This window comes from Nicotiana tabacum, chromosome 3 (assembly GCF_000715075.1).
Source record: "Nicotiana tabacum cultivar K326 chromosome 3, ASM71507v2, whole genome shotgun sequence".
Taxonomy (NCBI): Eukaryota; Viridiplantae; Streptophyta; class Magnoliopsida; order Solanales; family Solanaceae; genus Nicotiana; species Nicotiana tabacum.
The window spans coordinates 128935985-129008073 of NC_134082.1; the positions used below are offsets into that span (position 1 = coordinate 128935985).

At 40.3% G+C, this 72089-nt stretch overlaps 1 long non-coding RNA gene across 1 annotated transcript; it reads left to right on the forward strand.

Annotated features, from left to right (window-relative positions):
• The first annotated feature begins 22355 nt into the window (after window positions 1–22355).
• On the forward strand, window positions 22356–25978 carry LOC107829382 (uncharacterized). The gene is made up of 2 exons (XR_001657907.2): window positions 22356–23139; window positions 25686–25978. It is a non-coding gene; the product is annotated as an uncharacterized LOC107829382 (long non-coding RNA).
• The last annotated feature ends 46111 nt before the right edge of the window (window positions 25979–72089 follow it).

The following is a 72089-nucleotide window of genomic DNA, read 5'->3' on the forward strand; positions in this document are numbered from 1 at the left end:
CACTCATATCAGCCCCTTGGGCAATAACATGAAACAGCAATAGCCCTTTGGGCAATATCACATCTCACACTAGGTACCCGCACTCACTGGGGTGTGCAGACTCCGGAGGGGCTCCTACAGCCCAAGCGCTATAACAAGCCATCTCGTGGCATAATCAAACTGGACCTCGGCCTCATAACAAGCCACCTCGCGGCGTAACAAATCAGGCCCTCAACATAACCATGAATCAGTATAACACTGCTGCGGCACACAGCCTGATCCCAAAATATCCTCACAACATGGACCTCAGCCCCACTCAGTCAGAAATATCTCAAGCCACTCGGGCAACAGTAAAACATGATGCTCAGCCCAGAATATCATTTAAAATATCAAAATAGAGTAAATATAGCGGAGTTATGAAAACAGTAGAATACAGCATGACTGAGTACAAATATAAAGTCAAAATAGTGAGGAATAGTAGTAAAAATCCCCCTAAGGGTCCAAAACAGTTGGCAAGAGGCCCAAATATGATATTCGGCCCAAAACAGGGTAATACTTTCCAAAAACACAATGATATCAAATAGTTTTCAATCAAATACGCGATTTAACAGTCATATAGGATGGACTAAGTAATAATCCCCAATGGTGCACGACCCCACGCTCGTCATCTAGCGTGTGCGTCACCTCAAAGCAGCACAATGATGTGAAATCCAGGGTTTCATACCCTCAGGACAACATTTACAATTATTACTTACCTCTATCCGGTCCAAACCCTAGCCCACAATGCCTTTGCCTCTCAATACGGGCTCCGGATGCTCCAATCTAGCCAAAAATAGATTTATACCATCAAAATATGTGAAGGGAACAAAGCCCACTCGAAAATATTCAATTTACATCCAAAATCCCCGAAATTGGTCAAACTCGACCCCCGGGCCCATGTCTCAGATTCCGATAAAATTTACAAAACTAGAATCCTTACACTCTCATGAGTTCATACATATCAAGAATACCAAAATCCGACCATAAATGGCCCCTCAAATCCCTAGATTAAAGTCTTTAATTTTCAAGCCCTAAACCCCTGATATTAGCTACTAATTTCCATAGATTTCAAGCATAATTAGTCAAAAACCATCATAGAAACAAGTTTAGGGTCCAAAAATCTTACCTCCACGAAATCCCCTTGAAATCCCTCTTCAAATTGCTCCCTCAAGCTCAAACCCGAATGAAAATGGTGAAGAACAACTCAAAAATCGCGAAGGAAGGTTTATATACTTTTTGGCCCAGGGTTTTCGCACCTGCGGTACCTTTTCTGCACATGCGGAGCCGCTTATGCGGTCAACCAAACCGCTCCTGCGGTTTTCACTTAAACCCTTGGAACCGCACCTGCGCATAACCTTCTGCACCTGCGCCTCCAGACCATCTCGCCCAATTCTTCATCTGCGTCCACTTTTCCGCTTCTGCGGTCCCCAATTTGCAGGTGCGGTTATGACAGTAATTCAGTAGCTTCAGCTTCAAATTTCTTCCACCAAACCCCCCGTCAACCATCCGAAATCACTCTGAGGCCTCCGGGAACTCAACCAAAACTATGAACAAGTCATATACCACCATCCAAACTTATACCAACCTTCGAGACACCTAAAACAACATTGAATCAACAAAATAACATCGGATTCAAGCTTAAGGTTTCAAAAAACTTCCAAATTCCACTTTTGATCAAAAGGTCTATCAAACCTCGTCCGAATGACCTGAAAATTTGCACACACATCACATATGACACAACGGACCTACTGCAACTTCCGAAATTCCATTCCGAGCCCTATATCAAAATTTCCCCTATCAACCGGAAAACGCTTGTTGATACCCAATTTTTTCCTATATATTTTAATATGCATAATTACTTTAAAATAACATATATATGCATATATAAGCATGCATAACATTTTTATAGTTTTCCTATAATTTTAAAGATTTTAAATTGATTTATTTCCTCCCATTTTACTCATAAAATCCCCAATAATTATCCCTCAAATTATTGTTGTGGTAATTTAGTCATCTAAATTCTATATTTATGCTAAAGTATTGTTAAAATATTTGTAATGCATTTTTGTAATTGCATTTTGCATATTTAAAGCTAATTTGCATATAATTATAATATTAGCCTTATTAATGTACAATTACGTATTATATGCATAAAATCGAGAATCTATATTTTTAAAATGTTGAATATCTATTTTAAATCATTTTAGTATATGACATTATTTTATAAAAATTATTTACTATTTATTATAAATTATATGGGATTAAATTGGCTATTTAAAATATAGCCAGATTGCATTTCGATTTTAGCCCTAATTTTAACCCAACCCCAGCCCAATTTCTAATCAGATTACTCGACCCAAACCCTAAACCAGCTTACCCGACCCAGAACCAATTGAATCATGGCCGTTTATAAAAGAGATCAACGGCCTGTATCAACTCTTGCCTTTTTAACTCTAAACGACCCCTAACCCTAACTCATTCTCCCAAACCCACCGCCTCTGTATTCTCTCATCTCCTCTCCTCACCCTCAAACCCTAGCCCTTCAACCACCGACCTCTCTTCTTCGGTCTTCTCCGGTGATCTCTCATCGACTCCTAAGCCTCCAATGGCTTCTCTCATCCCATGCTTGCCTTCTCTAAGGTCTTCAAGGGCCTAGGGCCACGCCGAATTACATCTAAGGTTCATCACTTGTCTGTTCTTGGCTACTCTAGTGTGATTTCGAGCAAAATCATGTTGTATTTGTTACGATCCTTGGGATTCTAGACAGGTTCTTTCATCTCTATATGGATTTCTTCTGAAATCCTAATTTCTTCCTATATCTCTTAGATATGTATAGATCTATGACGATTCGAGTTTGTTTCTTTAATATTTTACACTGTCCTTGGAACTCTTTTACAAGAATTGTTGATTTCAAGTGTTTTTCACCTTCTTCTAAAAATTAGGCTTCAGAACTTCTTTTAAAATTTTGTTTAACTGATTCTTTGTGTTTAAACTTCTACTTCTTGCATTATTTTAACTGATTATGAGTTTATCACATCTTTAACTCGTCTATGTTGAAAGCCCTAATTTTTCTAGGCTTCTTCGTCTGATTTTGTGACTGGCCTGTTCTTATTTGACTTTCTATGACTATCTCGCCTCGAATATGTTTCTATTAAGTTTTTATGCCTACCTTACATCAGCTCTATGTGCTGGGGTTCATCTTGACTAGTCAATACTTGCCTCTTTTCTTGCTATGTTTGGTTACTCCTATCTCACTTTATTTATATGCTAAAACATTGACTCATGACTCTCTCTTTGATGGACTCTGAGCTCCCTGTTTCTTGGCTTGATTTAAAAACTTCCCTTTAGACCTTCGATTCTCTTGTTTAAACTTGCTTTATTTGCTTATTCATGGGAACCCATGTTACTCTCCTTAAATCAATAATTTCGAGTCCTTGATTCACCGATTTGCTATATGCTGATTTTCGATTATTTCCAGATTATGCAACTTTATTTTATTTTCATACCTTATTTGGTTGACCGAGTATTTTACTGATTCTTCACTAGTTGTTTCCTTAATTTAACCCTTATGTAGTTAACCCTAATTGTCTATCTTGTACCTGATGCCCTACTTGATTTCTTTCCTTAAATATTTTCTGCCCATTCCCGTTGGTTGATTACCCCTTAATTAAAGAAATACTTGCATTGATTTGATTCTGATTAGTACTTGGTTCCATAATTACTATACTAATGTGATTCTTGCCTTATTTTACATAATTTCAAACTACTATATATACACACTCTCTTGTTAATACAAACACACAGACATTGGCTCACAAACTCTCTCTTTCACACTAAAAAGCTTTCTGCTCTCTTTTGTGTCACTTACTACTGTCTAAAGTCAGCCGGCTGTAAGCCAAGGCTGACTACTGAGTTCTCTTTCACTTTGTGTTTACTATCCCCTTACTAGTATGTTCTAATTTCAATTTAAGTCCCAAAACAACATGCTTCTCCTATTACTTCAATTTGTCATTTTTCTAATATGCTTCTATCTATGATTTTGTTGTTCAACCTGCAATTAGCATGTCTACTTCACTGTCTTCTTTACTGCATGCTATATACCCCTTAGGATCCCCCTTCTATTATGACCCAATGTGACTATGTTTCTCTGATCCCTGGCATGCACCTTCCTGTATGAAGTAATTGGCTATCCTAAGCCTATTGATTCTGTATTAACTCTACAGTTCATGCTATACTTTAAAAGCCTTGACCCCTTTTAAAGGCTCCTCTGATTCTGTACCTATGTGCATCTATGTTTACTATGTGCCCTATGCTTACCCCAAACCCCCATTACCCCCTAAGTGGATGTGTGCACCTGTTTGACTCCATGTATTGAAGTGCTGATGAACTTCTTCTTGTTCTGTATTTGGTCTGATTGATTGTTAGTCACCTTACCCTTTTCAAATTATCTTATTTAAGAACTCCTTATGTTTTTTACGAAACTACTTCAAGCAAATCTCTGTTTAACATTGTTTTCCTACTGAAACCTTTCAAACTATGTCAAACACTCTCACTCTACTCCTAAGTCACTAGGTTCTGCCCCCTCCAGCGTGTGCACTGCCTTGGGATCCTCTTGAGAACCCTCTGAACTCTGGCACACTGACGCTGACCCTTCTACACTGCACTGACTAAATTTGGTTACAAAGTCTAGGTGTGAGCACTGCCCAGGATCCTTGAGATCCTTAGGGAACTCTGACACACCTAGACAATGACATTATCTATAGAATTTGGGCATTTGAGGCTATTGGAGGCTTTGGAAATCTGGGCCTATTTGTAGGCTCCCTATAGAATAACTTCATTTTCTTATCTACTTATGTAATTCATTCGGTATTGGCATGTAATAATTTGTAAATGTATATTGGGGTAACTAGTGAAAAGGGTGGGTAGTTACATATTTGTGGGGTAATATGGGTAGAAACTATGCCTATAGGATTTTATATTTGCTATGTTTGCCTTACCATGTTAGAAATCATGCTTATAGGTCTCAAGTGATTCCGATAATAGAAATTATGTTTATAGGTCCTAAAATCAACTTCACAAATAGATACCATGCATATAGGATATGATTCAATTCGACTTATGTTACAACGAGTGTTTACATGTGTTATCATGCCTACTAGTTTCTAACGTCAATTTTTTAAACAATTAGATATCATGCCTATAGGGAACAACACCAGAAATTCCACCTATAGATTTAAACCAGGTTAGTTTAAATAAATCAATCCAGTCCACGATTAGTTCACTTTAAAAATAGTTTAATTAGCGGTTTATTTTCCCTGAAATGAATTCTTTCAAAACTGCCTTAATCTATCATTAGACAACATGCCTATAGGGATTCAAGAGTCTATTTTTAAAATCTGCCCTGTTTTACCATATAAAACGTAGTTATCATTATTCCGCGTATAGGCAAGCCTATAGGGTGTTTTCAATCCTGTAACTTTGAAACTGTTTCTGTTACTTAATGTCGTTATGATTTAACAGGCTTAAAAATCAGTAGGCAAACTGATAGGACCATTACTTCTGAGTTTATAAAAAAAATAAACTGCCTATCTTCTATGTCTTGATATTCATTTAGACATCATGCCTTAGGATACTGTTTAACAAAAGACCCTTATTTATGTTTATGTCGTGCTGCTTATGTGTATTGTTTGTAGATAAACTTGAGCCTCAAATTGTTTCTTCCCTGTCTTATGTGCTAAGGTCCTATTTGTTCTTGCATGTCGCCTTAGTATTTTCTCCTTTAAATCTTAGGGGTCTGTCTAGAACTACCTATAGATAGAGGTCCTTAATTTCCTGTAGGGCCATTAAGAAGGGACGGATAACAACACGCAATAGAGATCGCTGACCAACACTCGCTTTAATGACCACTAAGGGGTGGGAAGGGTAGATATGAGATATGATGACTACACGCTAATGTCACGTGTATCCCCTCATTGAGAAGTGTTTACCGGACATTGTGTGGGGTGATCCTGTAGGCTAACCAAACTAGAACCCCTCCTTTCCCAAATCCCTTCTGTTTAAAACTTTGTTTTATATACAACTTGTTCAAAACCTTTGTCTTATTATTTGAGTTATACAATGTCCCAATGTGCTTTACTTGCAAATTATTTGATTTAACAATTTATTTGTTAATGGACTAATTCGTGAATATAAGTTCGGCCGGGACCCACCATTGTGGACCGAGAGGGGTGCCTAACACCTTTCCCTCGAGGTCATTTCGAGCCCTTGCCCTAATCTCTGGTAATGCAAACCAATCCAAGAGTTAATCGCTCTAGGTGCCCTAACGCACCATAACCCGTTAGGTGGCGACTCTTCAAATACCCAATTCCCAAAATGAAACGAGTTGTCCCCATGAATGTTGGAACCCGGACTTTCTCTGCGGAGGGGAAAAAAAGGGGCGCAACAGCATGGCGACTCTGCTGGGGATACCTTTAGGCTCTTACCATAATGAATTTATTCTTACGAATTAGTCCAAGCATGATTTATCCCGTACCCTTTCCTCTTGTTTTAATTTAACTGTCTGTTTTATTTTAAGCATTTATGATTCTTTATCCCTAAAACTGACTTGTCTTTTTGTTTGTTTTTCTTGTAACAGTCTTTCAATTATTTAAATACCGTATTTATTTTTCCTACGTGCAAATACTTGACTATATGCTATTAATTGCTGCATATATCATGCTCCGCATCATATTCCACTTGTGCGTATCAAATCCTATAGCAACACTTTAATGAGTGGTTGCGCTCTTCCTATTTACTACCCTTAAATTCAGAAATGCTTATTTGCGGTAAAACCAGTCGATTAGCGGTGCAGTCGACGGTTCCTCGAGTTGTCTGCTTGAGGGTACCAGTCTAAAACCCCATAGAAACCTTACTCTGGTTAAAATTGTGCATGCATCATGGTCAAACCTAGTCGGATAAGTTATGTTGTCCACATAATGATCCTTTAAGATAAGCCTTATCCAAAGTCCATCGGGTTTTCCATAATCCCAATGGACACAACCACGTTATGTGCATTAATTTGGAGAACTAAATGCCAATATGCTAATCATGAATGTATAAATTGTCGAGTCTGGTGGGGGAGAAAGGCCTAACTCTTTTGTTTTGTAGAAAATGAGTCACGAGGTCCCCAACTTCGATATGGTTAGTACACCCTTACTCTTGCTAGACTGGTGGAGGAATCTTCCATCAGATGACCAAATCAATGAATGTAAAGAGAGGGTTACCAAATCTAGCGGAAAGTTGGAATATCTGGAATACAACCTGTTGGAATTGGAAGGAAAAGTGAGGAAGAGAGTCACCGACTGCCAGAACGCTGAGGGAAACGAAATAGGACATTTGGCAAAGGCATTCTTACTGGTAAACCTACGCGAACTGGAGGATTTGATTAACGAGAACATTCAACCTGAGGAAGGTCTTTCTGAGACCAAATAGATTAGGTTTACTCGCTTTCCAAATGTAATAAGGCTAAGTGCCAGTAGTGACTTATTTTTATTATCTTAGTGTCATTTTGGGATTCGTCTATTTTTATATTATGAAATGAAACATTTATTGGCATTTAAAGTTTTCCAAATTTATTTGTAGCTAGGCCTACCTCGAGCACAACGAGGTTCCCAAAGTAGGACACAAATTTACATTTCCGCAATATGTGTTTAATTACTGCAAATATTTCAGGATCCTCACTGACTTGTTACCTTTTTATTTTTGTTTATTTTTTTATTGTTATTTCCATCCCATTAGGCTGGTTCACTCATACTGGCCTCGTCAACATACCACACCAGATCTAGAGTCCCTCCACATCTTCCTCCTCCAAGCAACACAAAGGGCAAAGGAAATACAAAAATGGACGACTTAAGTGGTATCCGAAAGGAGAATATTGAGAACGCAGAAACCTCAGATGGCCGTAGTACTCCGGCCCAAATGATCTAGTCCTGAGATTGGAACAAAAGATACTGGAATTGCAAGGAGAACTTGAGCAGGTTTGCAACTTGGCAAACCTGTCACTCTCTTTAAATGTCCCCAACATCCACCAACAAAACGCAAAGAACCCAGCACCTCCTCAGAACACACAAAACCAAAATCCTCCCACGCCAAATAAATACACAGCTCCACCCCAAAATCCCAATCCATTGCCAATACCAACTTCGCCACAACATCACCATCAACCAACTCAGTACCCACCAACCACCACTTACCACACTCCCCAAAACACACCACAACCCATTCCCGATCCCCAAAACTCCACTAATGACCATCATTACACCCAAGTCACTGGCACCCATCAAAGCAACCCTATATATGGATAAACTGCACCTCACTCATATACACCAGAATCCTCCAAGAAGGACTTGCTCATTAAAAATATGGCTGAAGAACTCAAGAAGTTAACAAGCCGAGTTCAAGATGTTGAAGGCGACAGAGGAATAGAAGGTTTGCACTATGAAGATCTGTTCATACAGCCGGATGTCGAACTGCTAGAGGAGTACGAACTTCCCAAGTTCGAAATGTTCAATGGCACAGGTGATCCCAAGGTTCATCTAAGGACCTATTGTGACAAGCTTGTTGGGGTCAGGAAAGATGAAAAGATCCGGATGAAGCTCTTTATGAGGAGCCTTACTGGGGACACTTTGTCTTGGTATATCAGCCAAAATCCCAAGAAATGGTCCAATTGGGTAAGTATGGCGTCAGATTTCATGGACCGATTCAGGTTCAACACAAAGAACGCAGCGAATGTCTTTTACATTCAGAATCTTAAGAAGAAACCTACTGAGATTTCCGTGAATATGCTACTCGTTGGAGGTCAAAAACCACCACGGTCAGGCCCTCGACGAAGAACAGATGAATAAATTCTTCATCAAGGCACAAGATCCACAATATTATAGGTTGATGGTTATTGAAAATCACAAATTCTCTGACATCATCAAACTTGGAAAAAGAATTGAAGAAGGAATCAAGAGCGGGATGGTAACAAACTTCAAGGTGCTACAGGCCACAAATAAAGCATTACAATCAGGCGACATATCAAAGAAGAGAGATGTTGAGGCAGTAATGGTAGCCCAGGGCCCAAAATCTCTACTTACATATCCAACACCTACACCCACATACCAAGCATCACCACCTACATATCAAACTTCATCTCCTATATATTCCCAACCAGCCACTGTCCATCACACCTATAACTCCCAACCACCCCACTTCCAATCACCACCAGCTCGCCAAAACTATCCAAGACCAAGACCCAACTTCGACCACAAACCACCCAGACAATACACTGCCATTGCTGAGCCCATTGACTAGTTGTACGAGAGGTTGAAAGCCGCAGGTTACATCACTACCGTTCCCGCAGTGGCATTAGAAAATCCATCCCAATAGGTCAATCCTAACAAAACTTGTGAGTACCATTCTGGTATGAAAGAGCACACCACTGCTGAGTGCCGAACACTGAAGGATAAAATCTAGACGCTAATTGACAACAAGGTCATACAAGCAAATGAAGCCACAACTAATGTCCGTAACAATCCCCTCCCTGATCATAGAGGTGACGATGTACATGTGATAGAGACAAATGAAGAATGGGATCCTGAGGGGTCGATCGGGTTTATTCGAGAAAGCGATGACTTTAAGGTTGTAGTCACACTTATTGTGGTTCAGACTCAGGCACCAATCGAGGTTGAGGTAACTGCATCGGTTCCATTCGAGGTGGAAGTGGCTCCGCCCTCAGCCACCCCCGCTCCATTTGAAGTAGAAGTGGTCACACCTTTCACTGTGATAGTATCAACCACACCCCCATTCAACTCAAAAGCAATACCCTGGGATTATGTTACCGAGGTTCGGCAAAAAGGGAAAGCCAAGATAGAGGAATCTGATGCTACACAAGGAATGACTAGAACCGGAAGAGTCTATACACTTGAACACCTGGGAGGTTCAAGTAAGGAGGCCACTACTAGGCAGCCTATCATTGAGATCGGGCTAGATGACCTGTGGAGGAAAGTACAGGCAAAGGAGTATTCTGTTGTTCACCATCTGAACAAAGTTCCTGCTCATATATCTATCCTGTTACTATTGCAGAATTTAGAGGCACACAAGAACGCCTTAATGAAAGTGTTGAGTGAGGCTTATGTACCCAATAACATCACCGGCGGAGAAATGGCCAACATGGTTGGGCAAGTACTAGAAAGTCATAAGATCATCTTTCACGAAGATGAGCTACCACCTGAGGACTTGAATCACAATCGAGCACTGCATATCATGGTGCAATTTAAAGACAAGTTCATTGCCAGGGTCTTGGTTGATGGAGGTTCGAGCCTAAATATTTATCCATTGGACACTCTGAAAAGGTTGGACAAGAGGTTTCCACGAGATATGGGTAGGAAGCATGCATGTGAAGGCTTTCGATGGGTCCCATAGGGCCACGATCGGGGAAATCAACCTTTGCTTGCAGATGGGGCCAAGTTGGTTTGACGTTGAATTTCAGGTGCTTGACATACCAGCCTCATATAATCTTTTGTTGGGCCGGCCATGGATCCATGCCGCTGGAGCCGTGCCTTCCACACTATATCAAGCCGTGAAATTCGAATGGAACCGTCAGGAGGTGATCATCCATGGAGATGGAAGTAACCCCATCTACACTAGTCAAACCATCCCGACCATTGAACATAGAAGAAGTCTAGGAGGGGAAACCAATCATCACATCGAACGGGTCAATGCCGTCGAGAAAGATAAGTGGTGGAGTAAAAAAATAGAAAACATACTAGCATGATCTGGATATGAACCCGGCAAGGGGTTGGGAAAGAATCTCCAAGGCATCACCAAACTAATACAGCTGAAAAATCATGGTACCACATTTGGGCTCGGATACCAGTATACATGGCAAGAGTACAATGATTGGTCGCCTCCATGGCGCGGACCGTATTACCCTCTTGAGCAACTAGTGCCATGTTTGGAACAAGCTTTTCACCAGGATGACACAATATGGGGGACTACAGAGGAAGAAGCGCTAGCTGGGTTGAAGAATTTGTTCTTGGAGGATGAGGACATGGACTGTGGTGCCATAATTGAGGAGGAGGAGGAAGAAGGCCTCACTATTATACTATGGCGAAGGGAGCTGTTCTCAGGAACTGGACCGCCACACCATCCCGAGCCCACCGAGTCCCTAGGTAGCTTGGCAAAATTTACTTCTTAGCCATTTTAGGAATTTAAAATTTTTCGTAATTTTGTTTAAGTTTTACTTGTTTCAAAATAAATGCTCGATTCATCGAGCCGTGCTTTGTCTGGACAATTTTTCAAGTTTTAATCAAATGCATATTCTCTTTATTATTCACTACTATCTTTACATTTTTCCTTTCTACAATATTATTATTACTTTTCCTGATGAACTAGTGACTGTGACATGTAATGAGGCAACGCAACATGAGAATAGTGATTCAGAGGAAGAAGATGAGATACCCGAGGAAATCGTCAGGGAGTTTGAAAATTTTGAGAACAAGCCTAAGTCCAATCTAGACGAGACCAAAGCAGTAAATTTGGGAGACACCGAGACCGTCAAGGAGACTCGTATCAGCATTCACTTGTCATCAATAGAGAAGGAAAAGTACATTCGTTTCCTAAAAGAATATGACGACATTTTCGCATGGTCATATGATGACATGACAGGTTTGAGAACTTCCATAGTGGCTCACAAGTTGCCTACTAATCCCATGTGTCCGCCAGTAAAACAGAAACTCAGAAAGTTCAAACCAGACATGAGCCTGAAAATCAAGGAGAAAGTTACCAAGTAGATCAAAGCCAAAGTTCTCAGGGTGGTTGAATATCCAACCTGGTTATCTAACATCGTGCCAGTTCCTAAGAAGGACAGGAAGGTCAGATTATGTGTTGACTATCGGGATTTAAATAGGGCAAGTCCCAAGGACGACTTTTCACTGCTAAACATACACTCCTGATCGATAACTGTGCCAAGCATGAACTCCAATCCTTTGTAGATTGCTTCGCGGGTTATCACCAGATTCGGATGGATGAAGAGGATGCAGAGAAGACAACTTTTATTACACCATGGGGTGTATACTGTTACAAGATGATCCCATTTGGTCAGAAAAATGTTGGGGCCACTTACATGAGAGCCATGAAAACTATCTTCCATGACATGATCCATAAAGAAATAGAGGTGTATGTGGACGACGTCATTATCAAATCCAAAAGGGCCGCAGATCACATAGCAGACTTGAGGAAGTTCTTTGGCAGGCTAAGGAGGTACAATTTGAAATTTAACCCCGCAAAGTGTGCATTCGGGGTTCTCACAAGAAAGTTAGTAGGATTCATCGTCAATCGTCGAGGGATCGAGCTGGATCCGTCTAAAGTCAAGGCTATTCAAGAGTTACCACCACCTAAGAGCAAAAAGGATGTAATGAGCTTCCTAGGATAGCTCAACTACATCAGTCAATTCATAGCACAGTCCATAGTCATATGCGAACCCATCTTCAAGATGCTGAGGAAAGATCCTGGAACAAGCTGGACAGTGGATTGTCAGAAAGCTTTTGAAAAAATTAAGGAGTACCTATCCACACCACCAGTTTTGGTCCCGCCAGAGCTGGGGCAGCCTTTGCTACTCTATCTATCTGTATTAGATGGAGCCTTCGGGTGTGTTTTGGGACAACATGACGAGACAGGAAGAAAGTAGCAAGCCATATATTACTTGAGTAAGAAGTTCACGCTTTACGAAGCATAGTACACTCTGCTAGAACGCACTTGCTATGCTTTAACTTGGACGGCCCAGAAGTTGAGGCATTACTTCTGTGCCTATACTACATACCTCATATCCAGGATGGATCCTTTGAAATACATATTTCAGAAACCCATGCCAATTGGGAAGTTAGCTAAGTGGCAGATACTATTGAGTGAGTTCGATATTGTCTACGTAACTCAAAAGGCGGTCAAAGGACAAGCATTGGCAGATCATCTTGCTAAAAATCCGGTGGGATGAGAATACGAACCATTGAAAATGTACTTTGCTGATGAAGAAGTGTCGTTCGCAAGAGAAGACATTACCGAAGCATACGACGTTTGGAGGATGTTCTTTGACGGAGGTGAAAATTTCAAAGAAGTAGGCATTAGAGCAATTTTGGTGTCAGAAATGGGTCAGCATTATCCGGTATCTGCTAAACTCAGATTTTCCTGCACCAATAACATGGCAAAGTATGAAGCCTGCATACTAGGACTCAACATGGCAGTCAATATGGACATTTAAGAGTTGTGGTAATCGGTGATTCAGATTTGTTTGTGCACTAGGTACAAGGAGAGTGGGCCACCAAGAATTGCCAGATATTGCCATATCTGCACCATGTGCAGGAATTGAGAAAGAGGTTCACGGAGATAGAATCCGACATGTGCCCAGAATTCAGAATGAGTTTGTCGATGCATTGGCCACTTTGTCATCCATGATACAACATCCAAATAAGAATTACATTGATCCTATCCCGATGAGAATTCATAATCAGCTGACATATTATGCCCATGTTGAAAAAGAAACAAATGGAAAACCTTGGTTCCATGACATCAAGGAGTATTTAGCGAAAGGAGAGTATCCGGAGCATGCAAACCACACTCTCAGAAACGCACACTCCGGAGATTGTCCAATCACTTCTTCCACAATGGAGGAAATCTGTACAGAAGAACTCCCGATTTGGGATTGCTAAGATGTGTCGACGCAAAAGAATCTTCTAAGCTACTTAAGGATGTACATGCCGGGACCTGTGGTCCACACATGAATGGTTTCGTCTTGGCTAAGAAAATACTCAGGGCAGGTTACTTTTGGATGACCATGGAGACGGATTGCATTCAGTATGTACGCAAATGCTTTCAACGTCAAATGCATGCCGACATGATAAAAGTGCCACCAAATGAGCTCAATGCAACAAGCTCACCTTGGCCATTCACCGCCTGGGGAATGGATGTTATTGGTCCGATTGAGCCCACTGCTTCAAACGGACACAGGTTTATTCTGGTAGCCATTGATTACTTCACAAAATGGGTAGAAGTTGTATCTTACAAATCTGTAACCAAGAAAGTCGTCGCAGATTTTATCAAGGATCGTATTGTTTACCGATTCGGAGTTCTCGAGTCCATTATTACTGACAACGCCGCCAATCTTAACATTGATCTAATGAAAGCTACATGTGAGGCTTTCAAAATCAAGCCCAAGAATTCCACAGTCTACAGACTTAGATGAATAGAGCCGTAGAAGCCGCCAACAAAAACAACAAGAAGATACTAATGAAAATAATAGAGAACTACAAACAATGGCATGAGAAGTTACCCTTTTCCTTGTTGGGGTACCGCACCACAGTTCGCACATCAACCGGAGCAACTTCCTACATGCTGGTTTATGGTACCGGGGCTGTCATCCCAGCCGAGGTAGAGATTCCTTCTTTAAGAGTCATACAGGAAGAACTCAGCGATGTAGAGTGGATAAAGAGCCGCTATGAGCAATTGACCCTTATACATGGAAAGAGGATGAACGTAGTATGTCACGGCCAACTTTATCAGAACAAAATTTCTAGAGCTTTCAACAAAAGGGTCAAACCAAGACAGTTCGCACCAGGGTAGCTGGTATTGAAGTAAATCTTCCCGCATCAAGATGAAGCCAAAGAGAAATTCTCTCCCAATTGGCAGGGTCCATACATGGTCCATAGGGTGCTAACAGGAGAAGCACTCATACTTGCAGAAATGGATGGAAAAATCTAGCCAAAACCAATCAATTCAGACACAGTCAAGAGATACTATGCTTAGATTATGTATATTTCCTCATCTGATGTAATTGAACTACGCTTGACCTAATTCCAGTTTAAGAGGGGATACGTAGGTATCCTTATGGGTTCGGTCATATCATAATAAAATTTTCATTTCCCTAAGTTCAGAAACTGGGGCAAAAATTTGAGGAGGGTCCTCAAAATTCCGGAGCAAGTCCAGCCAACGCTAACATGTGTCAGACGGTCAGTATCCAGTTAAGAAACTGGGGCAGAATTTTGAGAAGGATTCTCAAAATTTCGGAGAAGGTTCAACAAGATTCGCAAACGGTCAAAATATCATCTACCAAACTAGGGCAGAATTTTGAGGAGGACCCTCAAAATTCCAATATAAGAGAGTTGCAATGCCTTTGAGATGTGTCATAGTCACTAGTTCATAAAAATTACTTGATATATCAATACGTTTCAAAAACAACCCTATTTTTATCAATAATTACATATTTTTGAAAACTCTATTTCCATAAGAGTCAGGTGTCACCCAGGGGAACTCGAAAGGCTTTCAGAACGGAGCAAAGTAAGGCCGGCGGACGAAGCACAAACCAACCTCCCCTTACAAACTTACAATTTTTCTTTGAATGCAGGCACGTTTGACATAACGATAGCATTCGCAAAACATGTATACATAGAGATAATTCACTATCAATTAGGCTACCAGACATCGAATACATCTCCAGCTAAGACATACACTACTCTTATTCGCTGCTCGCTCTTTGCATGAGACTAATCTCTGTCCCCCATATTTGCATGAGTCTAATTCTTGACTCCATACTTGCATGAGTCTAATCCCTAGGCTAATCCTTGCCTCCCTATCTGTATGAGTCTAATCCTTGACTCCATGAGGCTAATCCCTGCCTCCCCATACTTGCATGAGGCTAATCCCTGCCTCCCTATTTGCATGAGTCTAATCCCTGACTCCATGTTTGCATGAGTCTAATCCTTGACTCTCTATTTGCATGAGGCTAATCCTTGCCTCCCTATTTGCATGAGTCTAATCCCTGACTCCCTATTTGCATGAGGCTAATCCTTGCCTCCCTATTTGCATGAGTCTAATCCTTGACTCCACATTTGCACGAGTCTAATCCCTACCTCCCTACTTGCATGAGGCTAATCCTTGCCTCCCTATTTGCACGAGGCCAATCCCTGCCTCCCTATTTGCATGAGAATAATCTTTGCCTCCCCTTAGCCTCCATATCTGTATGAGTCTAGTCCTTGCCTCTCTATCTGCATGAGTCTAATCCTTAACTCCATGAGGCTAATCCCTGCCTGCCCATACTTGCATGAGGCTAATCCCTGCCTCCCTATTTGCGTGAGGCTAATCCCTGACTCCCCATTTGCATGAGGCTAATCCTTGCCTCCCTATTTGCATGAGACCAATCCTTGCCTCCCTATTTGCATGAGTCTAATCCCTGACTCCCTATTTGCATGAGGCTAAATCCTTGCCTCCCTATTTGCATGAGTCTAATCTCTGACTCCATATTTACATGAGGCTAATCCTTGCCTCCCTATTTGCATGAGTCTAATCCCTGACTCCACATTTGCATGAGGCTAATCCTTGCCTCCCTACTTGCATGAGTCTAATCCCTGACTCCACATTTGCATGAGGCTAATCCTTGTCTCCCTATCTGCATAAGTCTAATCCCTGACTCCACATTTGTATGAGTCTAATCCTTGACTCCATACTTGCATGAGGCTAATCATTGCCTCCCCATCTATACGGGACTAAGCAATGTCCCACTTTGCACGAATATTGCTCTATTTCTAAGTACTCTTTATTCACTTTTCAATCGGGCTAAGCTCCGCCCTCTATTTCACAAGACTAAGCATTATCTTGACAACATCATTACTATTGCATATCATGGGCTGAAATATCGTCAATCTATCCGAAGGCATCATAGTCCAAAGGCATCATCCTTATAGCCGGAAGACACCATGCCATGGCCTGAGGATCTCTCAAATTTGCATATTATTATTCAAAGGCGTCATGGTTCGGAGGCACCATATTCATGGCCCGAGAACATCATTTCATATCCTACGAATCCCTCACTAAATAATTCATGGCCCAGGACTTCATGGTCCAATGACATCATCTTTAACCGTCCAAAGACAACCGTCATGGTCCAAAAGGAATTTGCATCATGTTTAATTTTTTGCAAATACATGTTTGTAGCATCTTTTATCTGTAGATAACCAGTAAGCAACCTCTATCATAGAAGGAGTGACCTCGCTCCAATTCCTTCAACTATCCCAAGCTTTAACCGCTCACCATAGCCGCTTCGGCACCATGTGTCCGTTCTTGCAATAATTTCATTAGCATATTCCGCATATGAACCCAGAACTACACATGTTGTGATTCCTGTAAAACCAGGAATATGTAGGTAGCTCGAAGACCAGAGTCCGGCCTTTATCTTTCAAAACATCCCATCCGGTCAAAATTGGCCATCATTTCTTCCCGAAAACTCTTTCATCCTTTCCGGATAAAGAGAGACAGCTGTTGATACCCAATTTTTCCCTATATATTTTAATATGAATAATTACTTTCAAAATATCATATATATGCATATATAAGCATGCACAAAATTTTATAATTTTCCTATAATTTTAAAGATTTTAAATTGATTTATTTCCTCCCATTTTACTCATAAAATCCCCAATAATTATCCCTCAAATTATTGTTGTGGTAATTTAGTCATCTAAATTTTATATTTATGCCTAAATATTTTAAAAATATTTTAATGCATTTTTATAATTGCATTTTGCATTTTAAAGCTAATTTGCATATAATTGCAATATTAGCCTTATTAATGTACAATTACGTTTTATATGCATAAAATCGACCTTCTATACTTTTAAAATGTTGAATATCTATTTTAAATCATGTTAGTACATGAAATTATTTTATAAAAATTATTTACTATTTATTATAAATTATATGGAATTAAATTGGTTACTTAAAACATAGTCAGATTGCATTTCGATTTTAGCCCCAATTTTAACCCAACCCTAGCCCAATTTCTAATCAGATTACCCGACCCAAACCCTAAACTCGCCTACCCGACCCAGAACCAATTGAATCATGGACGTTGATCTAAGAGATCAACGGCCCGTATGAACTCTTGCCTTTTTTTAAACTCTAAATGACCCCTAACCCTAACTCATTCTACCAAATCCGCCACCTCTGTATTCTCTCATCTCCTCTCCTCACCCTCAAACCCTAGCCCTTCAACAGCCGACCTCTCTTCTCCGGTCTTCTCCGGTGATCTCTCATCGACTCCTAAGCCTCCAATGGTTTCTCTCATGCCATGCTTGCCTTCTCTAAGGTCTTGAAGGGCCCAGGGCCACGCTGACATACATCTATGGTTCGTCACTTGTCTGTTCTTGGCTAATCCAGTGTGATTTCGAGCAAAATCATGCTGTATTTGTTGCGATCCTTGGGATTCTAGACAGGTTCTTTCATCTCTATATGGATTTCTTCTGAAACCCTAATTTCTTCCTATATCTCTTAGATCTGTACAGATCTATGATGATTCGAGTTTGTTTCTTTAATGTTTTGCACTGTCCTTGGAACTCTTTTACAAGAATTGTTGATTTCAAGTGTTTTTCACCTTCTTCTAAAAATTAAGGTTTCAAAACTTCTTTTAAAATTTTGTTTAACTGATTCTTTGTGTTTAAACTTCTACTTCTTGCATTATTTTAACTGATTCTATGAGTTTATCACATCTTTAACTCGTCTGTGTTGAAAGCCTTAATTTTTCTAGGCTTCTTCGTCTGATTTTGTGACTGGCCTGTTCTTGTTTGAGTTTCTGTGACTATCTTGCCTCGATATGTTTCTACGGAGTTTTTATGCTTAATTACATCAGCTCTATATGCTGGGATTCATCTTGACTGGTCAATACTTGCCTCTTTGCTTGCTATGTTTGGTTACTCCTATCTCACTCTATTTATATGCTTAAACATTGACTCATGGCTCTCTCTTTGATTGACTCTGAGCTCCCTGTTTCTTGGCTTGATTTGAAAAAATACCTTTAGACCTTCGATTCTCCTGTTTAAACTTGGTTTATTTTCTTATTCATGGGAACCCATGTTACTCTCCTTAAATCAGTAATTTCAAGTCCTTGATTCACTAATTTGCTATATGCTGATTTTCGATTATTTCCATATTTTACAACTTTATTTTATATTCTTACCTTATTTGGTTAACCGAGTATTTTACTGATTCTTCACTAGTTGTTTACTTAATTTGAACCCTTATGTACTTACCCCTAATTGTCTATATTGTACCTGATGCCCTACTTGATTTCTTTCCTTAAACATTTTCTGCCCATTCCTGTTGGTTGATTACCCCTTAATTAAAGGAATGCTTGCATTGATTTGATTCTGATCAGTATACTTAGTTCCATAATTACTATACTACTGTGATTCTTGCCTTATTTTACCTAATTTCGAACTACTATATATACACACACTCTTTCATTAATACAAACACACGAACATTGGCTCACAAACTCTCTCTTTCACACTAAAAAGTTTCTGCTCTCTTTTGTGTCACTTACTACTGTCTAAAGTCAGCCGGCTGTAAGCCAAGGCTGACTACTGAGTTCTCTTTCACTTTGTGTTTACTATCCCCTTACTAGTATGTTCTAATTTCAATTTAAGTCTCAAAACAACATGCTTCTCCTATTACTTCAATTTGCCATGTTTCTAATATGCTTCTATCTATGGTTTTGTTGTTCAACCAGCAATTAGCATATCTACTTCACTGTCTTATTTACTGCATGCTATATACCCCCTTAGGATCCCTCTAAATGTGACTATGTTTCTCTGATCCCTGGCATGCACCTTCTCGTATGAAGTAAGTGGCTATCCTAAGCCTATTGATTCTGTATTAACGCTACAGTTCATGCTACACTTTAAAAGCCTTGGCCCCTTTTAAAGGCTCCTCTGGCTTTGTACCTATGTGCATCTATGTTTACTATGTGCCCTATGCTTAACCCAAACCCCCATTACCCCCTAAATGGATGTGTGCACCTGTTTGACTCCATGTATTGAAGTGCTGATGAGCTTCTTCTAGTTCTGTATTTGGTCTGATTGATTGTTAGTCACCTTACCCTTTTCAAATTATCTTATTTAATAACTCCCTATGTTTTTTACAAAACTATTTCAAGCAAATCTCTATTTAACACTGTTTTCTTACTGAAACCTTTCAAACTATGTGAAGCACTCTCACTATACTCCTAAGTCACTAGGTTATGCCCCCTCTAGTGTGTGTACTGCCTTGGGATCCTCTTGAGAACTCTCTGAACTCTGGCACACTGAGGCTGGCCCTTCCACAGTGCACTCACTCAATTTGGTTACAAATTCTAGATTTGAGCACTGCCTAGGATCCTTGAGATCCTTAGAGAACTCTAACGCACCTAGACAATGACATTGTCTATGGAATTTGGGCATTTGAGGCTATTGGAGGCTTTGGAAATCTGGGCCTATTTGTAGGCTCCCTATAGAATAACTTCATTTTCTTATCTACTTATGTAATTCATTCGGTATTGGCATGTAATAATTTGTAAATGTATATTGGGGTAACTAGTGAAAAGGGTGGGTAGTTACATATTTGTGGTGTAATACGGGTAGAAACTATGCCTATAGGATTTTTTATTTATTGTGTTTGCCTTATGGTTCCAATAATAGAAATCATTCTTATAGGTCTTAAAATCATCTTCACAAGTAGATACCATGCCTATAGGATATGATTTAATTCAACTTCTGTTACATCGAGTGTTTATATGTGTTTTCATTTGTTATCATGCCTACCAGTTTCTAACGTCAGTTTTTCAAACAATTAGATATCATGCCTATAGGAAACAACACCAGAAATTCCGCCTGTAGATTTAAACCAGTTTAGTTTAAATAAATCAATCTAGTCCACGATTAGTTCACTTTAAAACTAGTTTAATTAGCGGTTTATTTTCCCTGAAATGAATTCTTTCAAAACTGCCTTAATCTATCATTAGACAACATGCCTATAGGGATTCAAGAGTCTGTTTTTAAAATCTGCTCTGTTTTACCATATAAAACGTAGTTATCATTATTCCGCGTGTAGGCAACCCTATAGGGCATTTTCAATTCTTTAACTTTGAAACTGTTTCTGTTACTTAATGTCGTTCTGATTTTAATATGCTTAAAAATTAGTAGGCAAACTGATAGAGCCATTACTTCTTAGTTTACAAAATAAATAAACTGTCTATCTTCTGTGTCTTGATATTCATTTAGACATCATGCCTTAGGATACTGTTTAACAAAAGGCCCTTATTTGTGTTTGAGTTGTGCTGCTTATGTGCATTGTTTGTGGAGGTAAACTTGAGCCTCAAATTGCTTCTTCCCTGTCTTATATGCTAAGGTCCTATTTGTTCTTGCTTGTCGCCTTAATATTTTCTCCTTTAAACCTTAGAGGTCTGTCTAGAACTACCTATAGATAGAGGTCCTAAATTTTCTCCAGGACCATTAAGAAGGGACGGTAACAACACGTAATAGAGATCGCTGACCAACACTCGCTTTAATGACCACTATGGGGTAGGAAGGGTAGATATGTGATATGACGACTATGGGCTAATGTTACGTGTAGCCCCTCATTGATGAGTGTTTACCGGACATTGTGTGTGGTGTTCCTGTAGGATAACCAATCTAGGACCCCTCCTTTCCCAAATCCCTTATGTTTAAAACTTTGTTTAATATACAACTTGTTCAAAACCTTTATCTTATTATTTGAGTTATTCAATGTCCTAACGTGCTTCACTTGAAAATTATTTGATTAAACTATTTATTTGTTAATGGACTAATTCGTGAATATAAATTCGGCCAGGACCCATTGTGGACCGAGAGAGGTCCTAACACCTTCCCCTCGAGGTCATTTTGAGCCCTTACCCTAATCTCTGGTAATGCAAACCAATCCAAGAGTTAATCGCTCTAGGTTCCCTAACGCACCATAACCCGTTAGATGGAGACTCTTCAAATACTCAATTTCCAAAAGGAAATGAGTTGTCCCCATGAATGTCGGAACCCGGACTTTCTCCGTGGAGGGGGGAAAAAAGGGGGCGCGACAACGCCAAAATTTCAATTTCGCCAATTCAAGCATAAATCTACTCCGCACCTCCAAAACACATTTCGATCATGCTACTAAGTCCCAAATTACCTCCCAAAGCTATCTGAACTATCGGAATTCTCATCCGAGCCCTTTTTCACATAAGTCAATATCCAGTTGACTTTTCCAACCTAAGCTTACTCAAAAGAGACTAAGTGTCTTGTTCCTCTCCAAAACCTCTCCGAACCAGAACCAACCAACTCGATATCACACAATACAACTGAACAAGATAATAAGAAGCAAAAATGAGGAAAACAGAGCGGTAACTCATGAAACGATTGTAGAATTAAAAAAAATACAAAAAATAGTATTGATATTATATTTTTCCAAAAAAGATAAGAAGAAAAATTTTGGACTAATTTTCTCTTGTTTTTATGTGAGAAGACTATTATTTTGAGCTTGCCTTGGCCCAAAAGAGGCCCAAATTCGGCCAAGCGCACTACCCAATATACCCCATCTCTAAAATATACCCTAATTCCCTCTATATAGAACTAACCTAATTCACTAGACAAAACGATCGGCCGCAACACACTCAAGAGAAAGAGAGACAACAGATGCTCCTTCTCCTTCTCCAAGACCCAACGGGCAGAACTCCTTCCAAAACTCCATCTCCGCCGTACACTGCCAAAGGAAGAAGAGAACGAGCCTCACCCACATCCCTTAGAGAAAAGAACGGCATCCCACCACCACAAAAAAAGACGCTGCCTTCTTCCAAATAACCCCAAAACCCATCATACTTTTAACCCAACTTTGTTTTCCAATAATAAACTTAGCTCCAGTTTTTACATCTTTCTTCTTTGATAATCAAATTAGTCCAGAAAGAGGAAAGTGGTTGATTGTTAAATATTCAATCAAATATAAGCAAAGGTATACATAAATAAATAAAGGGAAGGGAAGGACGAACGAGAGGGCAACGACTAAAGAAACATAATCTCCAAAACTAGAGCAGCCACCCATTCTTCAAAAAACGCAGCAAAAACTTTATGCTCTGTTTGTTGATCACTAGTTTAGTTTGAGTATTCCGGCAAGCTTCGAGTCGTTGAAGGTCGTGGTCCGAGGTGTTTGTTCAGTCGCAATTTTCCGTTGAGTGAAGCCCATTCCGATTCATGTCCCGCTTTTATTTGGTACTTCGAACTGTTTCTTTGCTTTCAATAGGTAAGCTCTTCATTTTTGCCTTCTTTAATTTCTAGTTTTATCTCTCTACCTCTTTTTGTTGAATAGTATTTGACTTGGATATATGGAATCTTGTTGTATTTCACATTCTATATATTTGTTTTTTTTCTTTGTGTGGCAATCTTTATCATTCTATGTATTTAATTAATATGGATTATAAGATTTGGTTTGTAAATTCAATTTATTTATTTGAATATATATTAAAGTCCAATAGAAGCCTTCGTCCTTGAAATGTATGCAAGTGGAAGCGTCGCCTTGAGTACAAAAGTAGATGTAAAGCAAAATATTGGAGGAATTCTAATTCAGAAACTCTTCAAATCTTGAACTATTCGAAAATAAACAATGTCAATCAAGGTGGATAACTAAACTGCAACTCGCCTAAAAAGTATAAAAAATGTATGCCCCAAAGTAAATCCAAGAAAATGAAAAGAAAAGAGAGGATGAAATTACAATATAGAATAAAGGATTGAGACGAGGAAATATGCTTTTATTCTATTTTTTTTACAAGTAATTCATATCGTTAGTATGCTTCTAGGTACGCTCTTAATCAAATTATCGTGATTATGTATACTTTCGCGTGATATATTTACGATTTAAAAAATAAATAGAGGTATGCATTCACGCAACTTCGACCAAACTTTCTTAATATTAACAAATCATGATTGATTGTGTACACATATGCATGACATGATTCTTGGCGCGCCGAACGAATTTAGTACACGTACGCGTGACTCGTTTTTAGATGATTCCAAAATTACGAATAATCAAGCAATTAAAAGCGGAGGTGAAATGCACATAGGTTCTAAAACACGTAATTAAATAAATTTATTAAGCTACGTATGATTAAAGCGATCGTGCTAAAACCACGAAATCCGGGAGTGCCTAACGCTTTCTCCCGGGTTAACAGAATTCCTTACCCGGTCTTTTGGTTTCGTAGACTTTAAAATAGAGTCAATTTTCCTCGATTTGGGATTTAAGATCGGTGACTTGGGACACTATAAATTATCTCAAGTGGCGACTCTGAATTAATTAAATAATTCCATTTCGATTATTGTCACTTTAATTGGAAAAACTCCATTATATCTATTTCGGGTAAAAAAGGAGGTGTGACAGCTCTGGCGACTTTGCTGGGGATAAGAACCCAGAATCTCTGGTTCATGATTCAAAATTTGAGCTTGTTAATATGATCTATGCTTGGCTTTATTGTTTGTTAATATTACTGTATTTGTAGACCTAATGTGCTAATTGCCGCTTATTTTACTGCTTTGATATTATTTGAACTGTATTAAACTGTCTTCTTACGCCTCCCTTCTGAGTCTTCTAAAAATATGGTGCACACGTACGTGTGGCCCACTTTTTTGTTAGAAGCCATACCAAATAGAACAAGGCTTAGGTCAGCAACAAGGCCGGGTAGACTTTCGTGCTCCCGGTACGTTGCCCCCGCCTCAGCTCAAGCTGTCCACTCGGGTAAGCTAGGTCTATAACACAACCTCAGGTTTAAACTTAGAATAACAGAGCCTCATGCCGTATCCTTAGTAGGAACGTTTATTTGCATCACGTGCATTTGACTTTGGGGACTCAACACAGGGGTTGGGTCTGTCTAGGACAAGTGTACTCAAAAATAAAAGACCATCCTGATGCATCTTATGTGCTACATGTTCCATTCTTCAAGGGTAAAAAGGGTCATTTGGCGGACCAATGATGGTTGAGGGTAAATGAGGGAGAAAAGAGGGTGGAGTGTGAAAATAAAGTAAGTAGGGCCCAGTTATGTTTTTCTTTCATATTTTTTTTAAGAAAAAGACAAAAAAATGAAAAATCCCACAAAAGATTTTGCATTTTCCCATCATTTTCCGTAAAAAAAATCAAAAAAGGGGAAAAAGAACGTCCAAAAAGAGTTTACATGTTTCATCATTTTAAAAAAAAGACAATATATTTTCTCCAAATCAGTAATTTTTTTATTCTTGCCCGTATCCAATCTTCCCGAACTACGCATAACTGATTTTCGTCTTTCGGGGCGGGATACGTAGGTAGTTCACATAGGGTTCGGTCTTCCTAGTGAGTCTTAGGTTCTTGGCTTCGCGAGGTCTTAGCCAAATCTTGCATGTTTAGCCACTTTTGGCCACATCGGCCATTCTTGCAAAAATGGGGTCATTTGTGCAAAAGTGGTTCAATGACCCATGTCTTAGAATCTTGAGTCCACAAATAGGTGTCATATTACTTTAAGGCCCATCCTTTTTTGAGTTTGCATCTTTAGCTACTTCTGGCCACATCGGTCATTCTTGCAAAATGGATCATTTTTGCAAATTAATTTTGGGCCATGATTATTGGGAGTTTGAATCCACATAAACTTTAGTGAGGTATTTCCATATCTATGAGGTCACCTTTGATGAGTTTGCGCTAATAAGCCACGAAGGTCAATTTTAAAAAAATAGCCACAATCATGTCTTGCATGTGTCCAACAGGGAGTGATATTGTCTCACATAGTATTCTAAGTTTTTAACTCTATTTGGTCTTATTTTCTCATATAGGTGTGGATCTGCTTACCAGAGCTTGAGCATGACAAACACCCTAGGAACATCCAGTCAGGATCACTGCATTCAGGAGCTAGCTTAAGGAGACTTTTTATATTATGAGTTTGTTTTTTGTGTTGTTTTGTTCTTTAAAGTCATGTCCAATAGTACCGATTCTTTTAGTTGGTGTCATAATTTGTTGCAGTATAGTTGAATTTGTCGAGTCTCTCATTATCGTACTTCCTATGATGTATTTGAAAACCAAAAAATTTATAAATGAAAACCCAAAAGATTTTGTTTTTAGTTTATTACATTTCCAGAACTACGCTTGATCTAGTTCATGAGGGACATGATACGTAGGCAACCTACATAGGGTTCGATCTAATCATCATTAAATAAAAAAGAATTAAAAAAAAGAGAGAATGAAGTTTTGGGACGGGAGAAATGAGAGGAAAGAATGAAGTTTTGGGACGCTGGCTCGGCTTATTATGACAAAAGACGGTATTCACATGACCGTTGACTCTTTGATTTTTTTTCTTTTAAAAATTACAATAAAAGACTTGGCGTTGTAAACACGGCCCTTCAGCGCCTCGGGGACGAAGATTTATAAGGCTGTGTGGGTCCATATCTCAAAATGACCCAAAGGTGGCTGTTTATGCCAAGTCAGCCTTCCGGCGTCCCTTCGGGAACATTCGGCCCTTTTTATGACAAAACAGCATCACCTGACTTATTTATAACTCTTTTTTATCGTTTTTCAAAATGAGAAAAGTCAATATTGCAAACACGGCCTTTCAACGTCTCGGGGACGAAGATTTTTAGGCTGTGGGGGTCAACTGGACCAAGTCTTAAAAATGACCCAAAAGTGGCTGTTTATGCAAAGTCAGCCTTCCGGCGTCCCTTTCGGGAACATTCGGCTATGTCTTGATAAAACATCGTCACCTGACTTTCTTTATGACAAAATTAAAATTTGACATATATTTTTTATTTATTTGTTTTTTGGCTATTTTAGCAAAAGGTGGGTTGGACATCACCCGACTTATTTATGACAAGATTAAAATTTTTGATTTTTAGCTATTTTAGCAAAAGGTGGGGTTGGACCCGATGAGGGTTGCCTACGTATCTCACATCCGGTGAGAATCAAACCCGCGTAGTTCGGGCAAATAAGCTATTTTTGAGAAGACCCTTTTCCATTTCTATTTTTTTTTATTATTCTTTTTCACCACGATCAAATAGACTATTATTTTTCATTCATAACAAATAAACAAATTAACGAAAAACATAAAACATTCCTTCTTTTTGAGAAGGTGGGGTTGGACCCGATGAGGGTTGCCTACGTATCTCACATCCGGTGAGAATCAAACCCGCGTAGTTCGGTCGAATAAACTATTTTTGAGATGACCCTTTTCCATTTTCTGTTTTTATTATTATTCTTTTTTTTTTACAACAATCAAATAGACTATTATTTTTCACTCATAACAAACAAACAAATTAACGAAAAACATAAAACATTCCTCCTTTTTTGAGAAGGTGGGGTTGGGCCCGATGAGGGTTGCCTACGTATCTCACATCCGGTGAGAATCAAACCAGCGTAGTTCGGTCGAATGAGAATAAGTAGGCAAATAAGAATAAGTAGATGAACTAACTTTTTTTTGAATTTGCGAAGGAAGGCAAATAAAAGAAGCAAGGAAGTATTTTTTTTTTGATTGATTTTCTTTTAAAAGAAAGACTTCTAAGATATTTTTTGAATTTTCATTTGCTCTTTTTTTTCTTTATTCTAAAGAAGAAGAAGAAAAATATTTTTCGGAATTTTGCTTTTAATAAAAGGAATGCTTCTCAAAAATGTTTTTTTTGGATTTTGAATTTTCTTTTCAATTTTGAAAAAGAATCAAAATATTTTCGGATTTTTTTTATTTATTATATATACATGTTTTTTTTTAAAACAATTAGAAAGAATTTCTAAAGAAATCAATAATGGAAAGTATTTTTGGATTATTGTAATTTCAGCATTTTCATAAACAAGTAAATAAACATATTTTTTTTAAAAACAAGACCCTTTTTTACTTTTTTTTTATGGCAAGACAAACTATTTTTTTTTTGAAAAACAAAACCAAACAATGATGATTTTTTCTACTTTTCCTTTGTTGTTAATAAAACTAACTAATAAGACATATATTTTCCTTATTTTCTCAAAGATTCGGCAGAGTTCCGACACTACTTGGACATTTGTTTTTTTTCACATTTATAAACTGTTATTTTTTCCTCTTTTCCACTATTTCTAACTTGTGGATGATGATGAAAACATACAAAATCTTTTTTTTTTGAATTTTTCAACGTTTTTTTTATATATACATATATACATATATATTTTATTTTTTATATTTATTATATTTTCAAAAATGTGGCATGGGGGACATAGGGAATTTCAAGATTTCTTGGGTTCCGCAAATGTTCCCCATGTGCTTTTCCCAAAATGAAGCGTGGGAGACATAGTGGATTTCCAAGGCTTCTTGGATTCCACAAATGTTCCCCATGTGCTTTCCCAAAAAGCAAGCGTGGGGGACATAGGGAATTCCAAGAATTCTTGGATTCCACAAATGTTCCCCATGCTTTGATTAAAATAACATCATGCTGGAAAAACGTGCGGCCTTCTTATTTAAATGTGATCAACCTAACAAGGTGTGTTATTTGTCCGCAACTATTATTGGTCCGCCAAACGACCCATTCACCCTTGAATAAATACAACATGTAGCACTTAGGATGCCAAAAGATGGTCTATTATTTTCAGGTTGCTTGTCCTAGACGGACCCAACCCCTGTGTTGAGTCCCCTAAGTCAAATGCACATGATGCAAATAAACGTTCCTACTAGGGATCCGGCATGAAGCTGAGTTATTCTAAGTTGATAACCTGGGTATTTGTTCTAGACCTGGCTTACCCGAGCGGACAACTCGAGCCGAGGATGGGAGCTGTGTACCGGTAACCAAAAGGCCATCCGATTTTGCAACTCCTCCGAATCCTCGTTCTATTTTGGCATATGACACTAACAGAAAGAAGCCACGACCAGCGTGCGCTCCTCAAGAGAGAAGAGAAGGGTTTCAGCACAGTTTATATATACAGTCCAAATAATATCAAGGCGGTAAAAGCAACATTTAGCACATTAGGCTCAAAACATGTAATAAAATCAGATAATAAATAAAGACAAATAATAACAATTATTCTAAGCTCGAATTCTTAACCCTGAACCAGTGGTTCGGGGTTTTCATCCCCAGCAGAGTCGTCAGAGCTGTCACACCTCCTTTTTACATACCCGAGAGGGTACAAGGGAGTTTTTCCAATTAAAGGACAATCGAAACGGGATTGGTTTAATTATTTCAGAGTCGCCACTTGGGAGATTTAGGGTGTCCCAAGTCACCAATTTTAATCCCGAATCGAGGAAAAGAATGACTCTATATTATGGTCTGTGTATCAAAAATCCGGATAAGGAATTCTGTTAACCCGAGAGAAGGTGTTAGGCATTCCCGAGTTCCGTGGTTCTAGCACGGTCGCTCAACTGTTATATTTGGCTTGATTATCTGATTTTATACATGTTAAACCTATGTGCAAGTTTTAAACTCTTGACCGCTATTATTATTATTTTTTTTTACAAGAATGTGAACATCGCTTAAAACGCGTCTTTGGACTGCGTCACATGAAATGCACCCACAATCCGGAACGCATTTTATTTGATGTTTTGAGATTTGGATTTGGGTCACATGAAATGCACACCCAAGTTTAAGAAAGTAAATTATTAAACACGCGCCTAAAGAGACTATCGCGTTATTATTTTTGCGGAGGCCGTGAAATTCGCTAAACGACCCTCCTGAATTCTAAGTAATTTTAAACAAGTATTTACTGAGGGCCCCGCAATTTGTGTTTTTTATTCGGCGAGGCTCATCTCATTCTTATTTTTTAAAAGGAATTTGCAACGTCATGGAAATGCATCTCATACCACGTCACAGTCAATGTACCCGTGATTAAAGACACATTTCGATTTCGTTGAGATTTAGATTTGGGTCACATAAATGTGCACCCGAATTTAGGAAAATTAAATTATTAAAGGCGCGCCTAGAGCAACTAGCGCATTATTATTTTGGGTAGGGCCGTGAAATTTGCTAACGGCCCGTCCCGAAATCTAAGTATTTAATATATACACTTAGAGGGCCCCGCAATTTGTCCCTTTTATTTGGCGAGGCTCGTCTCATTTTACTTATTATTTTTTTTTATTATTTATTTTTATTTTTATATTTTTTAAAGGGATGCCATTTTTATGCCTTTAACAGTACTAAACCTTATAGCCTATTTACAACTGAAATCTCATAACTCGTTACAATTTTAATAAAAGGAATCTAGCAAAATGAGTGTTTTGGAAGTAATAACAACGAGTAATGCTAGTTTTGTCCGAATGAACTAAGCAAGAGAAAAGACGAACAAATTAACGTTAGACTGTGTCATGGAACAACTAACCCTACTTAATTAAATGATATCACACAAACAAAAATATGTAACACCAAAAATGAACAAAACACATATGGTGAAAGCATAAGCAGAACATTATCGCATCAATTTATATATTGCATCTTCGAATGTTCAACGTAACATTTCCTTATCTAATGCTTGAAGTTTACTAACCTTTGAACCTCGGCAAACTCAGGACGACAAACACGACCCCGGCGGAACTCAAGCCGGACCTCAACGGACTGCACGACAATAGTGAAAGAACAACGATAACATCAGCTGAAGCAGTGGTGGTCGCGTTTGGACAGTATAGCTGAAGCAAGGGTGTTTGGACGGTGTTCAGTGGTCGTTTGATCCACTGCTGGGCGTGAGGAAACGACAGGGAAACGGGTTGTTGCTGTTGGTCGTGGCACTGAGGAAGGTGACACAGCAGCGGTCGACAAACGGGAGGGAGTTGGTGGCGCGACGGACAGTGACGACGCAGCAACGACAGCTGCTGCTCGTCCGGCTGGGTTATGGTGATTTGGACAGTAGGGTGGTTTTGACGATGGAGGTTCGTTGGAAGCTTGGTGGTCAATGGTCGACGATGGCGGAGCTCGCAACGGCAACAATGGCGGATTCAAGGAGGAGGAAGGTGATGGTTTGTTGGTATCGGACAGGATGGAACTGGTTGTTTGGGTTGGTTCTGTGATGGGTGATGGTGCGTGGGGGGTCTTTGGACGATGGATAGGAGCTGGTGGTTATGGCGGAGAGGGAGCTCGGGGAAGGTGACGAGGTAGGTCTTTTGGTTTTGGACGCTGGGGGAGGTAGGGATCCGGTGGTCCAAAAGCTTCTTTTGGTTTCTGCTTCTTCTTTTCCTTTTCAGGAGGAAGAAGAACAGTAGTATTTCCAATCTTTCCAAAAGTCCGTTTCTTGGTCCCCGTTTTTTTCAACTTTTTAAAAGTCCTCAAGTCCTCCCTTTTTGTTGGCTTTTTCCTTCTTTTAAAATTTCCCAAATCCCTTTTCGTTGGTCCCCCCTCTTTTCAAATTCTGTCCGTGTTTTTGTAATGCAATGCCCATGAAAATGAGCCCCACGCGTGGTGGGGTTCGAGGCATATGTCCCCCATGCGTGGTGGGGTTCCCCACGTGTCCTGGACACGGTTTATTTATGGGCTAGGTCCGAAAATTAGGCCTAAAACCGGGTAGTTTGAACCCGAATATTATTCTTTTGCCCGGACCCGAGAAATAGGAACACGTTGCTTAATTAGTCCTATGTAAGCAAAATAGCTACCAAAAATAAGACTAGTATTTAAACAAAACTATATCCTTTTAAATATTTTTTCAACATTTAAAATAGCTACAAAATATTAATAAAACTATTTTTTTGTAATTTTCGTTTTTAAATGTTAAGATAAAATATGAGGTAACATTTTTGTATTTTTCAAAGTTAAAAATGACCATAAAACCTTAATAGAACTATATTTTTTTGTAATTTTCGAAATTATATAAAGTACAAAAATAAAGTGCAATTTTTGTATTTTTCAAGTTTATGAGAGATACATAAACTAAAATTTATATATATATATATTTTGAAATTTTTCTTTTTGCAACGAAATAAAGTAAAATAGTTAAAATAGCTATACTAAATAAAGTAAAATAGTTAAAATAGCTATACTAGTCCTAAATTAGATATTTAAGCTTAAGAACGTAAAAATTCTCGGGGAGGGTCAAAAATCACGTGCTTACAGCTGCCCCTCTTTGACTGGAAACACGAAGAGTTTTCCGACAAAGAACGACTAGCCGTGTTTTTGACCCGACCATTACTTGGACGGACTACACTTAAGGAAAGGAAGGGAATGTGACCGAGCCCTGGTATCTGAGCTGCCTACATATCCTTGGTTATACAGGAATCAGGCCACGTGTAGTTCGGGAATGAGAGAGATAGTGAAGTTGTACCGAGGTGAAGAGCCGATCGAGGTGTCGTTCCGTCGAGGTTCCGGTCCGCGGTCCTGTCGTTACAACAAAAATTAAAACTGGAAAAGACTAACTAAGCCTATCAGCTACTAGTTACAAGGATTCCTATCTTCAAGTCTTCTGAAACTTGGTCTTGAGTCTTGAATGATGCTTCATACAGACTTTGGATTTGAACCTTGATACTTGCTAGTTGTAGGCGCTAGTTCTTGAGCAGATCACATCCGTTCTCCACTTCCGTGCTTCGGATTCATTCATTTTTTATTTTTCTTTTTCTTTTTTCTCTTTTTTTTTTCTTTTTGTGACTAGCTTTTGTTGACCCTCTCAGACTGTTGACTCGCATTCTTGGGGCGAGCTTCTTGTTGCTTCTATCTTGGATTGAGTGCTGGGGATTTTTGTTGTGGCTTTCTGCCTTCCAATGGGTTACGGCCTGACTTTGAACGATCCCGCTGTTCTGCAGGCGAACCCCTAACTTCTTCAATATTTGACATATAACAATCTTTTGCTCTACAGGCAGGCCCCTGGCAATCAAAACAAACAAAACAAACAGAATTTCCTAACCCAGTTTGTACTGGGAAGGTTTGTGAGTCGTTAGCAAAATAGCTATTTTTTTTTCAAAATGTTTTTTTTAGCATCTTAGGAGAAAGATTCATCGGACTAAGATTTTTATCTTAGGATAAGGTTCGTCAGACTAGGTCTCTATCTTAGGAGAAAAATTCATCAGACTAAGATTTTGATCCTAGGAGAAGGTTCGTCAGACTAGGTCTCTATCTTAGGAGAAAAATTCATCGGACTAAGATTTTGATCCTAGGAGAAGGTTCATCAGACTAGGTCTCTATCTTAGGAGAAAAATTCGTCAGACTAAGATTTTTCTTTTTGGTATCTTAGGAGAAAGATTCATCAGACTAAGATTTTGATCCTAGGAGAAAGTTCATCAGACTAGGTCATTTTTGTTTTTTGGTTATCTTAGGAGAAAGATTCATCAGACTAAGATTTTGATCCTAGGAGAAGGTTCGTCAGACTAGGTCATTTTTCTTTTTGGTATCTTAGGAGAAAGATTTATCAGACTAAGATTTGGATCCTAGGAGAAGGTTCGTCAGACTAGGTCTCTATCTTAGGAGAAAAATTCATCGGACTAAGATTTTGATCCTAGGAGAAGGTTCATTAGACTAGGTCTCTATCTTAGGAGAAAAATTCGTCAGACTAAGATTTTTCTTTTTGGTATCTTAGGAGAAAGATTCATCAGACTAAGATTTTGATCCTAGGAGAAAGTTCATCAGACTAGGTCATTTTTTGTTTTTTGGTTATCTTAGGAGAAAGATTCATCAGACTAAGATTTTGATCCTAGGAGAAGGTTCGTCAGACTAGGTCATTTTTCTTTTTGGTATCTTAGGAGAAAGATTCATCGGACTAAGATTTTGATCCTAGGAGAAGGTTCGTCAGACTAAGGTCTCTATCTTAGGAGAAAAATTCGTCAGACTAAGATTTTGATCCTAGGAGAAGGTTCATCAGACTAGGTCTTTTCTTTTTGGTATCTTAGGAGAAAGATTCATCGGACTAAGATTTGGATCCTAGGAGAAGGTTCGTCAGACTAGGTCATTTTTTGGTTATCTTAGGAGAAAGATTCATCAGACTAAGATTTGGATCCTAGGAGAAGGTTCGTCAGACTAGGTCTCTATCTTAGGAGAAATATTCGTCGGACTAAGATTTTGATCCTAGGAGAAGGTTCATCAGACTAGGTCTCTATCTTAGGAGAAAAATTCGTCAGACTAAGATTTTGATCCTAGGAGAAAGTTCATCGGACTAGGTCATTTTTTGTTTTTTTTTTCAAAACAACTTAGGAGGAAATGCATCTCCTATGGGTAAAACTTAACTTTGAGGAAGTGCGTCTCCTGTCGGTGAAACTTTTTAGGAAGTGCGTCTCCTACTGGTACAATGGATTTAGGAAGTGCGTCTCTTATTGGTACAACTATTCTCAGGAAGTGCGTCTCCTATTGGTACAACAGAACTTAGGAAGTGCGTCTCCTATCGGCAGAATTGAAACAAACTTAGGAGGAAATGCATCTCCTATGGGTGAAACTAAAACCAACTTAGGAGGAAATGCATCTCCTATGGTAGGAGGAAATGCATCTCCTATGAATGAAACTAAAACAAACTTAGGAGGAAATGCATCTCCTATGAATGAAACTAAAACAAGCTTAGGAGGAAATGCATCTCCTATGGGTAAAACTAAACAAACCTAGGAGGAAATGCATCTCCTATGGGTAAAGACGTGGAATGTATTCCCTTATTATACAGGTGGGCGCCTAATGGTAAAGACACAAAATGTGTTCCCTTGTTATACAGGTGGGTGCCTAGTGGTAAAGACACAAAATGTGTTCCCTTGTTATACAGGTGGGTGCCTAGAATATGAAATGCACAGACAAAAGTATTCCTCTCGTTATTCAGGTGGGCGCCTGTCTAAACTAAGACATAAAAGTATTCCTCTCGTTATTCAGGTGGGCGCCTGGTAAAGACATGAAAAATGATATGCCCGCATTATACTGGTGGGTGACCTTGAACAGAAATGAAAAGACAGAAAATGTATTCCTCTCGTTATTCAGGTGGGCGCCTGGTAAAGACATGAAAAATGATATGCCCGCATTATACTGGTGGGTGACCTTGAACAGAAATGAAAAGACAGAAAATGTATTCCTCTCGTTATTCAGGTGGGCGCCTGGTCAAGAAATGTAAAGACTGAAACCAACATATCCTATTTGAGGGCGGATGAACCCAACATATCATGTTTGAGGGCGGATGAACCCAACATATCCTATTTGAGGGCGGATGAACCCGACAGATCCTATTTGAGGGCGGATGAACCCAACATATCCTATTTGAGGGCGGATGAACCCGACAGATCCTATTTGAGGGCGGATGAACCCAACATATCCTATTTGAGGGCGGATGAACCCGACAGATCCTATTTGAGGGCGGATGAACCCGACAGATCCTATTTGAGGGCGGATGAACCCAACAGATCCTATTTGAGGGCGGATGAACCCAACATATCCTATTTGAGGGCGGATGAACCCAACAGATCCTATTTGAGGGCGGATGAACCCAACATATCCTATTTGAGGGCGGATGAACCCGACAGATCCTATTTGAGGGCGGATGAACCCGACAGATCCTATTTGAGGGCGGATGAACCCGACAGATCCTATTTGAGGGCGGATTAACCCAACAGATCCTATTTGAGGGCGGATTAACCCAACAGATCCTATTTGAGGGCGGATGAACCCAACATATCCTATTTGAGGGCGGATGAACCCAACATATCCTATTTGAGGGCGGATGAACCCGACAGATCCTATTTGAGGGCGGATGAACCCAACATATCCTATTTGAGGGCGGATGAACCCAACATATCCTATTTGAGGGCGGATGAACCCAACATATCCTATTTGAGGGCGGATGAACCCGACATATCCTATTTGAGGGCGGATGAACCCAACATATCCTATTTGAGGGCGGATGAACCCGACAGATCCTATTTGAGGGCGGATTAACCCAACAGATCCTATTTGAGGGCGGATGAACCCGACATATCCTTAAGACTTGAAAATGTCTTACCTCGAATACTTGCTGGGGATTGGGATGAATTTTCCTTTTCTACCTTCCCCAATTTTTTATTATTATTCTTTTTTTATTTTTTTTATTCCTTTTTTGTTTTGTTTTTGCATAGTTTCTTCCTTCAAAGACTACCTCCCTTGATTTACTTACCTGTTGGGGGGTAAAATGTTATCAGCTGGGGGTACCTGACTTCCAGAAAATTTTCTAAATGAAAGGAAAATTTTCTGCCCCAGTTTGATAATATCCCTTGTGGCATGCGTTTCTGCATCAATGCCATTTCCTTTACCTGTTTCAAATCAAACAAAATTTGTTAGTTTAAAACATGGTGGTTGGTTGTGACACTCCTACTGGGATGGCTTTCCCTTTCTCCTTCCTTTCTCTGTGCTCCACAACTTGTTGGGGATGATATCGTGTGCTGGGGATAATCCCTTCCTGCTGGGGATATCCCTCTTCTTTTGCGGCATAGCTTGGAAACTGGCATTTCCCCGACCTTTTAGTCTAGTATGGATTTCGCCAAATCATGCTCACTGCTCTCCTTGCTCTGTTCATGGGCCTTGGCCTTTGAGGTTTATAACCTTGGGTTTGGCAAGGATATCTCTCTTGACGCTCGTCAATCCTTTTGTCAATTCCCTTTGCTGGGGATATCTTTTTTGACACGGGCCTCGCGCTTGTTCCTCACTGACTATACCATTTGGATATACTAGTCAGATCTCATCTTGGAAAGCTGATGGCATATTTTGAAGTCATTTCATACTTGTTCTGACCGGACAGACTCTATTGGGGAATTTTTTTTTATGAAAGGAGAAAGATAAAAGAGAACAGAATAAAAAGATAAAGGAAAAAGACGACTCTTTAACAAAAGAAACTATGAATAAAACCCTATCAAACGCAGATACCGACTCTAATGGTCATGCCATGCATATGGGGCCTATCCTTTACCGTCAATCATCTTTCAAGATCCTCAATTGGTGATTCCCCATCTGATTCTTAATCTTGTTCGACTTGCAGTGCCCGAAGGGTTTTCACTATCAAGTCTCTCTCATTTTTGGCTTTTCTCTCAGATTTCATCGCCTTATGATGCCTGTGAAGATTTTCACCGATAAGACTCTCTCATTTGTATCTCCCTCCAGCTGGGGGGGTTTAAAGTGTTGCCGGTATGACTCTTTCTGTTGGAGATTAGAGTCCTTTCTGCTGTGGAACAGAATGTTATGTTCGCCGGTAAGACTCTTCATTTGTCCGACTTGGCATTTTTTAAAGACTGATCAGAAGGTCTTTCTTTGGACCGTAATGTGGGTTTTGGACAGGCTAGAAAGAAAGGGTATAAAAGGCTCAAAAATATATGAATTTTGGGTTATTAGTTACAACTTTCGGAATTAGATTTATTTACAACAAACGTAACTTTTGCCCCAGTTTCTTGCTTGGGGATATTTTGATTGGTTTTTTTTTCATTTTTCAAAACTATGACCGAGCCGTGAAACGCCTACGTATCCTCTTTGAGGAATCAGGTCAAACGGAGTTCCCAATTCCTCTTTTCATTTGATTTTTTTCGTTATCATTTTTCTTTTCTCTTTTCCTTTTCTCATTTCTCCTTTCTTTTTGTCGTTTTTTTTTCTCTCTTTTTTTCTTTTATTCTTCTTTTCCCGTTTCGTTGTTTTCTTTTCTTTCTTTTCTCTTAACTGCCATGCTTGCGTATTCCATTCGTTGCTACTAATTCCGAACGAGGGGTATGAAAGAAAATAAATAAGGATCAAAGGGCTAACGAAGGATAAAGTGTTTGGGTAGCAGAACAAAATGCCTTCGTCATTCCAGTCTTCAAAACATGCCAAGTGCAAACAATACAGTTTAAATTCGTAGTCTCTTCTGGTGGTGCTGGACTTGACAATTATATTCAACATTTGTTTGTTCATTTGTCACTTCTAACGCACCATTGGGCGACACTCTAACTCTCATTATCTTGAACAACCCTCATGCCAGTTTGGCGAATCTGGCTTTTAACGGCTTTCTTTGTGCTTAACTTGCCCCAGTTCCACATGACTCGGGCTTCAAATAATCTCAAACCGTTCTTATTTCCTTTAAATGCTTTGATCACCTTCCCAGGGTTTTATGATTAACTTTTAAGATTAGGCCCAAACTGGGTGCGCATGTCATGTCCCTAGAATCGGCATTGAACAAAATGGTAAAAGGACTAAACAAAAGATGACTGGAAATAACGAAAGACCGGCTTTGTATTAGACTACCAGCGAAATGGTTTGACTAATAAAACAAACAAAACAACCATAATAAAATCCTAACACAAACCGGACAAAATTTAAACAAACTGCTATGACAAAATGGAAAGATAAGAAGGTTTGACACAGGACAAAATCCAAATTACAACCTTAATAATCCGGACGACAGAAATGACAACAAAATAAGCCACCAGCTGCTTCTTTCTTGTTAACCAAGGAAAGGAGCGTCCTCCCATTTTATCAAACTTGGCATCGTAGCCACTGAGCTTTGCATTAGTACTGCAATACCCATTGCCAACTTCAATATCATTACCCTTAGTCAACAAGTTCCCAATAGGACTCGAATGCTTCTATCATCAGGCCTGATCCCCGCAGAGTGTGCATCATGAGGTGCAAGTAAAGGATTCCGGGTGTCATTGTCCGGCTTACCACAAACCAACCACCTTAACTTATTTGCAAAACAAACAGGTTAGAATGGACTCAGTCGGTCCTCATTATTGACAACATCTTTTTCTTTTTCTCTTTTTTTTTGATGTTTTTTTTTCTTTCTCTTTTTCGATTTTTTTTCATTTTTCCTTTTTTGATTTTTTTTCATTTTTTTTTTGTTGTGGTCGAATCTTATGGAGATTGCCTACGTATCATGACCCCGCATGAATCAGACCTTGCGTAGTTCGTGCCAACAAAAGATAAACAACACTAAACACACATTTTTTTAAAAAATTTAAAACAAACTGGGTTTCAAGGATTTAAAGATTACCCACCAGCTTGAAAATTAAACAACCCGCATGTTCTAATCAAAAGATTGGTAGACTTAAAACAAAATTCCAGCTCCCTTTCTCTGTTCGAAAAATGCAACCAAATGGTTATTTTTTGCAAATGTGGCCTCTTCCAATTTTCTCATGAATTTTGAGGCCGGGGAGGATTATTTTGACACTTTGAAACTTGTCCATTCTTTTACGAAAATAACCTTTCGACAACTGAAAGATACTCTAAGGCTATTTCGGCAAGAACGGTTTAAGACGCGGCCGAAGCTGGCTCGGCTTATTATGACAAAAGACGGTATTCACATGACCGCTGACTCTTTGATTTTTTTTCTTTTAAAAATTACAATAAAAGACTTGGCGTTGTAAACACGGCTCTTCAGAGCCTCGGGGACGAAGATTTATAAGGCTGTGTGGGTCCATATCTCAAAATGACCCAAAGGTGGCTGTTTATGCCAAGTCAGCCTTCCGGCGTCCCTTCGGGAACATTCGGCCCTTTTTATGACAAAACAGCATCACCTGACTTATTTATAACTCTTTTTTATCGTTTTTCAAAATGAGAAAAGTCAATATTGCAAACACGGCCTTTCAACGTCTCGGGGACGAAGATTTTTAGGCTATGGGGGTCAACTGGACCAAGTCTTAAAAATGACCCAAAAGTGGCGGTTTATGCAAAGTCAGCCTTCCGGCATCCCTTTCGGGAACATTCGGCTATGTCTTGATAAAACAGCGTCACCTGACTTTCTTTATGACAAAATTAAAATTTGACATATATTTTTTATTTATTTGTTTTTTGGCTATTTTAGCAAAAGGTGGGTTGGACTTCACCCGACTTATTTATGACAAGATTAAAATTTTTGATTTTTAGCTATTTTAGCAAAAGGTGGGGTTGGACCCGATGAGGGTTGCCTACGTATCTCACATCCGGTGAGAATCAAACCCGCGTAGTTCGGGCAAATAAGCTATTTTTGAGAAGACCCTTTTCCATTTCTATTTTTTTTATTATTCTTTTTCACCACGATCAAATAGACTATTATTTTTCATTCATAACAAATAAACAAATTAACGAAAAACATAAAACATTCCTTCTTTTTGAGAAGGTGGGGTTGGACCCGATGAGGGTTGCCTACGTATCTCACATCCGGTGAGAATCAAACCCGCGTAGTTCGGTTGAATAAACTATTTTTGAGATGACCCTTTTCCATTTTCTGTTTTTATTATTATTCTTTTTTTTTACAACAATCAAATAGACTATTATTTTTCACTCATAACAAACAAACAAATTAACGAAAAACATAAAACATTCCTCCTTTTTTGAGAAGGTGGGGTTGGGCCCGATGAGGGTTGCCTACGTATCTCACATCCGGTGAGAATCAAACCAGCGTAGTTCGGTCGAATGAGAATAAGTAGGCAAATAAGAATAAGTAGATGAACTAACTTTTTTTTTGAATTTGCGAAGGAAGGCAAATAAAAGAAGCAAGGAAGTATTTTTTTTTGATTGATTTTCTTTTAAAAGAAAGACTTCTAAGATATTTTTTGAATTTTCATTTGCTCTTTTTTTTTCTTTATTCTAAAGAAGAAGAAGAAAAATATTTTTCGGAATTTTGCTTTTAATAAAAGGAATGCTTCTCAAAAATGTTTTTTTTTGGATTTTGAATTTTCTTTTCAATTTTGAAAAAGAATCAAAATATTTTCGGATTTTTTTTATTATATATACATGTTTTTTTTTTAAAACAATTAGAAAGAATTTCTAAAGAAATCAATAATGGAAAGTATTTTTGGATTATTGTAATTTCAGCATTTTCATAAACAAGTAAATAAACATATTTTTTTTAAAAACAAGACCCTTTTTTACTTTTTTTTTATGGCAAGACAAACTATTTTTTTTGAAAAACAAAACCAAACAATGATGATTTTTTCTACTTTTCCTTTGTTGTTAATAAAACTAACTAATAAGACATATATTTTCCTTATTTTCTCAAAGATTCGGCAGAGTTCCGACACTACTTGGACATTTGTTTTTTTTCACATTTATAAACTGTTATTTTTTCCTCTTTTCCACTATTTCTAACTTGTGGATGATGATGAAAACATACAAAATCTTTTTTTTTTGAATTTTTCAACGTTTTTTTATATTTTTATATATACATATATATTTTATTTTTTATATTTATTATATTTTCAAAAATGTGGCATGGGGGACATAGGGAATTTCAAGATTTCTTGGGTTCCGCAAATGTTCCCCATGTGCTTTTCCCAAAATGAAGCGTGGGAGACATAGTGGATTTCCAAGGCTTCTTGGATTCCACAAATGTTCCCCATGTGCTTTCCCAAAAAGCAAGCGTGGGGGACATAGGGAATTCCAAGAATTCTTGGATTCCACAAATGTTCCCCATGCTTTGATTAAAATAACATCATGCTGGAAAAACGTGCGGCCTTCTTATTTAAATGTGATCAACCTAACAAGGTGTGTTATTTGTCCGCAACTATTATTGGTCCGCCAAACGACCCATTCACCCTTGAATAAATACAACATGTAGCACTTAGGATGCCAAAAGATGGTCTATTATTTTCAGGTTGCTTGTCCTAGACGGACCCAACCCCTGTGTTGAGTCCCCTAAGTCAAATGCACATGATGCAAATAAACGTTCCTACTAGGGATCCGGCATGAAGCTGAGTTATTCTAAGTTGATAACCTGGGTATTTGTTCTAGACCTGGCTTACCCGAGCGGACAACTCGAGCCGAGGATGGGAGCTGTGTACCGGTAACCAAAAGGCCATCCGATTTTGCAACTCCTCCGAATCCTCGTTCTATTTTGGCATATGACACTAACAGAAAGAAGCCACGACCAGCGTGCGCTCCTCAAGAGAGAAGAGAAGGGTTTCGGCACAGTTTATATATACAGTCCAAATAATATCAAGGCGGTAAAAGCAACATTTAGCACATTAGGCTCAAAACATGTAATAAAATCAGATAATAAATAAAGCCAAATAATAACAATTATTCTAAGCTCGAATTCTTAACCCTGAACCAGTGGTTCGGGGTTTTCATCCCCAGCAGAGTCGCCAGAGCTGTCACACCTCCTTTTTACATACCCGAGAGGGTACAAGGGAGTTTTTCCAATTAAAGGACAATCGAAACGGGATTGGTTTAATTATTTCAGAGTCGCCACTTGGGAGATTTAGGGTGTCCCAAGTCACCAATTTTAATCCCGAATCGAGGAAAAGCATGACTCTATATTATGGTCTGCGTATCAAAAATCCGGATAAGGAATTCTGTTAACCCGGGAGAAGGTGTTAGGCATTCCCGAGTTCCGTGGTTCTAGCACGGTCGCTCAACTGTTATATTTGGCTTGATTATCTGATTTTATACATGTTAAACCTATGTGCAAGTTTTAAACTCTTGACCGCTATTATTATTATTATTTTTTTACAAGAATGTGAACATCGCTTAAAACGCGTCTTTGGACTGCGTCACATGAAATGCACCCACAATCCGGAACGCATTTTATTTGATGTTTTGAGATTTGGATTTGGGTCACATGAAATGCACACCCAAGTTTAAGAAAGTAAATTATTAAACACGCGCCTAAAGAGACTATCGCGTTATTATTTTTGCGGAGGCCGTGAAATTCGCTAAACGACCCTCCTGAATTCTAAGTAATTTTAAACAAGTATTTACTGAGGGCCCCGCAATTTTTGTTTTTTATTCGGCGAGGCTCATCTCATTCTTATTTTTTAAAAGGAATTTGAAACGTCATGGAAATGCATCTCATACCACGTCACAGTCAATGTACCCGTGATTAAAGACACATTTCGATTTCGTTGAGATTTAGATTTGGGTCACATAAATGTGCACCCGAATTTAGGAAAATTAAATTATTAAAGGCGCGCCTAGAGCAACTAGCGCATTATTATTTTGGGTAGGGCCGTGAAATTTGCTAACGGCCCGTCTCGGAATCTAAGTATTTAATATATACACTTAGAGGGCCCCGCAATTTGTCCTTTTTATTTGGCGAGGCTCGTCTCATTTTACTTATTATTTTTTTTTATTATTATTTTTTTTTATTTTTATATTTTTTAAAGGGATGCCATTTTTATGCCTTTAACAGTACTAAACCTTATAGCCTATTTACAACTGAAATCTCATAACTCGTTACAATTTTAATAAAAGGAATCTAGCAAAATGAGTGTTTTGGAAGTAATAACAACGAGTAATGCTAGTTTTGTCCGAATGAACTAAGCAAGAGAAAAGACGAACAAATTAACGTTAGACTGTGTCATGGAACAACTAACCCTACTTAATTAAATGATATCACACAAACAAAAATATGTAACACCAAAAATGAACAAAACGCATATGGTGAAAGCATAAGCAGAATATTATCGCATCAATTTATATATTGCATCTTCGAATGTTCAACGTAACATTTCCTTATCTAATGCTTGAAGTTTACTAACCTTTGAACCTCGGCAAACTCAGGACGACAAACACGACCCCGACGGAACTCAAGCCGGGCCTCAACGGACTGCACGACAATAGTGAAAGAACAACGATAACATCAGCTGAAGCAGTGGTGGTCGCGTTTGGACAGTATAGCTGAAGCAAGGGTGTTTGGACGGTGTTCAGTGGTCGTTTGATCCACTGCTGGGCGTGAGGAAACGACAGGGAAACGGGTTGTTGCTGTTGGTCGTGGCGCTGAGGAAGGTGACACAGCAGCGGTCGACAAACGGGAGGGAGTTGGTGGCGCGACGGACAGTGACGACGCAACAACGACAGCTGCTGCTCGTCCGGCTGGGTTATGGTGATTTGGACAGTAGGGTGGTTTTGACGATGGAGGTTCGTTGGAAGCTTGGTGGTCAATGGTCGACGATGGCGGAGCTCGCAACGGCAACAATGGCGGATTCAAGGAGGAGGAAGGTGAAGGTTTGTTGGTATCGGACAGGATGGAGCTGGTTGTTTGGGTTGGTTCTATGATGGGTGATGGTGCGTGGGGGTCTTTGGACGATGGCTAGGAGCTGGTGGTTATGGCGGAGAGGGAGCTCGGGGAAGGTGACGAGGTAGGTCTTTTGGTTTTGGACGCTGGGGGAGGTAGGGATCCGGTGGTCCAAAAGCTTCTTTTGGTTTCTGCTTCTTCTTTTCCTTTTCAGGAGGAAGAAGAACAGTAGTATTTCCAATCTTTCCAAAAGTCCGTTTCTTGGTCCCCGTTTTTTCAACTTTTTAAAAGTCCTCAAGTCCTCCCTTTTTGTTGGCTTTTTCCTTCTTTTAAAATTTCCCAAATCCCTTTTCGTTGGTCCCCCCTCTTTTCAAATTCTGTCCGTGTTTTTGTAATGCAATGCCCATGAAAATGAGCCCCACGCGTGGTGGGGTTCGAGGCATATGTCCCCCACGCGTGGTGGGGTTCCCCACGTGTCCTGGACACGGTTTATTATGGGCTAGGTCCGAAAATTAGGCCTAAAACCGGGTAGTTTGAACCCGAATATTATTCTTTTGCCCGGACCCGAGAAATAGGAACACGTTGCTTAATTAGTCCTATGTAAGCAAAATAGCTACCAAAAATAAGACTAGTATTTAAACAAAACTATATCCTTTTAAATATTTTTTCAACATTTAAAATAGCTACAAAATATTAATAAAACTATTTTTTTGTAATTTTCGTTTTTAAATGTTAAGATAAAATATGAGGTAACATTTTTGTATTTTTCAAAGTTAAAAATGACTATAAAACCTTAATAGAACTATATTTTTTTGTAATTTTCGAAATTATATAAAGTACAAAAATAAAGTGCAATTTTTGTATTTTTCAAGTTTATGAGAGATACATAAACTAAAATTTATATATATATATATTTTGAAATTTTTCTTTTTGCAACGAAATAAAGTAAAATAGTTAAAATAGCTATACTAGTCCTAAATTAGATATTTAAGCTTAAGAACGTAAAAATTCCCGGGGAGGGTCAAAAATCACGTGCTTACAAGGACGACAAGAATTTGTCATGAGAGAGTGTTCCCCGAACAATTTGAAGCGAGCATTCAGTGCATCTCAAGTTACAAGATAAAGCCAAAAGAGTTTGCTCCAAACTAGCGGAGAACATCCATTGTGAAGAAGAAGCTACCTAACAAGATTTATGTACTTGGCAAAACACTAAAGGAAGGTGGAAGACATATATGTGATATCAATGCCGTTGCTGCAAGGAAGTGCTATCATGATCTTCAATTTTCATCTTTAAGCTGCATGTGTTGTACTTGGCATTTTCAGAGATTAGGAGGCCCTCTTTCAGCTACCCAAACACTTTATACCCTTCGATACCCCTTTGAGCCTGCGCTAATTTCTTTGACCTCTCCTTTTTTGGAATCAAGTTAGAGTCATAAAAAAAAGAGTTCATGTCCCCATAGATTTGTTTTAGAAAGTTCATTCCAAAAGAAAAAATAAAAAACAAAAAAAAAGAGATAAAGAAAAAAAAAAGAAGAGAAAAAAAGAAGAAAAAGAAAAATAGCAACAACAAAAATTATGCGTGTGAACTACGCTCGATCTGATTCTTGTCACCACAAGATACGTAGGCAGCCTTACGGTTCGGTTGCACCAATTAGAAATTTCAGTTCAAAAAGAAAAATAAAGAAAAAGAGAATCAAATTCCATTGTTTTAGAAATTGGGGCAAAGTTTTTAGAATGGATTCCAAAAGTTGTAAATAAATTAACCCTGTTATCTTAGTTATTTTGAGCCTTTATGATATCCTTTCTTTCTAACCCTGTCCAAAAGCCACATTACAGTCCAAAAAAGACCTCCCGGATAATCTTTAAGAGTGGCGAGTTTAGACATGCCAAGAGCATATGATATTTTTACCATGGTTAATGCCATATCGTCTGTAGAATCAGAGGAAATAAGAAGAAAAGAACAAAATGAGAGAGTCTTATTAGTGAAAACCTTCACAGGCACCATAAGGCAACAATGATTTGAGAGAAAAAACAAAATGAGAGTGGATTGATGGTGAAAAACCTTTGGGCACTACAAGTCGAATGAGGATCGTGAATCAGATAGGATAATCGGAGCATTAAAGCCCAGTTTCATGGCGAAGAGGTACAACAAGAGTTGAACATTAGACTTGCTTGACAGATTAGGCCACTTAATCCAAAAGTGCATGTCATGGTCATTAGAGTTGGTATCCATATCTGATAAGTTTCTACTTGGTGATTTTCCTGTTAGATATCATTTCTTTCCATTGTCCCCTTACTATGTTCCTCTTGATTTGTTTAAGTCCTCTTTTTGAGTCTGTTTTATCAAAACAAGTGAGAAATGACTTCAAAATTTTCTACCAGCTTTCCAATTGCACAAAGTGGAGTCTGGCTAGTATATCAAAGTGGCTTAAGTCAGGAAGAGTAGTATGCACACTGTGTTGGTCACAATTGACGTACTTTAGGACTCATGTGAAATACAAAGGTGCGGTATATGTCAATTCATGAACACAATGAACCAGATAGAGGGATTTGGGGTTTGAAAGGATCAGAGATGTTTTCATTGATAAGGGTTGATAGAGAAGATGGTTAGTTAATAAACAAGCAAGGTATTTCAAGTTAAAATCAAAGTTATCATGGCAAGTGAAGGAGCAATCGCCCTCAAAGTCAAGGCCACAAACCAACCACCATGTTTAAACTCACAAGTTTTCTTTGTTTGAAACAGAGACGAAGACTATGTCCAAATCAATGCTTGGAAGCTTGAATATTTCAAGTGCAGTGCCCAAATCTGGTCAGCACAAAAGTTTGTTTGAGAAGGTTTTTACTTGCTAGGCATTCCCCTAGTTGAGATGACCATTACCTCATAGGCATTCTCCCTAGTCAGAGGAGTTTTTAGTTTTCCTTAAGTTCAGGGGTCCCGCCTGCAGAATAGGGTTAGTTTTAGTTTCCTTAAATTATTAATCTTTAGCATTCCTTAAGTTCAGGGGTCCTGTCTAGAGAATAGGGTCATTTTAATTTTCTTAAGTAGTTAGTCTTTAGTTTTCCTTGACTTCAGGGATCCCTCCTGGAGAATAGGGTCAGTTTTTATTTCCCTTAAGTTGTTAGTCTTAGTTTTACTTAAGTTCAGGGGTCCTGCCTGGAGAATAGGGTCATTTTTAATTTTCTTAAGTAGTTAGTCTTTAGTTTTCCTTGAGTTCAGGGATCCAGAATAGGGTCAATTTTTAGTTCCCTTAAGTTTTTAGTCTTAGTTTTCCTTAAGTTCAGGGGTCCCGCCTGGAGAATAGGGTCAATTTTAGTTTTCTTAAGTTGTTAATCTTTAGCTTTCCTTAAGTTTAGGGGTCCCACCTTGTAACGACCTGGCCGGTCGTTTTGGGCTCTAGCACGTCGTTCGGCAGTTTCAGGCCCTGAGCAGCTTCACATCAGGTATTATGACTTGTGCGCATGGTCGGAATTGAATTTCGAGAAGTTCGAAGTTGATTTGGAAAGGGAATTCCCATTTCGAAAGCTTTAAGTTGGAAGAATTGACTAAGATTGGATTTTTGAGTAAACGACCTCAGAATCAGGATTCGAAGGTTCTAGCAGGTTCGTATGATGATTTCAGACTTAGGCGTATGTCCGGATCGAGTTTTGGAAACTTGAAAATGTTTCGGCACCTATTGTGGAAGTTAGCATTTTGGAAAAATTTCATAAGTTGGGTTGTAGTGCATTTCGGTATTATCGATGTCTGTTTGGGATTCCGAGTCTGGGAATAGCTCCGCATGATGATTCTGGTATTGGAATCGCGATCAAAAGTGAATTCGGAGGTTTGTAGGTCGTTTTGGAGTTTTTTGGCTAAAGATAAAAATTTGAAAGTTTTGAGAAGTTTGAACGAAAGTAGATTTTTTGATATCGGGGTCAGATTTCGACTTCAGAAGTTGGAGTAGGTCCGTAATGTCAAATATAACTTATGTGCAAAATTTGGGGTCAATCGGACGGGATTTGTTAGGTTTCGACATCGAATGTAAAAGTTTGAAATTCTAAAGTTTATTAAGCTTGGATTGGAGGTTGATTCATGATTTTAGCATTGTTTGATATGATTTGAGGTCTCAAGCAGGTCCGCATTATGTTATTGGATGGGTTGGTATGATTAGTTGGCATCCTGGGGGCGTCGGGTGGATTCCGGATGGTTAACAGATCAAATTTGGAATTTGAAGAAGTACTGAAGCAGCTGGTATCTGGTGTAACCGCACCTGTGAGGTTTTGGCCGCAGGTATGGAGCCACAGGGGCGGCCTAGGTGCTGCAAAAGCAGAAGTGGCTGGGCTAAGCTGGGACCGCAGATGTGGTCATCTTGCCGTAGATGCTGGGCCGCACCTGCAAAAGGAAGGACGCAAATACGGAAGTTGGGGGCCTGGAGGAGGACCGCATAAGCGGTTAGTGGGTCACACCTGCGCAACCGCAGAAGCGGTCAAGTGACCGCAGATGCGAAAATGCTGGAGGTAGTGAGGTTCTTTTAAATCGGGGGGTTAGGTTCATTTCAACTCCATTTCTTCCATTGGAGCCAATTTTGGAGAAACTTTGAGGTGCCATTTTCACCACCAGGCATGAGGTAAGTGGGTTATGTTAATTTTGAGTTAAATACATGACTGTATATGGATTTGAGCATGAAAACTTGTGAAAAACTTGGGGCTTGAGGGAAAATCTAGAAAATTAGTATTCTTGGATTTTGACCATGATTTTGGATATGAAATTGAGAGTAAATTATATATTTGAGTTCGTGAGGTTATGGGTTGACCTTATCTTCGAAAAATTTCAGAATCCAGGCACGTGGGCCCGAGGGCGTTTTTGTCAACCTTTCGACTGGAGTTAGAAATTGTTATAAATTGGATTACAATGAGTAATTGAGCATATACTAATTGGTTTGCATAATTATTGGCTAGTTTTGGAGCGTCATGCGTCAATTTGAGTCTTCGGAAGGACGTGGGATACCGGTGATGGATTTTCGGAGCGAGGTGAGTCTCCTTTTTAACCTTGTAAAATGGAATTGTCCCCACAGGTGAATTAATTGGATTGTGCTTCTATTTGTGGGGGCTATGTACGCACAAGGTGACGAGAGTCCGTGCATAGCTACTATTATGTTTAAGTTCGGGTAGTCTAGGACCCAAAAGCATGCTATACTTGGAATATTTGTAATCTTGTTGACAGTTTGAATTGCTTAAATCACATCGAATTAGTAAATGAATTTCTAAAAAGATTAAACTTCTTTTCTTGAATTGTTAAAAAGAGATTTGGCTTTTCTTTGGATAATTGTTCCCTGATGACTGATTGACTGTCTGGGTGTATTTAATTTTGGAACGGGTCGAATGCCTCGGCAGATTAAATAGATGCATCTATGGTTCGCGCCATTCGACCCTCTAGTAGTGCACAATTTAAATACCTATTGGATCGAGTCGTACGACCTCAACATGTTTTGTGCATGCTTGTAATGCTTGCTTGAGATTTATGAACTGATATTGCCCCCCTGGTCTGAGATAAATTGATAAATAATAGATTATGAATTTGAAGACTTCTTAATATAAAAAGGAATGTTTACTTGTTTCGTGACTTACTTAAATTTATTGCCGCTTTTAATAAATCCATAATTATTTGCATTAATAATATATTACTATTGGACCACTAGTAAGTGTCGAAGTCGACCTCTCGTCTCTACTTCTTCGAGATTAGATGGGATACTCATTAGGTACAAGTTGTTTTCGTACTCATACTACACTTGCTATGCATTTTGTTGCAGAGGCGCATGTAAGTCTAGTGTCCTAGTTTGGCGCAGCGGCATGGTTGATACTGGGACTCAGGCGAGCTGTACATCTTGAGACGATCCGCAACCAGTAGAGTCTCTTTCAGAGTATTGTATTGTATTTTTTCTGTCTAACTGTATTCCAGACATTTATTGTATTTTATTTCATTCCCTAGTAAATGTTCATGCACTTGTGATTCCGGGTGCTGGGATGACTAAGGGGTATTTGTATTAATTTCCTAAACATTTCTATTTAATTTGAAACGGTTATCTTTTACTAGTAAAATTGAAGGAAAAATCATAGTTTTTAAAACTATTACAACAAGGCCTAAATTAAGTATTTATGATTGCCTTGCCTGACAACGGTGTCCGGCGTCATCACGACCCTAAGTGAATTTTAGGTCGTGACAACATGGTATCAGAGCACTAGGTTACCTTAGATCTCACGAGTCATGAGCAAGTCTAGTAGAGTTTTGTGGATCGGTACAGAGACGTCTGTACTTATCTTTGAGAGGCTACAGAGTTGTTAAGAGTACTTCCTTTCTTGATTCCTCATCGTGCGATTTGATTCCTTTGAGGCTTATGCCCTTGTTTCCTTCCTACTCAATCTTACGCGCGCAAAACGCTTATTATAAATTGAGAATTGAAGAATTCTAGTGGTGCTACAAGATGTGGTGCAGTATGATACTCCCTGCATAGTGGATTAGGCTATTGTCGTCACCTGGCGGAAGGATATTCTGCCATTTCAGCTCGGTAGCTGCACTTTTGAGAGCTTTGAGGTTATACGTAGATTGCTATGATTTCTCATGATTGGTTATCGCACAGTATTGACGTGATAATAGGATACCTGCCTATGTGTTGGGGCAGTGAATAACTTGGAAGGAGGTCTACTCAGCACATGATTCAGAGATTCGGTATTTCATTTCCGGCGGAGGAAACACAGTTGGCTATGAATGTCCAGATTTGGATTGATGAAGTAATGAGACTGGTGTTTTCAAGTGTGGTGGAATTTTCATCTGCGACGTGGTATTGTCGTCCTCGATTGGATGTGTTATGTTCGCGGGTGTTATAATCTTCTACGATTCGCCTTTGGGGCATGTTATTGTGCAAAAGTATTGGAGAAGCGGCTGTCAGATATCGTGGGGTATGGTGGTTCAGGATTGAATCGGTGTTTCTAATGTTGACGGCTCGAGAAAAGATGATCTTCAAAAAAGTTTAAAGTTAGTGATGATCTGTTGGCTCAAATGTTACAAGGATAGAGATTGAATTAGAGCAACAACTGAGCAGCAAAGGATGAGGAAGGACATGTGGGAAGTGTCAGGCGGTGGCTAAATTTTCTAGAAGGCCAGGTGATAACTAGGGGTTTTGATACATTTTATACTCCTTCATGCTAAAGTTTTGATTAGAAATGTGTACAAACTAGTCCCAAAAGGCTCACAAGTTGTGCTTGATTGCAGGTTTGATCAACAAGGTGACAATATGTCAAAGATCAGCTCAAAAAGGAGTGAAACTTGCACAAGTATCAAGACAAGACAAAGCTCAGGCAAAACAAGGCCAGTGCGTCCGCACACCATTCTGTGCGGTCCACACAAGTGAGGTTCAGAGAGGCTGCTATTCAGGCGAAAAGGCAATGCGACCGCACGAGATTTTGTTCGGTCTGCACTGGGATCAATGCGGCCACACTCCATTTAGTGCGGTACGGAGAGCCAAGGTTCAGAGAGTTGCCAATTCCAAGTTTGAAACCCAATGCGGTCCGCGCTCCATTTCATGCAGACCGCGCTAGAGGCCACCGCGGCCGCACTCGATTCTGTGCGGTCCGCGTTCCCAGGTTCAGAGAGCCGTTTATTCAAGTTCAGAGCCCTAGTGCAGCCGCACGTGATTTTGTGCGGTCCTCACTAACCCCGCATGGGTATTTTTGTCCAGATTTTTCAGCTTAGTATAAATAGCTTCTTTTCCCATTTTTAGGTCATCAGATAGTTTTTGTATTGGGCTGCACTCGTGACTTCGATATGTTTTAGTTGTTTTGAGTAATTTTAGCTTCATTTCAACATTGAATCTTCTAGTTTAATTTAGTAATTAATTAATATGAGTTTTTTTCATCTATTTCTTTGTTTTCTTCTCTATTTATGAGTAACTAGACCCATAAGCTAGGGTTGTGGCTCAACCCTAGTGTGGGTAATTGATGGGTCTTGTGTTTTAAGTCTTGATTGGCTATGGGTGTTTGATATTTGGACTAATTTCATGTTTAATTGCTGAATTAGTGGTTGCAAACACTAGTTTGTGTTTAGTTGACTTTGGATTTTCTTGAGAAAGAGAGCCTAAGTCTCTGAAATTGGTCCAACAGGGAATTGAGGCGTACTCAAGAGATTGATAGCCCCAATTAAAGGGTTAAACCTAGAGATAGTAATACCCGACTCGAACCTTGATTGCTTGTGCAAATTTGCATACCCAATTGGTCTTGAGAAAGTCAATTCGGACAAAATCACTCGAACTACCGAGAGGTGTAGAGTGAGTAGAATCGTGCAATGGTTATATCATACTCCCCAAATGTGACAATCTAGCTTTATCCCCAAGTATCCGTCAATTGACCACCTAGGCAAAAGTCACTACCCTAGTGCCTTTTAACTATTTGACCAACTCGCAATAGTTTAATCTTAGCTTATTTTAGTTTAATTGAGTATTGTAGTTTTATATAATTAAAAGTAAAACAAAAACCCAAAAATGTTTAGAAGCGCAATTTGGATCAAATACACAACTCCGATTTAGATAGACACCCGACTCCAACTTCTAGCTCCCTGTGGAAATCGATCCAGACCTTAATCGGGTAAAAGTTGCTTCGACCTCTCTCGCTACTCAATAGTAGTGCAGAGGGTTGGCCACGATCACCAGGCAAAAGAAGCGAAGATCGAGTAGCTGATTAAAGGAGTGAGTTCCGCCAAAGTGGGAGAGTGGCGGAGTTGCATATGGGTTTTATGGTAGGATGACTACGCACCCTGGAGGAAAGTTTGGAATGATTCGAGAATGTTAGTGGACAGTGGTTGGGTCTACGAATTTAATTTGAAGTATTGGCTATTATTCGGCGGGAGGTTAGATATGACAGAAGGGAGTTGTTTGATATGAAGAAGGATGCAACATGACTTGGGATGTAAGGATATTGTCTCACATTTAATTGATGTCCACGAGGAGTGAATGGACTTATGCAGCTAGAGAGTGAGCTGGGACTCAGGATGAGTTATTGATGTCGTAGTGATTGTACTCCGTGCAGCAGCGTTGGAACATGTCGGCACGTAATTTCCATAGGTGGGTTATCTCCTGTGAGCAGATCAGCGGTCGCATGGTTGGAGAAGCTTCTGCGAAGAATTCTATTTGCTATATAGCATAGAGATCAGTCATGCGAATGTGGTTGATGATTTAGAGTATTCGAAAAGGGTTTTATAGAAAGATTCCGAGAATTTTGGCGGTTGATTGCGCAAGGTTATGTCAATGAGAGATAAAGAATATTGGTGGATTCTAGAGTTGTGTAATAGTGACTTCAAGCTAAGTGGGAGAGCCTCACCGCCTATGATTGGGTTGCATGGTTAACTACTTGCGAGGTTTCTGGTTATTAGCATATTGATGGGTTATTTCAGCTAAGGAAAAAGAACAAAAGTGGTAATTAGAGCAAATGAATTGATAAAGGTGTGCTAAAGTTAGCCTTACTGGCTCATGTTCAGGCTTTGGGAAGATTCAGGATTTATGCTTCGTACAGAGGTGATTTGCAAGGGAAGTGATTCAATAAAGTGCTTTATTGAGATGGGTGTCCATGTGCCAGCGAAGCCTTGGAGTTGATTATATTTGGGACCAAGCCAGAGCGGGTGACTCTCAATAACGGTCCTAGTGGATCCAAAGGTTAAAGAGTGGTGTCTAAGGATTTCGAGTCCATAAGTATGGTTAAGAATTGAGCTTTTGCAGCGGATCATGATAAGAGAATCGGAATGTTCTATGAAACTTTTGGCTTGCAGTGTAGCATTTGGAGGAATGGGAGGAAACGGACTTCGAATCCATAGCGGGGTTATCAGAATGGGTATACCGGTTGAGGATGCGGATATGTGCACAAGGAAGGTAAGAGATGGTTTGTGGGATTTGAGACAACACGGTCTCGTGATTCAAGGTTACTCGGGGTGAGAGCGGATGAAGTGTGTTATGTGTCGAATTGAGTTATTATTATTTCTGAGGCAGTTGAGGATAAATTAGAATAGGTTGAATTGGCATGCTGGTGGCAGTGATAAGGTCTTTTAGCATGATTAAGTTATGCATGTGATTTGTGACAGTACGTGTGAGGCTTGATGGCCGCCGTGATTGATCCTATTTTGGAAATATTCAACTATTGTGGCCTGTTATGGGTAGGAAGATCTCGGAAGGGCTATGGTGGCTTAGACCACTACTTGAGGATTTGCATGTTCTACGGTTATGAGGATTCACTCGCGTGATGCTATGGTTCTCTTGAAATGAGTTAAGTGAATAGTTTTTATATGATGAAGTAGTAATCTATTAGTGGTCCAGGAATTATGATGAAATTCTGGTGCTGTCGCATATTGACGTGGTAGGTGCAGTGAGTGGTATGGAACTTGAAAGTGAGGATCAAGGTTGCAGTTCGGTGTTGACAAGGATGTCACGAGCTCGGATGAGCAGGAAAGGGATTTGAATGTTTAGAGTAAGCTGGCATTGTCTTCAACGTCGCCTGAGATCGGTGATTTGTGAAAAAGGCTTCGCATCCTGGTTAAGGATTCTTGATCGTTTTTCAGCGTTATTGCGGTCGGTGGTATGGATGTACAAACCTGTTATCTGTTATAAAAGGTCGTGAGAGCATGCCCCACGGGGAGGTTGTATAAGTGTGGCATATAGCCACTTGATTGATTGAAGAATTAAACCAAGTATGAAGATTGTGGTGATATTGTTAATTTGAGAATTGATGCCTAGAGGGTACTCAATTTATTGGGTTGTGGACTGCGGAGGATTACTCCGGTTATGATGGTTATTCCTGTGTGTATAGGAGAAAAGAGGGTTATTATGGACCTAGGAAAGATTATGGACTTAGTTCGGTACAATTAGAATCGACTTGAGGTCTGTGAATGGATTTAAGTACGAATATGGGCTTTATATCAGGCCGGATGTGTTCATTTCGGCATAGCGCTCCTTATGGAGGAGTATTCAGACGTTGGATGTAATTTCGTCGTCGGCTATTTCATGTAATGCTATATTGTGCCGTGTGAGTTATGAACGGCTCGATAATTTTCTTATGTGTTGAGATTCCGCGTAGCGATGGTGTTATGTGAGCAGGATGGCTCTTTAGTTTCAGAACATATATCGCACCTCAATTGTGCTTGAGTTTGTGGCTTATGGCGCTATATGTCTCCCCAGGGATGGTATTATGCACTTAGTATGCTTGGGACCGATATTCGGTATTTTGTTGTAATGAACAATTTAGCTCGGTGTGTATCTCCTTATGTGAATTTTATGTGTGGATCGGATGTCACGCTGTCATGGGTATGTTGTTTGGATCGGGTTGCACGCCGTAACGGTATGATGTTGAGTACAGTTTTCTATATTCTAATTTTTGTGTGTTTTGTTTTCCATTTTCTGAGGAAAGTCCATATTAGCAGCGTGAGTTGAGTAGTCCCTTCCAGACTTCGGTTTCCTTATGTATCGTGTTCGAGTTGGTAGCCTATTAGCACATTGTGACATCATATGAGACTTTTGGTCATGTCAGGGGTGGCTTGTTGCCTGAGCAGTTCGTACTGGGTGAGATAAGATTATTGGATCTAGGATCAGTGCGATCGGATTATATAAAGTATATCAAAGAGAAAATACCATTAAGTGGTTCAGAATGAGGTAATGGTTCTTGTCAGGAGTATAACCTCAATGATTTGTTGACTCGACAGTCGGTTATGAATTTCTGCACGTCTCTTTCGTTGTGGCAGTATTGTTAGAATTGGAACGAGACTTATACATGTCATGAGTGCATTGTGAGCATCAGATTCGGGGAATGTCGGTTAATATGATCAGAGAATGTTAATATGGTCTTGTAGAGGATGTGGTGCGTTGTGAGAATTCGGCAAAGGTATGCAGTCATGTTCTGGCACACCGTGTAGTGATTGATACGGTGTTCAAATATTGAAAGCAGGCCTCGCAGAGAATTTTGGATGTTGAAACTGGGTTCTAAGCTTATTTGTTGAATAAAGGAGAATATCTTCAGATTTGATCAAGTTAATGTGCTTAGTTGAGCTGTGGTAGCACGGGTAGGTGCTCAAGGTGTTAAACAGTGATTTCGTACAGCTCCAGTACAGTACTCAGCACGTTCGAGGATGAATGTATGTTTAAGTAGGAGAGAATGTAACGACCCGACCAATCGTTTTGGGCTCTAACACGTCGTTCGACAGTTTGAGGCTGTGAGCAGCTTCACATAAGGTATTGTGACTTGTGCGCATGGTCGGAATTGAATTTTGGGAAGTTCAGAGTTGATTTGGAAAAGGAAATTCTCATTTCGAAAGCTTTAAGTTGGAAGAATTGACTAAGATTGGATTTTTGAGTAAACGACCTCGGAATCGGGATTTGAAGGTTCCAGCAGGTTCTTATGATGATTTCAGACTTGGGTGTATGTCCGGATCGGGTTTTGGAAGACCCGGGAATGTTTCGGCACCTATTGTGGAAGTTAGCATTTTGGAAGAATTTCATAAGTTGGGTTGTAGTGCATTTCAGTGTTATCAATTGTTTATGGTGAAAATGGTAACGACAATTAAATTTGTAAATGAGATTCTAAAAATACGTGATCTATTTTTATGCTAGTTGTTAGAGCAGTTGATGCTAGGAATATGAAGTTTAATGAAGAAATACAAGCTAAAACTGGGCAGTAATCAAACTGAGATACTTGTAGCCCGAGCCTCGGATTGGTTGATGAAGGACCTCGAGGTCGATATCTGGCTCGAGCTTGAGCTATCGGGGATAGTCGGGAATGGGATAATAGTTAAGGTATGATCAAACAAGGCTCTTTATGGCCTATACCAAGCAATAAATGAAGAACAAGTAAGAAATCAATAAACGTTAAGAGTGGCCTCGAGCTAATAAGAACGAGCGAGTTAGAGAGAAGAGAGAGAGAGAGAGATATTATTGATCTTGTGGAGAATAGTTGGAGCAACATCAGCCTCTTATAAAGTAGTGTGGGTTCCCTTATATAGGAGGGGAACCCGGGTATAGTACAACATACATCAATTATAAAATATGGAGATGGGACGGCTTAGACGTGACACTTCGACATAGGCCCTGGATAGGCCGGCCATGTCAGACTTAGTCGTGTGCCTTGGAAACTTCCCATTCTGCTCTAGCCCTGACCTTTGTCTTCTTTGAGTCGGGGCCCCGACGAGCCCCGAGGGAGGGGACTCGGTCGCAACTCCACGTGCTCGGGGTCTCGAGGTATTCTTCTGAAGTGGTTTGATAGCGAGAAATTGAGTCCTCTGATTTTGCCGCATACAAATAGTCTCTGCGTTTCCTAGAACGGAGCGATGGGAAATGATTCTGACACCTGACTCCACGAGCTTTTTCCGGTGACGTCATACCAATGATGCAACCTGTGGCACGAGATTTTGCGGCAATCGGGATGTCCTATGGACTTGTGTATTTGACATCATTTAATGTACTGTCAATTCCCATTCTCCAAGATGAACGCTCCGCCATTGGTTCGGCTCTTCAAGAATGAAGTAATTGCGTCCGCCGGTCAATCTCCCAAAGCCTCGATGACCGTGATGTTACCACTATAAATGCCTTGGTGTTATTTTTTCTATCCAAGTAACTTCGTCCACTCATCTGCCCATTTCTTCTTATCATCTTCCTCTATCCTTGAATATTATGTTTGGGTTTCATGGCCTCAAGGCTGTTCGGCAGAGCTCCCGTAGGCTGTGTTGTGGCCTCTTGCCGGAGCTTCTCTTTATTGAGCATAACCATGTCGTCCTGTTGTTGTTGTGGTTGTTGTTCCTGCCCTTGTTTGCTTGAGATGATGACATACGGGGGTCAACTTTCCTTGCTCGTTAAAAGCTCTTCGGATTATATATCGCTGCTCAAAAGGGGGCTCGGATTATACTCCACTGCTCACCTTCATACCCCGGCTTGACGTGGAACTCTGCCCCGAGCCGGTAGCTTGTGCGACTAGGTGTTCCAAGAAGTGGACTCTAAGTAGCTGTGCAAGCGGGACCGAGGCTCGCTCGGTCTGCTGTCTCTCTGAGGTTCTCTTGGCCAGCGAGGGTCCTCGACCTTCAGAGAGCTACGACGTTTTTTCATCCCTCCTTGCTTCTCGCCCTATCCTTTGGGGAAATCAGTGTGAAGGGCCGGGATGAGGCTTTTGAGGATGCATGCCCAGAGACGCCTGTTGCAGGAGGCGGACCTTCGAAGGTAAACTAGTCTCTAGGCTTTTATCTCGCATGTGTGCCCTTTTGTTTCTTCCTTTATGCGTAAGAACCTCTTGTGGACTTTTGTAATTGTATGTAAGGACCCCTCGAGGGCTGTTGTACATGGATATTTATGAATATGAAGATACTTCCTTCTGTTTTTGATTCTTGCCCTATTATTGTATGCTTTCGTGCCCTTCGAGGCCTTTGAATGTTTTCCTTTGTTGTTGACCACTGATATCTAACTCCGATGCGAGCGTACTTTCTAATCCTCTACCGATTGACATGGCTCTTTCCCGAGCCCATCGTCGTACCTCGGATCAAGCCTGAATTGATCTAATTGGCTCGGGCTATCAAGCCCTCCGAGTTGCATGGAGATAGTACGCTGAGTTTTGGAGCTTTCGAGAGTGGTATCCTGAGAGAAGGTTAGCTTCGGGTACCTGGGGGTCTGCTTTGAACTTGATGCAGATAGCCTTTTAAAGTGTAGTAGATAGGCTTCCGTCGAGGGGTTGCCTATGCTTAGGCGATGCCTCGAGCCCTCTTAGAGCCTTCATGATCGGAGCTTTTGCGTGCTTATTCTTCTTTTTAGAAAGAAAAACCATGACATCGGGTACCGCCTCGAGTTCTATGATGGCGTTGAAGGCTTCCCGAAGCCTGACTTCTTTTTTGGTGGAGATCCTCGAGGTTGGGCACTACCTCGAGACTGGACATGATACAGTTGACTCCTTGAGGCATAACTTCTTGTCGATGGAAGCCTTTGGGGTCGAGTACCACCCCGGGATGTGTACCGAGGTCGTTGGCCTCTCGGGGCCTTAATCTGGATAGGCGAATCATTGTTGTTTCCACATATATGTGGGGTGGCTTTTGCTTCTTTGGGAGATCTCATTATTTTGGATAATTATCCCTCCACCTTGGCATCGGGTCCTTCGTCTCTTCAGGCACACGTCCTTGCTTAGTCTGTCAATTCTACCATAGCCATGGCAGCTACTTCGGGGCCGGCCCGACAGGGAGGGGAGAGTTCCACTCCCAGCGTTTAGGATCCGCGGGGGTTCACTCTGAAGACTTCGTCTTTGATAAGAAAGGAACATCTAGAGATGGTGAGGAGATACTGTGGATGGAGCGAGGGGATAATGTCGCAGGTTCTTTCCCTAGAGGAGAGTATCACGGACTCTGTTGATGGATTCTTGAGCGTAGGTGGCGAGATGTGTGCCGTGACAGATGGGAAGTTAAATACCAGGGTATGCGCGTACGCTACTCCTGCCTTGGTCTTCATATATTTGAGATGACATTTTTATCTTTCTTTTGTATCGAATTTGCCGTTGTAGGTATCAGGCGGTTCCTCGAGGCGAGGTTGTGCTATTCCGGATAGGGGAAGGAGTCATCGGCCTCCGAGCTAAGGGACGATGGCGATAAATGAGATTTGCTCCAGTAGTGTGGTGGAGCTTTTAATGGGGCTCAACGGGCCTGTGTCTTCGAGGAGAGGGCGTTGTCTGAGCCTGCTGTTCCCGGAGTGTTCGATTCTAGAACGGTGGTTCCTCCGAGTGAATATGCTTTGCCCGAGGTTGGTTCTCCTGGGGCCGAAGGGGCATGACCAATAGGAGTGTGCTCCGCCTTCGAGGAAGTCCGCCGTCTTCACTTCGTGGTGAGTTTCGGCGCAGTCCTTTTGTATTTCACATCTTCCTTTCTTTATCGAGCTTTTCTTTTGCAGGACTTTGATAGGCTCAGGTCTGAGCTGCTCCGTCATAGGGCTAGGCTTCGGAAAGCTCTGGATGAGGGTGAGTCCCTTAGGCTCCTTAACAAGGAGAAGGAGGCTGATTTGATGCACTGGCGATATGAGGCGTATCAGAGCTCGAATTACGAGAGCTATTTGATGGAGCAGGTAACCTTTCGTAGCATGCGTTTCACTCTTTTTGACGCTTAAGGTTAATCCCTTTGCCTATCTTAGTTGCAGAAAAAGACGGAGGCTTCAGAGTACCTTAAGGGCGAAGCTGACCGCGTCAAGAATGCTTGCGGTGAACTGAGGGCTCTGGTGCATGCTCAAGCTTTAGAAGAGAGGGGCACCTTGGCCAAGGTTCCCGCCTTCAAGGCCCAACTCCGCTTGGCTTATGACAATGCTACAGTTCAGGCGGATATGATCGTGAAGCTCGAGTCCGATCTCTCAAAGGTCAGGGCTGAGATAATCGATGCCCGGGCTGAAGCAGCATTAAGCCGAACCAAGGCTGATTAGGAGATAGCAATTCATATGAAGGACGTTACTGATGCCCAAGCCGAGTTGAACTGGACCCTCTATCGTGAGAAGAGGATCGGGGAATATGTTCATTGCAGATCCTGAAGAGAGGTACTCGAAGAGATCGGCGATAAGGGCTTCGTTCTCTTAGAGGAGTTGGCTCGAGCAAGGGCGGACGAGCGTGATGCTCGATCACTTCTTGCTGACATCACGGAGAGTGAATCTGAGGCTGGCAGGTTGTAGCCTTTTGGAACGGAGCGTATATTTTGCCGCTTTTTTGTTTTGTATTTGATATATGTGGGACATATTTGTAGATGGAGAATGCGCCTTTTGCGTATGTAAATAAGAGAAAACTTGAAGCTTTATCTCTATTGTATCTCTTTCTGCATTGCTTTCGACCAGGCGGGCTGGTTTTGGTGTTTGGCGGGAGCCCCGTGGGTCCAGAGCTAATTAGGCAGGCCCAGAGGCTCTTAAGTGCGATTTTTGACGTGAGTAGGCGTTAGGGCCTTTGTGCTTTGCCCAGCTGTTTTAGTCCTAGCCTTCGAGTTAGAATTTGACTAAAGCTTACCTGACCTTCAACCTCCTGTGCTTGCATGGGCGGATGATGGTTGTTTTTGTCCTCTGCCCTTGGTCATTTATTTTTTCAACTATTTTGGGTCCAGTCTCTGGGTCGCGTTGCGACTCGAGCTTTAATTGACCCTCAAGTTTTTTCGTGTCTGCATAGGCGGATGACGATGGCTCTTGCGCTTCGGGTCGAAGCGAACTTTTAAGTGTGTGGCCCGGAGGCTTGTTTGGCTGGCGACAATGGCACTTATGCTGTGCCCTTAGGCATTTGTAGTTAACTATTTTGGATCTGGTCTCCGAATTGGGTTATAACTCGAGCTCATTTTAATCCTCAAGTTTTCAAATTTCACGCTAGCGATGGTGGCTCTTACGTTGTTTGGTCGTTGAGACCTTTTAGTGTGCAGCCCGGAAGCTCGTTTGGCAGGCGACAATGGCTCTTACGCTTTTGCCCGTGGGCAGTTTGTAGGCTTTGTTTTCCTCTCTTTAAGGTCTTTTTTGAAATGATTTTGCCTGACCCGTCATCGGTTCAGGAAGAACCTCGATTTCAAGTCGTTAGTGGCGATGATCGAGCACCTCAGAAGACTTTTAGCTCGTAGGCTGAGTAGCTCGAAGCATTGTGATTTGGAGCTGACATGGTCGAAGCTCGTTTGCCTGTTGAGGGAAGCCTGTTTTAACCGGTTCTTTTCGAAGTATATTCGAAGTAATGGCCTGTGATTTAGCAAGCGACAGTCGGGCGTCCCATTTGGCTGGAGCAGCTATTTTGACCATAGTCATATGTGTTTGGCCGGAGCCATTTTTGATCCTGAGTGATAGTTTAGGCGTCTACACCGAGGGTATGCCCTTTCGTGATTCTTACAAATGCGACGTACATCCTAAACTTCGGGATTGAGTTTTATGCCTGTAGTAAGGTCTTACAAAATTTTCATGCCTACTGAGGTCTTACAATTTGTCATGCCTGTTGAGGTCTTACAGTTTTTGTTGCTATGTAGAATAGTTTTGGTTATACCGAGTTTGCCAGCTCGGGGTCTTACGGCCTCGGGTTTTCCAGTGTATGGCGATTGGCGATAGTCTCCGAGTCATCGAGTTTGCTTAGGCTCGAAGGCCGTTATTTATGAGCTCGGAGTTACCTTGTTGGGGCTTTATGAGCCCGAAGTTCCGACCCTGGGGTCGTGCGGGTGCCAAATTGTTGACGCTAAGTATCCAAGTATTTCGGGACGTGTTTGGTGGAGGGATCCCTGCCGAGAGTATGCCGAAATTTCCTTTTTTGGAGTATGAGATGCTAAAAGATATTCTTTTATTGCTTGGCATAAATACATATCATTTCATTATTGTGAGCTCGGCCCGCGCGGGAGCGGCTCCTTGAACCATTTGGTCTGGTACACGATTCCCTATTGAAACTCAGTCTGCCATTCCCTGGCCCTTCCGAGCACACGACGCCTTCAAAAGGGTGGGGGTGTCCCTCATCGTTTGATTGTAGAAGAAAACATGTGATCTTGTCGGATCATCCTTAGGGGGTACGTTGTTCCGCCAAGGACCTTGCTAGCGAGACCCTCTTCGGGACGGAAGTCCGACCTGGGGGAAAGAGCACAGTAGGTTCCGTTAAGCCCTTAGGGTCTTTGGGTAGTGTTAGAACTTTCGAATGCCCTAGCCGGGTGTCTGCATATAGGTTAGTGAAAAATAACGAAGGAGGGAGGTAGTTTTCTTTACCGCGGGATGTGTAGGCGACGTTCCGGGGTTTGGTATGTTCCTGCTGTTTCGGGGCATGGACTCTAGTATGGCCCTCCGCTACGTTTAATGGGACTTGGCTGAAGATGTGGTTTGCTTACCCTTTGACTCTTTCGAGAGTGGAGATATTGGTGTCGGCGATACGTCATGTGATGCAGAATTTCCCATTGTTGCGTATTGCTTCCTGCCAACAGTTTTAATTCCGCCCCTTGCGTGGAATTTCATCTTTGGCGAAGTGGGGGCGGCCCTGTCTTCGGGCGATGCGCCCGCAGTCGTTAGAATAAAGCGTCCGTGTCTTACGCCTCCCTTGGTGATATGGGACTCGGCGTTCCGGTCTGGACCAGTCATGCTGTACTGAGAGAATGGTCTTTCTCCTTGTCGTAGCGATCGTCGTTCGGAATCTGTCAAAGATTCGAGAGGTGGTTGTGTTTTGACCCGGCGGCCCGAGCCGCCCCATCATCCTTGGACCGACAGTGCTGATCGAGCCACCTGCACTCATGTGCACATGTTTTATTTAAAATGAATTGAGTGAGGAAGAAGGTTACCAGTACGTCGTTGTGTGGTCGAGATGAGGCCTCGGTACCCTCTTTGTTGAGGGAATCCTTGGGGGTATATCCCCAGATCTGCCTTTCTCCGGTGACCAGAAATTTTGCTCTCCCTTTTACAAGTTCTTGGAAAGGGTCGTTGCACCTCCATTGTCGTGGCAATGCAATGAGGCTCGTTTGCTTTGTTCCTCTCGGTCGACTTCCATACTGGGGACTGAACTTGAATTCGGTCGCTCATCAGTTCTCGGTGGTGATTTTTGTCGAGCGGCTTGGTGTCTTTCCTTTGGAGCTGGTGGCTATCTTCGACCCTGCGGTCGTACTTGCTATGTAGTTCCCGCGCCAGGCTGCAATCCCTTTGAGAGGAATTTGACCGAATTGGTCCGAGCCATTCGACGTCACTGGTTTCGCCTATGATGAACACGATGTTTGGTATAACGATTTGGAAATTGTACTCTGATGGGCGAGGCGCCCTTGTCGGCCATGCGACCTCGTCGGATCTGGCTTTGTTAACAATTCATCGAGGATATTGTCCTCGAGCCATTCTCCGATCATTGCGAGGTAGATTGCATTGTGGGGCGTTCTTCCTATCTGCGGCGCACGGGTGGTACATCCTTTTGTTTGGCATTGGTTTCTTTGCCAGGATCCTGTTTGGGTAAACTAAGCCCGAGGAGGCTCCATGATGGTCATCCACAACCCTGATTTGCGACTGATGTCAGGTACAGGCATCTGACCAGGTCTTGGCCGGGTACCTGATCAAGTTTTTTTTGAACTTCCCTGAAATCGTCGGGCCTGGTTTGTTTAGGCTTTAAGTGAAGGCCTTTATTTCCCAGTTATCCGAGATTGGGGGCTCACGTTCGTTCCATCAGGGAATGAGGTGCGAATTCCCGTGGCATTTCATTCCCCCTTTGTTCGGACCTGAATGTGTCGGGCTCCCTCGTCGTTGCTTCGATGGCATCATCGTGTGTCTCTATGGAGGAATATGCCGGTATGGTAAGCGAGTTTATGGGGTCGGGCGCTAGGTTATGATGCCACATCATGGTTTCTTACGAGAGTGTTTCCCCGAACCTCTTCAAAAAGACGGGCTTGATCTCATCATCTTTTGGGTCGTTGCCTTTTCTCGCGCCTGTATAGGCGGTGATGTGTTCGCTAGGATCTGAGGTCATGTTGTATTTAGGGAGTTCTGGCGTTCTGGACTTCTTTGAAATGGGTTCCGGGGCCGCTTCCTCGTGGAACGCCCATTGCACGAATTTCCACAAACCTGGTTCGATCCTTTCGGAGAGATCCCCAAGCATCTTTGCTATGGCAAGGTCAGCTATCGGTCCGTCATTGCTTGATCTCTCGGGTACTTGCTCGGAGCTGCTTCCGGCGTTGCTGTGTTGGAAGTCTTCGGATGGCTTTGTAACCGAGCAATGGCCAACTGTTGTGCCTGTAACATTTCAAAAATAACATGAAGACTAATTTCCCGTTCTTCCCGAGCTGGGGTCTTTTGGCTTCCTGTTGGTCGCCATGTTGTATGCTTCCGTTGGTGCGTGAAGTTTCGTCAACCCGCTGCATGTCTCGCGAAATCGCATCCGCTGGAATTGGTCCAGGTGTGTTACCAGGGTTCTGCGATGGCGCGCCAACGACTGGAACAGCCAAACCGTTTTCTCCTTGATTTTCAAGGTAATCGTTCTTAACCCCGTTTGCCGAGCCAGACATTTCGACCTGAAATCAAGAGATCTTGGAAAAGAAAAAACGTGAAAGATAACTTGCGTTTGTGTAATGAAACTAGCAAGAAAATAATCACTATTATTTTTAGCCCCACGGTGGACACCAAACTGTTTATCGTGAAAATGGTAACGACAATTAAATTTGTAAATGAGATTTTAAAAATACGTGATCTATTTTTATGCTAGTTGTTAGAGAAATATATGCTAGGAAGTATGAAGTTTAATGAAGAAATACAAGCTAAAACGGGGCAGTAATCAAATTGAGATACTTGCAGCCCGAGCCTCGGACTGGTCGATGAAGGACCTCGAGGTCGATATCTAGCTTGAGCTTGATATATCGGGGATACTCAGGAATGGGATACCATTTAAGGTATGATCAAACAAGGCTCTTTATGGCCTATACCAAGCAATAAATGAAGAACAAGTAAGAAAGCAGTAAACGTTAAGAGTGGACTCGAGCTAATAAGAATGAGCGAGTTAGAGAGAAGAGGGAGAGAGAGAGAGAGATTATTGATCTTGTAGAGAATAGTTGGAGCAACATCAGCCCCTTACAAAGTAGTGTGGGCTCCCTTTATATAGGAGGGGAACCCGGATATAGTACAACATACGTCAATTATAAAATATGGAGATGGGACGGCTTAGACGTGGTGCTTAGGCATAGGCCCTGGATAGGCCGGCCCTATCAGACTTAGCCGTGTGCCTTGGGAACTTCCCTTTCTGCTCTAGCCCCCACCTTCGTCTTCTTTAAGTCGGGGCCCCGAGGGAGGGGACTCAATCGCGACTCCACGTGCTCGGGGTCTCAAGGTATTCTTCCGAAGTGGTTTGATAGCGAGAAATTGAGTCCTATGATTTCGCCACATACATCGATGTCTGTTGGGATTCCGAGACTGGCAATAGCTCTGCATGGTGATTATGGTATTGGGAGCGCGATCGTAAGTGAATTCGGAGGTTTGTAGGTTGTTTTGGAGTCATTTGGCTAAAGATAGAAATTTGAAGTTTTGAGAAGTTTGACAAAAAGTGGAATTTTTGATATCAGGGTTGGATTTTGACTCCGGAAGTTGGAGTAGGTCCGTAATGTCAAATATGACTTGTGTGCAAAATTTGGGGTCAATCAGACGGGATTTGATAGGTTTCGACATCGAATGTAGAAGTTTGAATTCTAAAGTTCATTAAGCTTGGATTGGAGGTCGATTCATGATTTTAGCGTTGTTTGATATGATTTGAGGCCTCAAGCAGGTCTGCATTATATTATGGGACAGGTTGGTATGATTGGTTGGGGTCCCTAGGGCCTCGGGAGGATTCCGAATGGTTAACGGATCAAATTTGGAATTTGAAGAAGGACTGAAGCAGCTGGTATCTGGTGTAACCACACCTGCGAGGTTTTGGCCGCAGGTGCGGAGCCGCAGAAGCGGCGTAGGTGCCGAAGAAGCGGAAGTGGCTGGGCTAGGCTGGGATCGCAGATGCAGTCATCTTGCCACAGAAGCGGGGTCGCACCTGCGAAAGGAAGGACACAAATGCGGAAGTTTGGGGCTTAAAGGAGGACCGCAGAAGCGGTTAGTAGGTCGCACTTGCGCAACCGCAGAAGCGGTCAAGTGACCGCATGTGCGAAAATGTTGGAGGCAGTGAGGTTCTTTTAAATCGGGGGTTAGATTCATTTTAACCTTATTTCTTCCATTGGAATCGATTTTGGAGCAACTTTGAGGTGTCATTTTCACCACCAAGCATGAGGTAAGTGGTTTATGTTAATTTTGAGTTAAATACATGATTGTATATGGATTTGAGCATGAAAACTTGTGGAAAACTTAGGGTTTGAGGGAAAACCTAGAAAATTAGTATTCTTGGATTTTGACCACGATTTTGAACATGAAATTAGAGTAAATTATATATTTGAGTTCGTGAGGTTATGGGTAGACCTTATCTTCAAAAAAATTCGAAATCCGGGCACGTGGGCATGAGGGCATTTTTGTCAACCTTTCGATCGGAGTTAGGAATTATTATAAATTGGATTATAATGAGTAATTGAACATATACTAATGGGTTTACATAATTATTGGCTAGTTTTGGAGCGTCGTGCATCAATTTGAGGATTCGGAAGGACGTGGGATACCGGTGATGGCTCTTCGGAGCGAGGTGAGTTTCCTCTCTAACCTTGTAAGAGGGAATTGTCCCCATAGGTGAATTAATTGGATTGTGCTTCTATTTGTGGGGGCTACGTACGCACGAGGTGACGAGAGTCCGTGCGTAGCTACTATTATGTTTAAGTTCGGGTAGTCTAGGACCCAAAAGCATGCTATACTTGGAATATTTGTAATCTTGTTGACACTTTGAATTGCTTAAATCACATCAAATTAGTAAATGAATTTCTAAAAAAATTAAACTTCATTTTCTTGAATTGTTAAAAAGAGAATTGGCTTTTCTTTGGATAATTGTTCCCTGATGACTTCTTGATTGACTGTCTGCGTGTGTTTAATTTTAGAACGGGCCGAACGCCTTGGAAGATTAAATAGATGCATCTATGGTTTGCGCCATTCGACCCTCTGGCAGTGCACAGTTTAAATACCTGTTGGATCGGGTCGTATGACCTCGGCATGTTTTGCGCATGCTTGTAATGCTTGCTTGAGATTTATGAACTGATATTGCCCCCCAGGTCTGAGATAAATTGATAAATAATAGATTATGAATTTGGAGACTTCTTAATATAAAAAGGAATGTTTACTTGTTTCGTGACTTACTTAAATTTACTGCCGCTTTTAATAAATCGATGATTATTTGCATTATTAATATATTACTATTGGATCACTAGTAAGTGTCGAAGTCGACCTCTCATCTCTACTTCTTCGAGATTAGACGAGATATTCACTAGGTACACGTTATTTTCGTACTCATACTACACTTGTTGTGCATTTTGTTGCAGAGACGCATGTAAGTCTAGTGGCCTAGTTTAGCTCTGCCGCATGATTGATACTAGGACTCAGGCGAGCTGTACATCTCGAGACGATCCGCAACCAGCAGAGTCTCTTTCAGAGTATTGTACTATATTTTCTTCTCTGTCTAATTGTATTCCAGACAGTTATTGTATTTTATTTCAATACCTAGTAAATGCTCATGCACTTATGACACCGGGTTCTGGGATGACTAAGGGGTATTTGTATTAATTTCCTAAATATTTCTATTTAATGTGAAACAGTTATCTTTTATTAGTAAGATTGAAGGAAAAAACATAGTTTTCAAAATTATTACAACAAGGCCTAAATTAAGTATATATGATTGGCTTGCCGAAATCTTCCTAGTGCAAACTGGGGTAGAAAATTTTATTTGTTTTGTTGTTTTTGATTGCAGACACCCACCTGGAGAACGAGGGGCAACATTTCGGAAATCGATTTTAGGTTCAAGTCAAAGAAGCACCAAGAACCCACCTGAAGAACGGGGTCAAATTTCAATTTCGTTCAAAATCAAGCAGGAGGATCCCGCCTGAAGAGTGGGGTCAACTTTCAGTTTACAAGTTCAAGTTAGGGAGGCATCAGGAGTCCGCCTGAAGAACAGGGTCAACTTTCAGTTTTCAAGATTCAAGTCGGAGAGATATCAGGAGCCCGCTTGGAGAACAGGGTCAACTTTCAATTTCAAGTAAGAGAAGCGTCAGGAGAATCCCGCCTGAAGAACAGGGTCAACTTTCAGTTTGCAATTTCAAGCCTGAGAGGCATCATGAGCCCGCTTGAAGAACATGGTCAATTTTCAATATTCGAGTTCAAGAAGCATCAGGAGAATCCCGTCTGAAGAACGGGGTCAACTTTCGGTTTACAAGTTCAAGTCAAAGACTGCAGGAGTCCGCCTGAAGAACAGGATTAACTTTCAGTTTTCAAGATTCAAGTCAAAAACAGCAGGATCCCGCCTGGAGAATAGATGCAATTTTTAATTCAAAATCAGAAAGTAGCACAAGCTGCCTGAGGAGAAAGGTTTTCAAGCTCAAAGTCTACTCCAAGTTCAAGTTTATTTCAAGTGCAAGTAGCAGGATGCCCGACTGAAGAACATGGTCAACTTTCAGTTTTCTTCAAATTCAAGTCAGTAGGATGTCCACCTGAAGAACATGGTGAATTTTTTGTTTCATGTTGAAAGAGCAAGTGGAGATTCAAAGAAGATTCAAGACAAGAAGTAGATGAGATCTTGTGTTTTTTTTTTTGCTGTAATTTTTCTTTTTATTTTTATGTAATGGCAGGAACCGCGGACCGGAACCTCGACGACATTTCACTAGACTTCCACCTCGGTATACCCTATCACTATTCCTACTTCTGAACTACACGTGACCTGATTCCTTTATAGCCAAGGATATGTAGGCAGCTCAGACACCATGGCTCGGTCATATTCTTTTTAATTTTGATTTTTGGTCTCTCTAAATAAGGGTCAGATCAAAAAACCTATCTCGTCGTTCTTTGTCTGAAAACTCTTCATGTTTCCAGTAAAAGAGGGGCAGCTGTAGACATGTAATTTTTGACCCTCCCGAGGTTTTACACATTACCTTTCATAAAATTAAAAAAAATATATAGAAAATAGTATTGATATTATATTTTTCCAAAAAAGATAAGAAGAAAAATTTTAGACTAAATGTGTCTTGTTTTTATGTGAGAACTATTATTTTAAGCTTGACTTGGCCCAAAAGAGGCCCAAATTTGGCCAAGCCCACTACTCAATATCCCCCATCTCTAAGATATACCCTATTTCCTTCTATATAGAGCTAACCTAATTCACTAGACAAAAAGATCGACAGCAACACACTCAAGAGAAAGAGAGACAACAGATGCTCCTTCTCCTTCTCCAAGACCCAACGGGCAGAACTCCTTCCAAAACTTCATCTCCGCCACACACCGTCAAAGGAAGAAGAGAACGAGCCTCACCCACATCCCTTAGATAAAAGAATGGTATCCCACCACCATAAAAAAAAGACGCTGCCTTCTTCCAAACAACCCCAAAACCCATCATACTTTTAACCCAGCTCTGTTGTCCAATAATAAACTTAGCTTCAGTTTTTACATCTTTCTTCTTTGATAATCAAATCAGTCCAGAAAGAGGAAAGTGGTTGATTGTTAAATATTCAATCAAATATAAGCAAACGTATACATAAATAAACGGAGGGAAGGGAAGGACGGACGAGAGGGCAACGGCCAAAGAAACAAAATCTCCAAAACTAGAGCAGCCATCCATTCTTCAAAAACGCAGCATCGGCTTTATGCTCTGTTCGTTGGTCACTAGTTTAGTTTAAGTATTCCGGCAAACTTCGAGGTCGTTGAAGGTCGTGGTCCGAGGTCTTTGTTCAGTAGCAATTTTCCGTCGAGTGAAGCCCATTCCGATTCATGTCCGACTTTTATTTGGTACTTCGAACTGTTTCTTTGCTTTCAATAGGTAAGCTCTTCATTTTTGCCTTCTTTAATTTCCAGTTTATCTCTCTACCTCTTTTTGTTGAATAGTATTTGATTTGGATATATGGAATCTTGTTGTATTTCACATTCTATATATTTGTTCTTTTTCTTTGTGTGGCAATCTTTATTATTCTATGTATTTAATTAATGTGGATTATAAGATTTGGTTTGTAAATTCAATTTATTTTTTTTGAATATATATTAAAGTCCAATAAAAGCCTTCATCGTTGAAATGTATGCAAGTGGAAACGCCGCCTTGAGTACAAAAGTATATGTAAAGCAAAATATTGGAGGAATTCTAATTCATAAACTCTTCAAATCTTGAACTATTTGAAAATAAACAGAGTCAATCAAGGTGGACAATTAAACTGCAACTCGCCGAAAAAGTATACAAAATGTGTGCCCCAAAGTAAATCCAAGAAAATGAAAAGAAAAGATAGGATGCAATTACAATATAGAATAAAGGATTGAGACGAGGAAATATGCTTTTCTTCTATTATTTTTACAAGTAATTCATATCGTTAGTATGCTTCTAGGTACGCTCTTAATTAAATTATAGTAATTATGTATACGTTCGTGTGACATGTTTACGATTTTCAAAATAAATCGAGGTATGCGTTCGCGCAACATCGGCCAATCTTTCTTAATATTAACAAAGCGTGATTGATTGTGTACACGTATGTGTGACATGATTCCTAATGCGCCAAACGAAATGAGTACACGTACGCGTGACTCGTTTTAAGATGATTCCAAAATTACGAATAATCAAGCAATTAAAAGCGAAGGTGAAATGCACATAGGTTCTAAAACACGTAATTAAACAAATTGATTAAGCTACGCATGATTAAAGCGACCGTGCTAAAATCACAGAATCCGGTAGTGTCTAACATCTTCTCTCGGGTTAACAGAATTCCTTACCCGGTCTTCTGGTTTCGCAGACTTTAAAACAGAGTCAATTGTCCTTAATTTGCAATTTAAAATAAATCGGGAACTTGAGATACCATAAATTATCCCAAGTGGTGACTCTGAATTAATTAAATAATCTCATTTCGATTATTGTCACTTAAATTGGAAAAACTCTATATCCCCTCAGAAAAAGGATGTGTGATAACGACCGGCCGGGTCGTTACATTCACCGTGCATAAAGCCTACAACTTATGCTTGCACACTTGATTCAACCTGTAGGTATTGCTAACTAACATGTCTTTACAATATATTTCCTCTATCTACATCTTTCAACTTCTTTCAAGCTGAAGAAGATACATAATAATAATAATATTAACTTTCATTTAGAGCCTTAAACAAGACCCATCAAGGTAATTGCGAACGTATCAATTTTGAAAGATTGGAATTTCAAAAGACGGGATTATGTAGAATATTTTATATTTACAATAAACTTTTGTCTTAAAAGATGATTCACAATTACTTAGAAGAAAGATATACTCTTTACATCAAAGCAATATACTAAAGTAGAATTTAGTATTAATAACAAAGAATATAAAGTGAACACACACTTATGGAATAAGATAATGTGTCATTGTAAACAATTTGATTGATACTGGAACCAAGCAGAAAAATCAGGAACTTTATTTTTTTGATTTTTTCCAACTTGAAGAGCGAAATCATAGAAATGCAAAGGATATCCAAACAACTTTTATTTAGATAAAGCATAAGAACACTTTGATATCCAAATAAGAACCTATAAATATTTTTCTCCCCCTATTTGAACCTGCAATTGCCTTTGATGAAGAAAAGTTGATGTTGGTACAAAAAAATTTCCTTTGAGGTTTTACATTCAAGAGTACATCCATCTAGCATGCACGAAATTACTATCAAACTCACAAATATAAATTGTATGCATCTATCTTTGATGTAGAATCGAGAATTGTTGGTGGAGAATTGTTGGTGCTATAAAAGCCTCCACGTTGATATGTAACTACTGCTTTAGACTAAAAAATAAATAAAGCATACCATCACTTAAGAAAATAACCATGCAATATAATTATTGCGAATGCTAAAATTCTTGATTTGCCTGCAACACACAATAAAGAT